General features: G+C 47.0%; 1 protein-coding gene across 11 annotated transcripts; it reads right to left on the bottom strand.

Moving 5' to 3' along the window:
- Positions 1-2,093: 2,093 nt before the first annotated feature.
- On the bottom strand, positions 2,094-44,312 carry tpm1 (tropomyosin 1 (alpha)). 11 transcript variants are annotated; one of them, XM_041178642.1, is made up of 10 exons: positions 43,980-44,299; positions 43,486-43,611; positions 43,166-43,291; positions 30,596-30,729; positions 28,649-28,766; positions 27,664-27,734; positions 26,380-26,455; positions 25,744-25,806; positions 25,591-25,660; positions 2,094-3,422 (listed from the first exon to the last, which is right to left on the bottom strand). In XM_041178642.1, exons 1-10 carry the CDS (start codon positions 44,091-44,093, stop codon positions 3,340-3,342), a joined length of 981 nt encoding a protein of 326 aa, XP_041034576.1. In that variant the 5' UTR covers positions 44,094-44,299; the 3' UTR covers positions 2,094-3,339. The 11 variants fall into 11 exon arrangements, with proteins under 11 accessions (XP_041034576.1, XP_041034570.1, XP_041034566.1 ...); XM_041178635.1 differs by lacking the exons at positions 2,094-3,422; positions 26,380-26,455; positions 43,486-43,611 and adding exons at positions 15,984-16,261; positions 24,868-24,946; positions 27,176-27,251 and having other exon boundaries at positions 43,980-44,309; XM_041178631.1 differs by lacking the exons at positions 2,094-3,422; positions 43,486-43,611 and adding exons at positions 15,984-16,261; positions 24,868-24,946 and having other exon boundaries at positions 43,980-44,304.
- Positions 44,313-60,948: the final 16,636 nt, after the last annotated feature.

Below are 60,948 nucleotides of genomic sequence, written 5' to 3'. Positions count from 1 at the left end.
AGCCACTCTTGGTGATAGACATTGAAGTCCCCCACCCAGAGTACATTCTGTGTCCTTGCCGCCCTCAGTGCTTCCTCCAAGTGGTGTTCAATATGGAGGAAGCACTGATTCATCAGCTGAGGGAGGGCGGTACATGGTAATCAGGAGGAGGTTTTCTTGCCCATGAAACTTCATGGGATCCAGAGCCAATGTTGAGGACTCCCAGGCCAACTCCCTCCCAACTGTATACCACTGTGCTGCCACCTCTGCTGGGTCTATCCTACTGGTGGGACAGGACATACCCAGGGATGGTGATGGTGGAGTCTGGGACATTATCTGTAAGGTATGACTCCGTGAGTAGGACTATGTCAGACTGTTGACTAGTCTCTGTGAGATAGCTCTCCCAATTTTGGCACAAGCCCCCAGATATTAGTTAGGAAGACTTTGTAGGGTTGATAGGGCTGAGTTTGACATTGTTGTTTCCGGTACCTAGGTCGATGCTAGGTGGTCCGCCCTGTTCCATTTCTTTTAGACTTTTTAGCAGTTTGAGAGCATTTCAGAGGGCAGTTAAGAGTCAACCACATTGCTGTGGGTTTGGAGTCACACGTAGGCCAGATCAGGTAAGGACAGCAGACTTCCTTCGACAAAGAGTATAAGTGAACCAGATGGGTTTTTCCAATAATCGAAAATGGTTTCATGGTCATCATTAGATTCAAATTTCGCCATCTGCTGTGGTGGGATTCGAACCTGGGTCCCCAGAGCATTACCCTCAGTCTCTGGATCACTAGTCCAGCCTACCCTTGCTATATGGGATTGGTCCAGGAAGTTTAATAAGCGTTACAATTCCCGAAATATGGCTTCCACTTGATCACCGCAAAGAATTAACCAATCTTTGCCTACGGCTTCATTCTGCTCATCCAGGAACCTAAACTTCCACCTCTTTTCCTATCCTGATTGCCAAAATTCTACCAATGGTTGACACTGGGCCTTATTTCCAATGGGAATGGTTGAATTCATTTGACTGTTGTAATATCTCCTCTCCAGCACTAATGTGACTGTACTTAATGTCCTCAAACTAAACAAGGACACAAGTAAGGAGCTTAAAGTTATCCAGAATTGCATCGTGATGAGCCTCACTCTGAGCAGTTACCAGGTTAAAGTGATGACAAGTAATTCTCCCAAAATACCAGAAGTTAGTGATAAAATGAAATACAGATCTACAATCAGTCACACAGAATCCTTCAAGGAACTGCAAATGATCAGCCTTGTGCCCAACTAAGTTCACTCGGGTAAGACGACATGAGCTCACACCAGCTGAGTATGGTTAGTGCTCACCTTCCCCAGTGAAAAGGGACACAGGCAGCATTGGGTCACATTCTAAAAAGGTGAGGCTGAGAGGTGTCAGCCCTCGCTCAGTGGCTAACTCATTTTACCTTGGGGTTAGCGGTGGGACCCACTCCATGGATTTAAGCACAAAACTCTAGCTGACAGTCCAGTGTGGTACTGCGTGTTCTGTACTGTTGGAGATGACATCTTTCTGATGAGATGTTAAACTGAGACTTCACCTGCCCTCTCAAGACTTACATTAATGAAGATTAGGAAAGTTTTCCCAGTGCCTATATTTATCCCTCAACCAAAATCACAAGTAGATTACGGTGATATATCTCAATGTTGCTTATGGTAGCTTGCTGAATGCAAATTGGCTGCTAGGTTTCCTACAGTACAACAGTGACTATATGCAAATGACAGATAAAAGCAAAAAACTGCGGATGCTGGAAATCCAAAACAAAAAGAGAAACAGAAATACCTGGAAAAACTCAGCAGGTCTGGCAGCATCGACGGAGGAGAGAGCACAGTTGACGTTTCGAGTCCTCATGACCCTTTAACAGAACAGTGCTCTGTACTCTCCTCCGGCGATGCTGCCAGACCTGCTGAGATTTTCCAGGTATTTCTGTTCCTGTTTTTGTTTTGCAAATGACATACTTTTGAAGTAAAATGCTTTGAAACACCCTGAGGCTGTGAAAGATGCTGAATAAATGCAAGTCTGCCTTTTGCCTGCCAAAAAAAGAATTATGAAGCTCATTAAGAAATTCGAAGGACTGATTTACAAAATCTCATGTGTGTGTGTTTATTACCATAATAACGTTTACAGACAAGCATATTGTTAAAACAATTCACAATTAAGCGTGCACAGGGAAGCATTACCAGAATGTTCTACTCATTATTGCCTTTTGCAACAAATAAAAGTTATTCGTACATTTTGTACAATATTCAGCAGTACACAAAAGGGAAAAAGGCAATTATTTTTTCAGCCACGCTGGTGTACTCATGTTTATGGTTTTAACAACTTGTCAGGCAAATCAACCCTGTTGGCATGGAGACCCCATTAATAATTACTATGTTAACACAAGATTCTGGATTGGCCCATCACACACCTAGACTGGGAAGCAGAACTGGGCAGGGTGGAATTAACAGGTACATTCTAGAATCTCATTATGCATTTTGTGACACTACCATCTACATTTCAATTAAAATTAATTGCTGCTTTAACAAACTTCATTTGACTGATTATTTTGTCACGAGTTAGACGATGCTCATACTTTAATGAGTTGGTGGGCTGCTATTTGTGTCTTTTATTACATTTAAAACAAAACAAGACTTTTCAAATCACATCGAGGAATGTTGAACTTAGATGGAAGGAGAATTGCAGGTCAAACTTGAGATTGACCAATTCAGTCATAAGGAACAAGAGAAATGCACGTTTGTTACAAAAGCAGGTAATATTATATAAACTGCAGCACCCAGACCTTCTAATAAAACATTCCTATATTTTATCCCTTCCCTTCAAAAAAATAATTTGCAAGTGTTTAAAAACCCAGTGTTTTACAAAAAAAAAAATAAGCGGGTTGAAAGTGTTGCCTCCAAATTTCCCCTTTATCTGGTTGCCAATATATTTCTTCCATTTAAAACGAAAACTCCTACTGGAAAAAGAAACAAAAGGGTGAACATATTTGGCAAGGTTTCAAAAATAATTTCTGGCAAATATCAGGAACTAAACTGAGTGGCAGGAGCGGGGGGGACAACTTTTTAAAATGGAGGCTTTTCGGAATATAGCGTGTAATTTCCAGTAATTTTGAAAACTGTTGGCTGGGAGAGTACTTCTAAAAACAAATGTAGCAATTGTGGGATACTGCAGACTTTTAATTTGGAGTATTTTCGATCACTGTTAGCGTTATCTTCGATTGAGCCATCACGGTGGCTGCCTGCCAAACATCTGCATAAAGCAAGGGGACACTTGTTCTCAAGAAGAGCCTATGACAACTGAGGGGGGGCAACCAGTTTGCAGCAAATTAAGACAGCTCACAAATTATTAAGCTCCAGTAGAGTTTGATCGAGCATCTGATGCATGCTGAGGTTTTCTTCTTTGGCTTGTGCCAGTTTCTCTGTTGCAAGATTAAAAGATAAATGTATTAAATATAAGACATCAACTCAAGGATGCTTGTTTCACATTCAAAGCTTGCACATAGAATCCTGCTAGTCAGGTCAAGCCACCTGCTTGTGTGCACTGTGTAACTACAACTTGGAAATATTCCCTTGGTAAAATAAAAGGATAGACTGAACTTTAAACCACAAACTGGATGGGAACAGTTTTTCCTACATTACAACAGTGGCTCTACTCCATTGGCTCCAAAGCATTTTGGGACATCAAGTAGGTGGATTGTGCAATAGAAATGCAAGCTGTTTCTTTCGTAGCTCAGCTACTAGTAATCTAAAGGTGACTTGCAACAGGGAATATGGTGCGAAGATATAAGGAAATTGCATTTACAAATGCACACTTTGCACAATCAGCTGGTTAGACCATTACACATCTAAATGCTTAAAAACAATATTGCAAGCATATCTGGTAACTAGTCAAAGTTTGTAAGCAACACAGTGATGACTTATAGCACCTGCGCTGAAACAGATGTTCTCCTGTAGACTAGTTTACTTACTGGGAAATCTAATATTAAGAGTTTGAATAAATTAGCAAGCTGGTTAAATTACATTACACCAATGGGTTAGGAAATTAATCTCATTCGACAGGCAATCCAAAACTAGTCAGAGGAGAAAATTAGACAATCAGATTAAAGGCTAGAAGCCAGGCTAGATACCACCCCTCATTCAGGCACTCAGGTCATTCAAGGCCAGCTTAAGCTCATTAGCAAGAAGACGGTTTTGCTCTAGTTGATGATATAGGCGATCTTCAGGATCCACAGTCAGGTTAGAAGGAAACAAAAGCAGAAGAGTTTGAGGTTAGGCGAGAGAACACGAGATAGAAAACCAGCATAGCATCTCTCCTTAATGCACAAATCCAACCTGCGCAGTGTTGAAATATTGTCCATTATTACACATGCCCTAACACAAACCACTATGCATTAAACATCGACAAAAGTCCAGAGACTTCGGCTCATTCCAGGCTTCATTGCAAGTTAAAAGTTCAACACACAGTCAAACCTTTTCTGTAGGACAATGGTTCCAAGAGTTGAAGATTCTAGTGCCAGCAACTTTGCAAAAACAAACCTCCCTAGACCCTGCTTGTGGTACAATAACCAAAATAACAATGTTCAGGAACTTACAAAATAATTTAATACCACATACAGTCAACTGTATCATCTGTCTGTACATCACAGTTTAAAGAGAATAGGATTGGACTCTACATAGAAAGCGATTTACATACTTGGGTTCGTTATCCCATTCACTTTCAAACTGGAGGTTAATTGTCCATCTTCAGCTGCCCAGAGGACATTAGAAGTCAACCATATAGGTTGGGACTGGAGCTACAAGTATAAAAAAAGGCTAATGGAATGAAGCCAGCAGGCTGTATAGGCTGCACTCTTTTCTAGTGACAGACTGGTCCCTCAATTGCAAGAAAAGGATTTTTTTTTTTTAAATGACAAAGCCAATCACAAATAAACGAGTGGCTTTAAATATCTACAGAACTAGAATCCAAGAGGGTGGAAGTCATGCTTCAGCCAGACAAAGCCTGGCTAGACTACACCTGGAGGACAGTGAGCAGTTCTGGGCACCACACCTTAGGAAAGATGTATTTGACATGGCAGAGTACAGCAATGTCTTACCAGAAAGATACCTGGGCTCTAAGGATTAAATTACAAAGACAGATCACTCAAATTTTCTGATGAAAGGTCACCAAAACATTGATTCTTTTTCTCCCTGTCACAGGTGCTGCCAGATCTGATTATTTCTAGCATTTTGTTTTTACTACAAATTACGGTCGTGTTCACAGGAATTTCGAAGGTTAAGGGATGAATTGATCAAAAAGTTTTCAAGATGTCAGGGTAAACATGTCAGAAAGGGACAAACTACTTCCACTGGGGAGTCTAGGACAAGGGGGCAGAGTCAATTCAGGAGCAAAACAAAGAGCCATTTCTATGCACAAAGTTGGAACTCTCTTACGCAAATGGCAATCAATGCTTAATCGATTGTAACTTTTAAAACTGCGATTCATAGACTTTGTTAACTTGTGCCCCATTTCCCTTAATACATTTGAAACCAATCTCAGTTTTGAGTCTGTTCTGCCAATCAATGAATATAGGGTTAGGTCACCTTTACTGAATGACAGGCTAAACGAATGACAGGCTAAATGACCTACTCCTGCTCATATGTTGCTCGACCAGGTTGGGTTTTGGTGGCAGGTTCCCTTCCCTGAAGGACAGTGATTTACTCCTGCAGTTTCCATGGGTAATCTATTTCTGGTGGTGCTAGTCCACAGTTTCACAGCTTGCCCCAGTGGGATCTGAACTTACACCTGCTGGGGTTTCTTGGCTGCACTCTTTCTAGTGACAGGCTGGGACCTCATTTGTAAGAAAAGGATTTTTTTTTAAAAATGACCAAGTCAGTCACGAACAAACAAGTAGCGAAAAGAAAGTCAAAAGCAGGCATCTCTGCAGGCAGGCACTGAAATACACCCACACACACCAGTATGGTTCATTAAACATCAACGTCAAAGATACTACCACTCCTGGAGTCAAACTAAACAAAAACGATACAAAACACAGACGAGAGAAACAGCTAAGCAGTAAAGCAGTTCCCAACAATTCTGCAACTTTCTACGGTGCGATTTTGCTACCCCACTACAGGTAGTGATAAATCAGCTAAGGGTAAAGTCAGTCGACATTTGGTCTTTACAGCTCATCTTCAAAGCACCTCTAAGAGTGAGCGTCCCAGTTTAACTCTGGTCAAGTTGTCTTCGCTTGGGAATTGGATCCAATTTGGGTGGTGACAAGAGAGCAATAATGGTTGATCAAGTGTAAAAATGAGATAAATTATGAGAAACTTAAGCTTTATAGTCTAAATAGATGGTGAATAAAAGACATAAAAATAATTGATTGACACAGGGGCTATTTGCAGCAGAGATTAATGCATCTTTTAAAAGGGAGAGTTGACGGATATTTGTAACAGAGGAAGATGTGGGGGGTGGAAGAGCAAGGTAGTGAGATTCGGTTTGGACTACTCTCACATGTCAGCAGACATAATGGGATGAATGGTCTCCCATGCTGTCAACATCTATAGTTCCTTAGCATGGAATCCTTTGTCACACAAGACTTAAACTCAGAAACATCAAATACAGCGAGAACACCAGGTAAGTTGAGATATTAAAATAGATTTCATGCTGAAAGTGATGTTTAGAAAAATCTGCCAAACAAAATAAGAGGCAGAAATACTGGAACTATTCCAAATACAGTAACATATCAAGATATACAGCATCTAACGCATTAGAACAGATGGGCCGAATGGCCTTTCACTGTTTGACTGTATAAATTAGATAGTTTTTGTCCAATACTTGGCCAAATTACTCAAAATAATTTGGAAGCTTTGAAGTGAATTGTGTACAAGTTGGAAGTCAAGGGATTAATTCTATCATCCTGAATTGACACAGCGCCTCAGCTCCCAGGCGTGGGATTTGGAAAATGGCAGCTACAACCGTGCCTCCCTATCTCTGGCCTGAGCTTGTTTCCCGCCCAGCATCGTGGGGCCCTGGAATTTCTAGTGACCTTCAATAATTCATTCAACCCCATTCCCCTCTGAGCTTCAACTGAGCGAGATATGAAAGAGGTTTCAGTACATACAAGGCAAAAGTAAATGATTCACAGCAGCACTCTATTCAAATAGTCAAACCTGTGGACCAAAAAAGAGCAGGTGAAGGTTATCAGGCATTCTTTTTAAAAACCGCACTGACTCCGAGGCATCAGCATGTCTGGGCCCTGAACTGTGCCCAACCTGAAGATGATCAGCAGAAACCCACTAAAGATCCAATATTCCAAAAAAGTGTAAATCTAGAAAATACTATAAATGCACAAGAGAGAAGCAAAGAGGGAGTATGAAAAAAGACTGGCAGCTAAAAAACAGGAATTTCAAAATCTTCTCTAGGCATCTAAACAATAAAAGGAGGGCTGGGGCCAATTAGGCATCAAGAAAGAGAGGAGTTACACTGGGAGGCTGAGGTGTTAAATGATAAAGACAGAAGCAAAGTGTTCAAGGGAGAAGATACTACCTAGGCCCTCATGAAAGAGGTGGTAATTCAGACACTAAATTTGTTTAAACTTGATAAGGAGGTGGTATTGAATAGTCTGTCTGTATTTAAAGTGGTTAAGGCACCAGGACCAGATGAGATGCATCCAAGGATACTCAGGGAAGTGAGAGTGGAAATTGCAGAGGCACTGGCCATAACTTTTTTGTCTTCCTGTGACTTGAGGGTGGTGTCAGAGGACTGGAGAATTGCAAAAGTTACACCCTTGTTCAAAATAAGATGTAAAAATAAGCCCAGCAACTACAGGACCATCAGTCAGTTTAATTTCAGTGGTGGTGAAGCTTCTAGGAACAATAATTCAGAACAAAATTAATACACACATGAAATGTGGGTTAATTAAGGAAAGCCAGTGTGGATTCTTAAGGGAAAATCATGTTTAACTAACTTGCCAGAGATTTTGAAGAGGTAACAGGGAGGGCAATACTTGTGATGTGGTGTACACGGACTTCCAAAAGGCTTTTGGCACAGTGCCACACAACAGGCTTGAGAGAAAAGATATTGCTCATGGAATAAAAGGGTCAGGAGCAACATGGATACAGAACTGGTTGCATGACAGGAAATGGAAGCTAGTGGTTAATGGATGTTTTTCAGGCTGGAAGGCTGTTTGTAGTGGAGTTCCTCAGGAGTGAGTGTTGGGATCCTTGCTTATCCGGATATATATTAATGACCTAAACCTCGGTGTGCAGGGCATGATTTCAAAATTTACGACAATTGGAAAATATTGTGAACTGTAAAGAGGATAGAACTTCAGAAGGACACTGGGGGCTGGGGGGGGATGGTGGAAGAGTCACTGGGCCAGTAATCAGCAGCCCAAGCTAATGCTCTGGGGTCACAGGTTCATCACAGCAACTGATGGAATTAAAATTCAATTCATAAATCTGGAATTAAAAGCTAGTCTCAGTAATGGTGAATCATTGATTGTTATAAAAACCCATCTGGTTCACTAATGTCCTTTAGGGAGGGAAATCTGCCATCCTTACCCGGTCTGGCCTACATGTGACTCCAGACCCACTGCAATGTGATTGAGTCTTAAATGCCCTCTGAAATGCCCCCAGCAAGCCACTCAGTTCAAAGGCAATTAGGCATCAAATGCTGGCCTTGCCAGCGACACCTACTTTGCATGAAAAAAATAAACTAAAAAAGACAATTTGACGGAATGGCAGATGAAGCAGGGCAGGTGTTGTGTTGCAGCTGTGGAATGTGAGCAATATTGGACGCCGGCGTGATCCAGAACAAACTCATCTGCAGAAAGTGCAAGCAGCTTGAGAAATTCCAGATCAGGATTATTGGTCTCAAGCCGAGCTGCATACACTGCGCAACATACGGGAGGGAGAGAAATCCCTGGACACTTTGTTCCAGAAGACAGTCATGCCTCTGAGAATAGGCTCATCCATTTTGGTCGGCGGTGAGGGACAGGAGGATGTGATCATGAGTGAAGCAGGAACAGGGGCCGAGTAGACAGTAGTGGAGGAACCTCAGACTTTGCAACTGTCAAACAGGTTTGAATTGTTCACCAACTGTATGGATGAAAGCGAAGTCTGCAAGGTGGGTGAACTGGCTGGCCATGACACTGTGGGACAGGAAGTCATTCAAGCTGGGGGAGCAAACAGGAATGTAGTGGTAGTACGGGATAGTATAGTGAGGGGGATTGACACTGTTCTCTGCCAAAGAGTGAGAATCCAGAAGGCTGTGTTGCCTGCCCAGTGTCAGGGTTTGGGACGTCTGCTTTGGGCTGGAGAGGAACTTGCAGTGGGCGGTGGAGGATCCAGTCATCGTCATTCATGTAGGTACCAATGACATAGGCAGGACAAGGAAGGACGTTCTGCATAGTCAGTATGAGAAGCCAGGATTATTACCCAAGCCACGTGCAATTTGGAAAAGGGCAAATAAGGTTAGAGAGACGAATACGTGGCTCAAAGACTGGTGTGGGAGAAGTGGGTTCCAGTTCATGGGGCATTGGCACCAGTACTGGGGAAAGTGGGGGCTGTACGGTCTACACCTGAACCGTGCCAGGAATGTGTTCTTGCGAATCGGGTAACTAGGTAAGTGGAGAGGATTTTAAAATAGACAAGCAGGGTGAGAGATCAAGCTTGGGTGGGTGTGGCAAATCAAGGAATAGATTCAAGGTAGGACACCATAATAGTAATATGGGAAACGAGGGTCATAGAATAGCAGGAAGGGACAGAGAGATAAAACTTAAGAATACACCAACAGTCAAGACTAGATGTTACAAAGACAAAACTAAATGTTCTCTCTGAATGAACGTAGCATTCATAACAAAGTAAATGAACTGATAGTGATAGCGCATATTGAAGTAAATAAATATGATCTGATAGCCATTACAGAGAGGTGACTGCAGGTTGACAAGGATTGGGTCCTGAATATTGAGGGGTATATGATATTCAAGAATAGGAAGCTAGGAAAAGCTGGAGGGGTGGCACTCTTAATTGAGAAGGCATTTGTGCAATAGTTAAAGATGACCTTGCTTCAGGAGATCAGGATGTAGAATCAGTTTGGGTGGAGATGAGGAATAGTAGGGGAAAGAAATCACTAGTGAGAGTGGTCTACAGGCTCCCTAACAGTAACAAGTTAAGACAAGTGTACAAAAAGAAATATTGGGTGCTTGTAAAGGGACAGCAATAATCATGGGTGATTGTAATCTGCATATAAACTGGAAAAATCAGATTGGCAGTAGTAGCCTGGATGAGGAGTTTATAGAATGCTTTTGAGGTAGTTTCTTAGAGCAGCACATTCTGGAACCAACCAGAGAGCAGGTTATATTAGACTTAGTATTGTGTAATGTGACAGGATTAATTAATGACCTCAGAGTAAAGACACCCCTCGTTAGCAGCAATCACAATATGATTGAATTTTACATCCAGTTTGAAAGGGAGAAGAAACAAAAACAGAATTACCTGGAAAAACTCAGCAGGTCTGGCAGCATCGGCGGAGAAGAAAAGAGTTGACGTCTGTTGAAGGGTCATGAGGACTCGAAACGTCAACTCTTTTCTTCTCCGCCGATGCTGCCAGACCTGCTGAGTTTTTCCAGGTAATTCTGTTTTTGTTTTGGATTTCCAGCATCCGCAGTTTTTTTGTTTTTATCTCTTGAAAGGGAGAAGAGTGGGTCTAAGACTAGTATTTTAAACTTAAATAAGGGAAACTATGTAGGCATGAAAGCTCAGCTAGCAGAAGTGAACTGGGATACTAGGCTAGGGGATAGATCAATAGAGAAGTAGTGGCAGACTTTAAGGGGACATTTCAGAAAACTCAGAATAAGTAAAATCCTACTATGAAGAAAAATTCAGAGGGGAAACCCACCCACTAAAGAAGTTAAGGAAATCATCAAACTTGAGGAAGAAGCATATAACAGTACAGAGATGAGTGGCAGGTCAGAATATAAAGAACAGAGAATGACTATAAGGTTGATCAGGAGAAGAAATTAAGAGTATGAGAGGAAGCTAGCTACAAACATAAAAAATGGATAGCAAAAGTTTCTACAGTTATTTAAAAAGGAAAAAAAGTTAAGTTGGTCCTCTAGAGAGTGACAATGGTGAATAGTACATAAGGAAATGGCAGATGAACTGAACAAATACTTTGCTTCGGTGTTCAATACAGTGGATACAAAAAATATTCCAGTAATAGCTGCAAATCAGGAGGTGGAAGGGAGAGAGAAACTTGGTGAAATTACAATCGCTAGGGAAATGGTACTGAGCAAACTGATGGGAGCTTCAGGCTGGCAAGTCTTCAGGTCCTGATGGACTTCATCCTAGAGTCTTAAAGAGGTGACTAATGAGGTGGTAGATGCATTGGTGTTAATTTTCCAAAATTCCATATATTCTGGAAAGATTCCATCAGATTGGAAAGTAGCAAAAAATCCCTCTATTCAAGAAGGGAGGGGGGCAGAAAACAGGAAATTATAGGCCAGTTAACTTGACATCTGTCATGGGGAAGGTGTTAGGATTGATTATTAGGGAGTTTATAGCTGGGCACATAGAAAAACAAGGTAATTGTGAAGAGTCAGCATGGTTTTGTGAAAGGGAAATCGTGTTTAACCAATTTATTGGAGTTCTTTGAAGGAGTAACATGCACAGTGGATAAAGGGGAGCCTGTAGACATGCTGTACTTGGATTTCCAGAAGGCATTTGAAAAGGTGCCACATCAAAGGTTATTGTGGAAGATAAAAGCTCATGGTGTAGGGGGGTAAAATATTAGCATGGATAGAAGATTGGCTGGCTGGCAGAAAGCGGAGTGTATATAGAAATGGGTCTTTTTCAGATTGGCAGAATGTGGAGTTCCGCAGGGGTCTGTGCTGGGGCCTCAACTTTTTACAATTTATATCAAAGACTTAGATGAGGGGAGTGAAGGCACGATAACTAAATTTGCAGACAACACAAAGATAGGTAGGAAAGTATGTTGTGAAGAAGATATAAGGAGGTTGCAAACAGATATAGATAGGTTGAGTGAGTGAGCAAAAATCCATCTGATGGAGTATAACGTAGGAAAATGTGAAGTTGTTTACTTTTGCAAGAAGAATAAAAAAGCAGAGTATTACTGAAATGGAGAACAGCTGCAGAATTCCAAGATGCAGATGGATCTGGGTGTTCTAGTACATGAGTCGCAAAAAATTAGTATGCAGGTACAGCAAGTAATTAATGGAATGCTATCCTTTCTTGCGAGGATGTTATGTTTCAGTTGTGCAGGGCTTTGGTGAGACCGCACCTCGAATACTGTGTGCAGTTTTGGTCTCCTTATTTAACGAAGGATGTAAATGCATTAGAGGGGGTTCAGCGGAGGTTTACTAGATTGATACCTGGAATGAGTGGGTTGTCTTAAGAGGAAAGGTTAGACAGACTGGGCTTGTTTCCACTGGAGTTTAGAAGAGTGTGGGGTGATTTGATTGAAGTCTACAAGATCCTGAACGGCCTTGTCAAGGTGGATGTGGAAAGGATGTTTCCTCTTGTGGGTGAGTCCAGAACCAGGGGGCACTGTTTTAAAATTAGGGATTGCCCTTTAGGACAGAGACGAGGAGAAATTTTTTCCGAGGGTTGTGCGACTTTGGAACTTTGCCTCTGAAGGTGATAGAGGTGGGTTCATTGAGTATTTTTATAACAGAGGTAGGTTGATTCTTGTTAGGCAAGGGGTTCAAAGTTTATCGGAGGTAGATGGGAATGTGGAACTCGAAACACCATGATCTTATTGAATGGTGGAGCAGGCTCGAGGGGCTGAATGGCCTATTTCATATGTTCAGTGTGGAAAAATATGAAGTGATTAATTTTGGTAGAAAAAAATAGAAAGACAATTTAACATAAAGTGCACAAATCTAAAGGGGATGTGGGAGCAGAAGGACCTGGGTGCATATGTGCATAAGTCATTGAAGGTGGCAGGGCAGGGTGAGAGCACAGCTAATGAAGCATACAACATCCTCGGCTCTATTAATAGGGCAGAGAGTACACAAGGAGGTTATGAACTTGTAAAAGGCAATACTCCAGCTGAGGCCAAACTAGTGTGCATTTTAGGAAGGATGTGAAGGCATTGGACAGAGTGCAGAAAAGATTCATGAGAATGGTTCCAGGCATGAGGAACTTCAGCTTGAAGACAGATGGGAGAAGTTAGGACTCTTTTTCTTGGAGGAAAGAGACAGGGGAGATTTGGTGGTGGTTTTCAAAATCACATGGGGTCTGGGCAGACTCAATAGAAAGAAATTGTTTCCACTTGTGAATGAGTTGAGAATGAGAGGGCACAGATTTAAAGTAATTTCCAAAAGAAGCAAACAAAGTGTAATGAGGAAATTTTTTTTCACATAGCGAATGGTTCAGGTCTGGAACGCAATGCCTCTGAATATGGTGGAGGCAGGTTCAATCGAAACAGTCTAATTCCATTTTGAATGCTATCTATAATAGGAGGAATGTGCAGGGTTACACCGAGAAGGTGGGAGAATGGCACTACGTGAATTACTTATTTGGAGAGACGGTGCAGAAATGATGGGCCAAATGGCCTCCTTCTGTGCTGTAACAACTGGGACACTTGATTTCTTTCATTCTTTTTTGAATGATTCTTAACATGTGAAAAAAAGCAACCCCTACTCCACTTGTCATTAACTAATCTCTACCTAAAAGACTTGTGTAATCACTCATCCAGAAGGGGGCTGGGGGAAGAGCACACAAGTGTGAGAGAGCTGTACTAGATGTAAAGGAATCTCTATCATTTCCTTCTATACTTTAGCACTTACCCTGGATGTGTCACACATCAATCCTAATACACCCGGGAGCAATAAGGCCTGTTCAGACGGAAGGAAAATGGCAACTAGTCTCAGTAATGGTGGCCATGATAACCATCATTGATTGTTATAAAAACACACAGTTGGTTCATGAATGTCCTTCAGGGAAGGAAATCTGCTGTCTTTACTCAGTCTGGCTTACATGTGACACCAGATTCACAGCAATGTGGTCGACTCTTACCTGCCCTCTGAAATGGCCTAGCAAGTCACTCAGTTCAAGGGCAATTAGGGATGGGCAACAAATGCCAGCATCACCCACATCCCACAAAATAAAGAAAAACAAAACGACCCCATCCAGTCAACAGCTTTCCTCCCCAAATAAACTTATCTAATGAGTATTCAATTAAAACAGAAGAGTGTATTTGGAATGTCCGTGATTTTCCGACAGGCTATTGCTTACAGCAGTGTCCAGGATATTAATCTTTATTCTCTAGGACAATCCTGAAGGGTCGATCACCCCAAGAATTATCCTGTGTGCAGGCTGCTATGATTGGTGGAATAACTTCTTGTAACCATTCACCAGAAGTAATTTGGTCAATGCAACACATACCCAAATAGGTTGTAAACTAAATCTGCTGGTAACTTACTCAAAGTTTGAGACCCTAACTGAGACATCCACAATGCACAGTGGGGGTCAAGAATAGCTACATGTCTACAGAGGTGCTGTGCATTATGGAAAAAAGGTCATTTGTGCCAGCAGGTTAATTATAACAAAACAACACTTGTGCCTCTTATATGCAAAGGTGCACAACCATTCTGGAGCCATCAAAAAGGGATACCTGTCCCAACTACAGTGGTCAAGGCTCCCCTAATTAACTTCTCTGCAGGATTCAATATAGCTCAGGACGACACTTTAAAAAGTATTTTACTGATGCATCATTCTTCACTTATTCCAATTACACGCAAACAGCTGTGATTAGCCACTTGGTCCTCATTAGATTAGTAGGTACAATGAAAATGGACAGATGCATCTGAAGGGTGGACTTCACTTCATAAATGATTCTGGCATCGAGAAGGAGATCATTCAGCCCAAATGGTCTATAATTGGTATTTATGCTCTACACAGACTGTCTCCCACTCTACTTCATCTCACTATCAACAGAGTATTCCTTACTCCCTCATACTTATCTTGCTTCCCCTTCAACGCATATCTATGCCAGCCGCCTCAATCCCTCTATACAAGTTTCACATGCTCACCACTTTCTGGGTAAACTCTTAGTTCAGATTACAGAATAAATAACTGCAGTTCATTCGTTTGGACTGTACAATTGGCAATTAAGTTTTTCTGTTTGTGTGCAGGGAAGAACATCAGGGGTTAAATCTCAGTCCTATCCACATATCTTACTGAGTTAATGAACACAATATGAACCAAAAGGGGAGATTCCGTTGATTTGTCTTCCAACATTCACATGGCAGTTTCTGAACAGTTTAAAACTTCAAAACGCCGATAATTCAATTTTAAAAAAGCAAGCACCATTTTGATTGGGCAGTTAAACTGGTGGCCTCGCACCCAGCACTGCACAGGACAGAACCCAACACAAACACAGATCTGCGTATTAATACGACACACTTGCTGTACATTAATGGCGTATAAATTCTATGGGCCCAGCATTTTGACACAAAGGATTATAATTGGGGTAATTCTGCTACTTTGAAAGCTATGTTAAAGGAGAAGCAATTCTCTTCATATTCTGGGGGGAAAAACGATACATTGAAAAAGGGCTACTTCATTCAGCACTTTCAGTACAAACTAGTCTAGATTGAAACTTTCCACAGACACATGTTTATTAAATGTAGATTTGTTCTTTTTTAAAAATACATTGAATTTTAGTTTCAACTGCTGTTGCTTGTAGTCTGAGATCTATTTCTTCAGTCCAGTACTTTCAAATGAAGCAACATCTCCGAGTTTAGTCACCGCTCTACCATCAGCTTAAAAAGGTCACAGCTTAACTTCCAATTGTAGGCAACTTGAGTAATCACATGGAATGCTCATGAACAGACAAAGATCATCGCCCAAATCCAACATTGCACCAACTCATGTGACTCAAGTCTCAACTCAATGGAGTGGTTGATATGGATCGTGCACATGCAAGAGAGAGAGAAACAAAGCAATTGCCAAAAAAGCATTTCTTTCCAGTGTAAAGCATAACCTCGGCTTTATTTTTCAAGTTGCTGTTCAGTAATAAATTAAAGAAATTGCAGAAGGATGCAGTTCATCTAGAAAGGTGTTTATTTTACATGTAGGCTATGAAGAGACACTGTACAATAAGGAGAGTGACTGATGTTACTGAAAGCCAGAAATAGCTGCAATGACAGGTAGAGCAAGAGATTCAGCCCATTTAAAACTTCAGTGAAGAATTCAGAAACAAAAGCCAGCAGATTGGAGATGTCTTTGGTATGGCAGTGAAGCAGTTTATCTGCGCGAGAAAAGGTACAGAACAAAAATGAATGGCAAAAACAGATGAAAGCAGAAGTAAAATTTAAAAATGAAAAATAAATAAATGAGCAAAGAATTGAACAACCTTGGCCAGTTTCCAATTTGAAGGTGAGTGCAAAGCCAAGATGAAGGTTTTCAGAAGAAGAATATTCACCAGATTAATAGTGAATTAGCTGGATTTCATTTTGCACAAGTTTGTACTTACAGCCTCTGCTCTGCTATCCAGCTCAGAGTTACTGCCTGCCCTGCTATCCAGCTCAGAGTTACTGCCTGTTCTGCTATCCAGCTCAGAGTTACTGCCTGTTCTGCTATCCAGCTCAGAGTTACTGCCTGTTCTGCTATCCAGCTCAGAGTTACTGCCTGTTCTGCTATCCAGCTCAGAGTTACTGCCTGTTCTGCTATCCAGCTCAGAGTTACTGCCTGTTCTGCTATCCAGCTCAGAGTTACTGCCTGTTCTGCTATCCAGCTCAGAGTTACTGCCTGTTCTGCTATCCAGCTCAGAGTTACTGCCTGTTCTGCTATCCAGCTCAGAGTTACTGCCTGTTCTGCTATCCAGCTCAGAGTTACTGCCTGTCCTGCTATCCAGCTCAGAGTTACTGCCTGTCCTGCTATCCAGCTCAGAGTTACTGCCTGTCCTGCTATCCAGTTCAGAGTTACTGCCTGTCCTGCTATCCAGTTCAGAGTTACTGCCTGTCCTGCTATCCAGTTCAGAGTTACTGCCTGTTCTGCTATCCAGTTCAGAGTTACTGCCTGTTCTGCTATCCAGTTCAGAGTTACTGCCTGTTCTGCTATCCAGTTCAGAGTTACTGCCTGTTCTGCTATCCAGTTCAGAGTTACTGCCTGTTCTGCTATCCAGTTCAGAGTTACTGCCTGTTCTGCTATCCAGTTCAGAGTTACTGCCTGTTCTGCTATCCAGTTCAGAGTTACTGCCTGTTCTGCTATCCAGTTCAGAGTTACTGCCTGTTCTGCTATCCAGTTCAGAGTTACTGCCTGTTCTGCTATCCAGTTCAGAGTTACTGCCTGTTCTGCTATCCAGTTCAGAGTTACTGCCTGTTCTGCTATCCAGCTCAGAGTTACTGCCTGTTCTGTTTTCCAGCTCAGAGTTACTGCCTGTTCTGTTTTCCAGCTCAGAGTTACTGCCTGTTCTGCTATCCAGTTCAGAGTTACTGCCTGTTCTGTTTTCCAGCTCAGAGTTACTGCCTGTTCTGCTAACCAGTTCAGAGTTACTGCCTGTTCTGTTTTCCAGCTCAGAGTTACTGCCTGTTCTGCTATCCAGTTCAGAGTTACTGCCTGTTCTGCTATCCAGTTCAGAGTTACTGCCTGTTCTGCTATCCAGCTCAGAGTTACTGCCTGTTCTGCTATCCAGCTCAGAGTTACTGCCTGTTCTGCTATCCAGTTCAGAGTTACTGCCTGTTCTGCTATCCAGTTCAGAGTTACTGCCTGTTCTGCTATCCAGTTCAGAGTTACTGCCTGTTCTGCTATCCAGTTCAGAGTTACTGCCTGTCCTGTTTTCCAGTTCAGAGTTACTGCCTGTTCTGCTATCCAGCTCAGAGTTACTGCCTGTTCTGCTATCCAGCTCAGAGTTACTGCCTGTTCCGCTATCCAGTTCAGAGTTACTGCCTGTTCCCCTATCCAGCTCAGAGTTACTGCCTGTTCTGCTATCCAGATCAGAGTTACTGCCTGTTCTGCTATCCAGTTCAGAGTTACTGCCTGTTCTGCTATCCAGATCAGAGTTACTGCCTGTTCTGCTATCCAGTTCAGAGTTACTGCCTGTTCTGCTATCCAGTTCAGAGTTACTGCCTGTCCTGTTTTCCAGTTCAGAGTTACTGCCTGTTCTGTTTTCCAGCTCAGAGTTACTGCCTGTTCTGCTATCCAGTTCAGAGTTACTGCCGGCCCTGTTTTCCAGTTCAGAGTTACTGCCTGTTCTGCTATCCAGTTCAGAGTTACTGCCTGTTCTGCTATCCAGGTACTATCCAGTTCAGAGTTACTGCCTGTTCTGCTATCCAGTTCAGAGTTACTGCCTGTTCTGCTATCCAGTTCAGAGTTACTGCCTGTTCTGCTATCCAGCTCAGAGTTACTGCCTGTTCTGCTATCCAGCTCAGAGTTACTGCCTGTTCTGCTATCCAGCTCAGAGTTACTGCCTGTTCTGTTTTCCAGCTCAGAGTTACTGCCTGTTCTGTTTTCCAGCTCAGAGTTACTGCCTGTTCTGCTATCCAGTTCAGAGTTACTGCCTGTTCTGCTATCCAGTTCAGAGTTACTGCCTGTTCTGCTATCCAGCTCAGAGTTACTGCCTGTTCTGCTATCCAGCTCAGAGTTACTGCCTGTTCTGTTTTCCAGCTCAGAGTTACTACCTGTTCTGTTTTCCAGCTCAGAGTTACTGCCTGTTCTGCTATCCAGTTCAGAGTTACTGCCTGTTCTGCTATCCATTTCAGAGTTACTGCCTGTTCTGCTATCCAGTTCAGAGTTACTGCCTGTTCTGCTATCCAGTTCAGAGTTACTGCCTGTCCTGCTATCCAGTTCAGAGTTACTGCCTGTTCTGCTATCCAGTTCAGAGTTACTGCCTGTTCTGCTATCCAGTTCAGAGTTACTGCCTGTTCTGCTATCCAGTTCAGAGTTACTGCCTGTTCTGCTATCCAGTTCAGAGTTACTGCCTGTTCTGCTATCCAGTTCAGAGTTACTGCCTGTTCTGCTATCCAGTTCAGAGTTACTGCCTGTTCTGCTATCCAGTTCAGAGTTACTGCCTGTTCTGCTATCCAGTTCAGAGTTACTGCCTGTTCTGCTATCCAGTTCAGAGTTACTGCCTGTTCTGCTATCCAGTTCAGAGTTACTGCCTGTTCTGCTATCCAGTTCAGAGTTACTGCCTGTTCTGCTATCCAGCTCAGAGTTACTGCCTGTTCTGTTTTCCAGCTCAGAGTTACTGCCTGTTCTGTTTTCCAGCTCAGAGTTACTGCCTGTTCTGCTATCCAGTTCAGAGTTACTGCCTGTTCTGTTTTCCAGCTCAGAGTTACTGCCTGTTCTGCTAACCAGTTCAGAGTTACTGCCTGTTCTGTTTTCCAGCTCAGAGTTACTGCCTGTTCTGCTATCCAGTTCAGAGTTACTGCCTGTTCTGCTATCCAGTTCAGAGTTACTGCCTGTTCTGCTATCCAGCTCAGAGTTACTGCCTGTTCTGCTATCCAGCTCAGAGTTACTGCCTGTTCTGCTATCCAGTTCAGAGTTACTGCCTGTTCTGCTATCCAGTTCAGAGTTACTGCCTGTTCTGCTATCCAGTTCAGAGTTACTGCCTGTTCTGCTATCCAGTTCAGAGTTACTGCCTGTCCTGTTTTCCAGTTCAGAGTTACTGCCTGTTCTGCTATCCAGCTCAGAGTTACTGCCTGTTCTGCTATCCAGCTCAGAGTTACTGCCTGTTCCGCTATCCAGTTCAGAGTTACTGCCTGTTCCCCTATCCAGCTCAGAGTTACTGCCTGTTCTGCTATCCAGTTCAGAGTTACTGCCTGTTCTGCTATCCAGTTCAGAGTTACTGCCTGTTCTGCTATCCAGTTCAGAGTTACTGCCTGTTCTGCTATCCAGTTCAGAGTTACTGCCTGTTCTGCTATCCAGTTCAGAGTTACTGCCTGTCCTGTTTTCCAGTTCAGAGTTACTGCCTGTTCTGTTTTCCAGCTCAGAGTTACTGCCTGTTCTGCTATCCAGTTCAGAGTTACTGCCGGCCCTGTTTTCCAGTTCAGAGTTACTGCCTGTTCTGCTATCCAGTTCAGAGTTACTGCCTGTTCTGCTATCCAGGTACTATCCAGTTCAGAGTTACTGCCTGTTCTGCTATCCAGTTCAGAGTTACTGCCTGTTCTGCTATCCAGTTCAGAGTTACTGCCTGTTCTGCTATCCAGCTCAGAGTTACTGCCTGTTCTGCTATCCAGCTCAGAGTTACTGCCTGTTCTGTTTTCCAGCTCAGAGTTACTGCCTGTTCTGTTTTCCAGCTCAGAGTTACTGCCTGTTCTGCTATCCAGTTCAGAGTTACTGCCTGTTCTGCTATCCAGTTCAGAGTTACTGCCTGTTCTGCTATCCAGCTCAGAGTTACTGCCTGTTCTGCTATCCAGCTCAGAGTTACTGCCTGTTCTGTTTTCCAGCTCAGAGTTACTACCTGTTCTGTTTTCCAGCTCAGAGTTACTGCCTGTTCTGCTATCCATTTCAGAGTTACTGCCTGTTCTGCTATCCATTTCAGAGTTACTGCCTGTTCTGCTATCCAGTTCAGAGTTACTGCCTGTTCTGCTATCCATTTCAGAGTTACTGCCTGTTCTGCTATCCAGCTCAGAGTTACTGCCTGTTCTGTTTTCCAGCTCAGAGTTACTGCCTGTTCTGTTTTCCAGCTCAGAGTTACTGCCTGTTCTGCTATCCAGTTCAGAGTTACTGCCTGTTCTGTTTTCCAGCTCAGAGTTACTGCCTGTTCTGTTTTCCAGCTCAGAGTTACTGCCTGTTCTGTTTTCCACAGCTCAGAGTTACTGCCTGTTCTGTTTTCCAGCTCAGAGTTACTGCCTGTTCTGTTTTCCAGCTCAGAGTTACTGCCTGTTCTGCTATCCAGCTCAGAGTTACTGCCGGCCCTGTTTTCCAGTTCAGAGTTACTGCCTGTTCTGCTATCCAGCTCAGAGTTACTGCCTGTTCTGCTATCCAGTTCAGAGTTACTGCCTGTTCTGCTATCCAGTTCAGAGTTACTGCCTGTTCTGCTATCCAGTTCAGAGTTACTGCCTGTTCTGCTATCCAGTTCAGAGTTACTGCCTGTTCTGCTATCCAGTTCAGAGTTACTGCCTGTTCTGCTATCCAGTTCAGAGTTACTGCCTGTTCTGCTATCCAGTTCAGAGTTACTGCCTGTTCTGCTATCCAGTTCAGAGTTACTGCCTGTTCTGCTATCCAGTTCAGAGTTACTGCCTGTTCTGCTATCCAGTTCAGAGTTACTGCCTGTTCTGCTATCCAGTTCAGAGTTACTGCCTGTTCTGCTATCCAGTTCAGAGTTACTGCCTGTTCTGCTATCCAGTTCAGAGTTACTGCCTGTTCTGCTATCCAGTTCAGAGTTACTGCCTGTTCTGCTATCCAGTTCAGAGTTACTGCCTGTTCTGCTATCCAGTTCAGAGTTACTGCCTGTTCTGCTATCCAGTTCAGAGTTACTGCCTGTTCTGCTATCCAGTTCAGAGTTACTGCCTGTTCTGCTATCCAGTTCAGAGTTACTGCCTGTTCTGCTATCCAGTTCAGAGTTACTGCCTGTTCTGCTATCCATTTCAGAGTTACTGCCTGTTCTGCTATCCAGCTCAGAGTTACTGCCTGTTCTGTTTTCCAGCTCAGAGTTACTGCCTGTTCTGTTTTCCAGCTCAGAGTTACTGCCTGTTCTGTTTTCCAGCTCAGAGTTACTGCCTGTTCTGCTATCCAGTTCAGAGTTACTGCCTGTTCTGCTATCCAGTTCAGAGTTACTGCCTGTTCTGCTATCCAGTTCAGAGTTACTGCCTGTTCCGCTATCCAGTTCAGAGTTACTGCCTGTTCTGTTTTCCAGTTCAGAGTTACTGCCTGTTCTGCTATCCAGTTCAGAGTTACTGCCTGTTCTGCTATCCAGCTCAGAGTTACTGCCTGTTCTGTTTTCCAGTTCAGAGTTACTGCCTGTTCTGCTATCCAGCTCAGAGTTACTGCCTGTTCTGTTTTCCAGTTCAGAGTTACTGCCTGTTCTGTTTTCCAGTTCAGAGTTACTGCCTGTTCTGTTTTCCAGTTCAGAGTTACTGCCTGTTCTGTTTTCCAGTTCAGAGTTACTGCCTGTTCTGCTATCCAGTTCAGAGTTACTGCCTGTTCTGCTATCCAGTTCAGAGTTACTGCCTGTCCTGTTTTCCAGTTCAGAGTTACTGCCTGTTCTGTTTTCCAGCTCAGAGTTACTGCCTGTTCTGCTATCCAGCTCAGAGTTACTGCCTGTTCTGTTTTCCAGCTCAGAGTTACTGCCTGTTCTGTTTTCCAGCTCAGAGTTACTGCCTGTTCTGCTATCCAGCTCAGAGTTACTGCCTGTTCTGCTATCCAGCTCAGAGTTACTTCCGGCCCTGTTTTCCAGTTCAGAGTTACTGCCTGTTCTGCTATCCAGTTCAGAGTTACTTCCGGCCCTGTTTTCCAGCTCAGAGTTACTGCCTGTTCTGCTATCCAGGTACTATCCAGTTCAGAGTTACTGCCAACTGCTATCCAGTTGTTGCTAAGTACTTAGTGTTGGAGTTACTTGCAGCATCTAATTTAGTATTTCCACGAGATCTGTTCTCAGTTTGATATGGCCTAACTGAGAGCATGATGATGTCAAAACTATAAAAGATGGACCATTCCATAATGAAACAGACTGGAATAAACAAATCAGACTTACTAGTTTCATCATTCTCCCTCACTTTCACACTTTGTCTCTTTCTCCCTGTCCATTCCTATATTTCCCACTAATCTTCCTTCTTTACAGCCACAGAATTCCACTACATCCTGCCATGTAGGTGAAGTAAGGGGATAGTCTATCCCTCATCCACAGATCAATTTCTTACTCTAATATAAAGTACACTTTTTCAAACAGTGCAAAGTTTGCTACATAGGTTAGAGATTTTGGTCATTACTGGAGTGCAACCTATAAATGGAGGTTCATTGATGCCAACCGGAAGTGACAAGCAGCGGTAATCTACCAAGCAACTTTATTACAGACAAGGCTAAAGATAGGTTGAAAAATAAAAGCATAAAATGCTAGCAGGCCTGCATGGTTGTTGTCCAAATACCTTAATAGCTACCTTCACAACCATTACAACTTACAGTGGAATAGGTAGTAACAGTTCAGAAAGTGGGAGAGAGAGGGAGTTAGAACAGTTACTCCAGTTGAAGGTACGGTGAGCCGAATGCTTGCCTTGCTCATCAAGCAGAGAAGGTTTCTCTTTTCTCTCTCAGCATTATTTCACTGTGACTGAGCGTAGGAGGAGTGGGACTAATCGGATAGCTCTTTCAGTAAACTAGTACAGGCATGCTGGCCTCCTCCAGTGCTCCATGGTTCTATGAATTGTCTCTTCCTGTTAAGGAAGCCTTCCATCTTGTACGACAATGCTTTGTGCCTTGTTGGTCAATTGTGTGTTAAGAATCACTTGGATCAGGATCCCCACTCTGGCAGGGCAGACTCTGCCACACTTGCTGCAGAGGAAGACAGTGGGCTGAGAAGTGGGCACAACTCACTGGCCTCCATTTCCTCTGGACCCTCTTCTCGCCCAGCTAAGCTTTTTGTTCCTGTCCTGTACTAGGTACTACGCTCATTCTCCTCACCATCACTGGAAAGACTAGGGCTGACCAGTTGTGTTTATAATTGCTAACACTGATTGTCAAGGACAAGCATCTCCAAACAAAACCAATTATTTTAAATTATCCACTATTTAATTTTTTTCGAGATATGGGAGGTGCAAGGCCTTAATTTGGGGCCAATCTTGGGCACACCAAAATCTTGATGAGCCTCTTTTACAACCAGGTACCAAGGTCAAGCTTAGGGTCCCTGAGCCTATTGGATTTTATACTGCTCGGTTTTCATTATTATGGTTCCCCTGGTGCCATTAGGGCCAGATTTGTTGAATTCAGTGTCATAACTTTTCATGGTGGGATTTGACCTCAGGACCTTTATAATTAAAGGAGGAGGCAGAGCATTTTCCAACAAATTAAAAGTGCAAATGTGTAGGGAGGAAAGCATCACCAACTGGAAATCCTGTCCCAAATTCCAGGTGTACACCAGTAAATGAGAAAGTGAACTCTCATCTTTAGGTGTTAGTGCAAGAATGCAGAAAAGTAAAAGGCACGCAAGGAGGTGGAGGTGCAATCAGTGGGATGAGAATAGTAGAAAGTTATGAGTCTTCCAATTGTTTATTGATTAGTTCAACAGTAGGAAACCCGCTGAAGTTACACTTACACACGCGCATGCACACAGACACACTCCTGTGTATGGATATGACCAACATTGTAGGAATACAAGAGATGTTCACATCCAACACTAAGTTTGATTGATTAGCCTGGGGTGGGACCATCTATCTTTTCCAACACAAGTGAGTCACAGGTATTGAAACAGACAGTTAATCCGATGAGAGGTACACATAGTTGGGAGTGACCAGACCTTCAGGGCTGCAGGTTTGCAATCCTGGTTTGGTAACTCTGAATAATGCTTTGAGGGAAGATTCAATCTTTTTTTCCCCCCAAGCAGAGCAAATTAACTCCAGGAATTAAATATGATTAGAAAAACTGAATTATGGATTTAAACACAGTATTCTCCTGTTCAATATACTGGAATCCTGATTTAAACAGGTATTGTGATGCAGGAGCAACACCATTGTACTTCCATGTTTAAGCATAGCCATTCTCATGTGAAGAATGGGATGCAAAAATAGAACAAGTAAATCGGTTCATTAAATAAGTAAACATTAGTACACTGCATAATTAAAATGCAATTTAGAGAGAGAGGAATAAAAAAAGAGTTAGAATCAGTTTTATGGACAGAAAAAGGAGGTGCAGTAAGTATAAGGGAGTTTGTTTAAAGAGTTGTAGTGTACAGATGCAACAGGCACAAAAGAAAAGATTTACATTGATGTCATATCGTTGAGAGCATGGTCCAGTTCCTCACTGATCGCCTTGTACTTCAACTTCTGAGCATATAATTCATCTACAGGAGCAGAGGCAGAAGAGATGAGGAGGTATGACAATGTGATGAGAGATGAGAGAGTGATGAAAAGCCACAGCATCCAGTACATGGAGGAGAGCAGAAAAAGGGAGGGAGTCAGATGTTCAGCCAGGTACAAATGAAAAACAAAATAAATTTTTTTTAAAAATCAATAAGAAGGAAATAAACCAATGTGCTACTTCACGCAAATCATAAAAAGTAAAACACTCTGCCCTTTGTGAACAAGTTAACAGTTTAAAGGTGGCTCCCTTACAGATGTAAATCCTCAATTTAAATAATCACCTACATTCCTAGATCTCCTCACAGTTCACTGAGAAGCATTATGTTAACATCTGAACATGAAAGAATTCTTACTGAGAAGAGGAATCAAAGTTATGAAGATAGGCCGCTAGATAGAGGATGGCCAGAATTTATTTTAATTTAACCAATTTTCAATGTTAAACTTCACTAAATCTAAAGTCATGACCACGAGTTACCTACACAATAACCACAGTGCTTCTACTCCAGGCCACTTGGAACACACAACAGACATCACCTGCCCATTGTGCACTTTTCTGGTCACAAACTAGCAATACAAACTGACTTCAAGAGCCAAGGGATATTTGGGGAGTGATTTACAATCATACCTTCCAGATCATCAATGGACTTTTCCAACTTGGCAACAGACCTCTCTGCAAACTCAGCACGAGTTTCAGCCTGAAAACATCAACAGAGATTTCACTGTTCTGAGACCAAAGACAACACTGAAATCACAAAGTCCAATGGAAAGCTTCACTCACCTCCTTCAGTTTGTCACTCAGGACTTTGATTTCCTCCTCATACTTGTCTTCCTTTTGTGAGTACTGTGAGGAGAAGACACAAGTCAACAAGGGACAGAAAACTAAATTCCAATAGATCACAAGTCATCAGAGTTTTCTGATTACCTTCTGCTCCCCACACCGGGAACAGGAAGGATTTGATGCCAAAGTTCTCAGTGTAAATACATTCAGTAGTCTTAAATACCTTGTATTATCTGGAAAGGCTAGACGCAAATGGAAGCAGTTTTTTCACATTTATTTTAAAATCATCCACCATGGAGCTGCTCTCTAAAATAGTTTCCCCCTCCAAAGTGAATGAGTATTTTAATTCTTACTTCATCAGTATTTCAGTCTTAAAATAACTCTTGCTATTCAATTCCTCCAATCTATGGGAGCATAGGATCTGTGCACAATTTGCCAGAATCTACTCCATTATAAAGTGGCCCTGGGTCATATTTTAAACTATTTAAAAATGGATTAACTACATTGCATTGTAAAACTTTTTTTCCCAAACAAAGTGAAGGAATCAGAGGAAAGTGCTAAGGTAATTTATAAACACTATTTTCTTATCATGCTTAACGTGGCTGATATCAAAGCAGAGGTTCTGCCCTCTCCTACCTTATCAGACTGAGCCTCCAGTGACTTCAGGTTGTTGGTCACAGTTTTCAACTCTTCTTCAAGCTCAGCAGATTTACTGTTTTAAGTCAGAGCAGAAAAGGAAGGGATAAAACAGAAAGAGAGAGTGTGTGCATGTGACAGAGTGAGGGGGCAGAGGGTGAGAGAAAAATAGTGGGAGGTGCACAGTGTGAGGGGGCAGAGTGATAGAGGGATATGTAGAGTGAGAGAAAGGCAGCAGAAAGAGAAGGGAGACAGAGAGAGAGAGCGAGCAAGCATGGGACAGAGGGAGAGCACGCAAACGATCAAGAGAATGAAGAGAGTAAGGCAGATAGTGAGAGAGTGAAAGAGAAAGTAAGAGAGAAAGAAAAATAGAGGAGATTTAACGAAATAGCTCTTATCATAGAGCACAAAAGGTAGCCTTAAAGCAGTTGACTCTTTCAGAATCTCATACAGTTTAAAATCAGTTAAGGTCTCTATTCACCTCACCTAGAAAATAGGAAACAAATTCAAAAATTCCCAACTCAAGGAAAATTAGTCTGTAAAATATTTTCTTCCCATTTTTAAAAAGAATCAATTGCTTTTAGGCCACTGCTGAAGGAAATCAAACATTAAGACTGAAAATCCAACACTAAAGAGGTCACAGAAGCAGAGTAAGCAGCAGAGAGGAGAATGAGTGAATCCTTTCTAAGACCTTGGCACTTCTCAATCCACACAAAGGTTCCCCAGAAGTGTTTAGATAGCGCATGACAGCACATTGTGGTGCGAGCGAGGCCAGAGAGTGCATTAGTTCCAGTACCTTGCCTTCTGCTGCCTCTAAAGATTTCAAGGTTTGGTCCATTATTCTAACCTCCTCTTCCACTCGACGAGCTCGACTAACAGATCACGAGAAATGCACATGGCCACAAAATAGTGTGCAATGAAAGCATGCAGTGAAGAAGAGATAACACGTTAAAAACCCCAAATGCGATACAGACAAGACATTTCATATCTGGATGAGTTTCATTAGTGCTTTAATTCTTTGAGTACAGGATTCGGTGGAATATAATTAAGTTCTTTAATAATTGATAATTTTCACAGCCAACAAGTTACATTCTAAAGACTAGGATTTTTTTAATATATATATATATATATATATATATATATAAAAGTCAGCTCAGATTTACAATCATTGTACTCAAAGACTTAATTTTTCAAGTTGCTTTGCATTTCACGTTTATTAGCAGGTTGGCTTTTAAAGCATGTTTAGCTTCACAGACAATGCACAGCAGTGAAAACCATACATACGATTCCGATAGTTCTGCTCGCTCCTCAGTCCTCTCCAGGTCACTCTCAATGATCACCAGTTTACGTGCAACCTGAAGAGAGAAAGTACAAGAGTGATCCAAAGGCTTCAGAGACCTTTCTGAAGGAAGCACAGCTTCAGTCTAGGGCCATGAGACATTATGAGATGAATTTCCCTCCTTGGTGAAGGATGCATATAAGCTTTTGTTTGACAAACCTTATGTGCCTGCTCATGATTGTCCATGGAATGATAAAAACACAGGAGGTGACCATTTGGCCCATCTTGCCCATGCAGGCTCATTGAAAGGGCTATCTATTTAATGCTACTGATTCTCCATAACCTTGAAAATCTTTCCATTACCCTTCAGAAAGTTTCTATTGAATCTGTTTCCACCACCCTTTCAGGCAGCGCATTCCAGATTACAAATCGTTGCAGAAAAAAATCTCAACACACCGCTTGTTCTTTCTTAAAGGACAGTTTGTGTCCTATTTTGCAGCAGAGGAGGCTAACTGCACGCTTACATCTACCAGGTACACAAAATACAAGTGGTACAGCATAATCAGCAAGCACAATGGCTACACAAACATCCAAACACGTTAGAAGATCAGCGAGTCAGCCTCTGGGAGGGAGGCGAATATTGAAGCCAGACCACTGGGATGGAAGTTTTTCTTGTCTGCTCCCTGTCAAAAGGCCATAAAGTGAAATGAGGTTTGAACAGCCAGTGCTTTGAGAGTGTGAACCCAGCTCAAAGCTACGCCCCCACCCCCCCAATTCAGCACAAATCAGCAAGCACCACCCGAGAGCTGATGTGGGAACTGGGAAAATGTCTGGCTGGTTTTAGGGTTGGGCAATAAATGCTGGTGATGCTCATGTTCCAAGAATGAATTTAAATAAGTTAAAATGAAGGGAATTGAGAACTTAAGGATTATGAAGCTTTTGGCCTGGCTTCATCTTCCACACAAAATTCATGCCATATGAAGGACCAACCTCTTCATATTTGCGGTCAGCCTCCTCTGCAATGTGCTTGGCCTCCTTAAGCTGGATCTCCTGCAGTTCCATCTTCTCCTCATCCTTCTGGGCCCTGTTCTCAATCACCTTCATGCCTCTAAGGAAAGTAAAGAACACGCAGATGAGCACAAAGCCACAAGAAGCAACAGTTCCCATCAGGCAGAGGTCAGTCACTGAGAGACCATGGGAGACTCACCGCTCCCCTATCGTCTTGCCAATGCTGCCATCAATTCATTCCCAAGACAGCTTGTTACCCAGCCTTAGCCTTGAGACTTCACCTGCACACCCTGTGCAGCTCCTCGCTTGGCCTTTGGATGAGGCACATCAGCATTCCCCAACCTGGTCCCTGTCCTGCCCAGTTAGTCAAACCGAGGCCCTGCCACTTCTATCAATTGTATCAAGCTTCATATTATTGCTCAACTGCCAATGACAATTCATTCAGGGGGAGAAAAGTCTAAGTCAGTAACACTTCCTATCTATGCTATTTCCTCCTTTAGAACAAAGGCCAAATTCAAAACCAGAGCTTTCCTGCTGACCTGCAGACCAAGACCCAGGCCTCAGCAACAGTGTCAATGCTAGGGGACTGCTCCCTTCAACACTTCATAGTCTCAAGGGCCTGTACAGAGCAACACCGGGTGATTTCTCTTAGAAGGGTAATTAATCCCTTGGAAGTAGCAATGATCAGACAACATGAACTGCACTGATATTGGTTGAAAGGAAATCAGATCCCACAGTGTGCATCAGCACTTCAGCAAGTATAGCCATAAGGAGAGAACTGGGGAGAAAATAACAACTTGGTTTGAAAATGACCTCAGCTGCCAAGGCTGGTAGGTGCTACATTTTGAGAGATAATTTGGAGAGCTAGGAAGGATAAAAATGACTGAAAGATCATTCCTAATGATTTAGTCAGTAATAATAGTGCTACCTTTAAGTATTGCTTTTGTAGGTCAAGTTCCATTTCTCAGCTTTTGAACTCTTAATGTGCACAAACATGCAGAGTAATACAACTGGAAAACACCAGCCTACCATCCCTCCCCACTCCTTAAATGTTACACTCCATTCGAAAAGCTGGACTGATGCCAGAATTCTTGGTTTTGTCATTCTTGGTTTTAAGCCTGGATAATGAAACAATGGAGAACTCCAGCCAAACCCAGCCCTGCTTGTCACAATGTCCGCTCAGCTTCCAGCATAAGCAGGCACCCAAGCCTGACTACTTCAGTGGGGGAAGTATCATCAAATCCAGCCATAATACCAAACAACAGTCCGAGCATGTGCCCACACCACACAGAGTGACAGCTCCATCCTGTGCCCCTCTCCATCTCCAGCATCCATCCACTTTTGAGGAATGCTAGCAGAAGAGGGACAATTTCCTGGACAGCTTCAGGTATCCAGGTTGCCCATCTGCATCGGAGGGCAGACAGAAACTAGATTTACCCCCACCATCCCATCTCGGGAAACTCAGCAAAGCATCAATGTCCACCCTCCAGAGACCACGTGTACCTGGCTGCTTGTGCAATTCGAACTCAAGAGCAGGGTGAAGGATGTAGAACAGATAATACCTGTTCTACTTGAAACCCTGGATTACGCGGTAGATCATCAGAATTTGGTTAAAAATATTAACACCAACAAACCTGCTTGAGGCAAGACTTTGTTAACATTCCTGTGAAGCAGCCTGGGATGTTTTACTATGTTAAAGGTGCTATATAAATGTGTTGTGGTGCTTTAGTATCAATCAAACCAATTAGTTCCAATCTCGATTGATTCTTACTCTGAGTTTTAAAAAATTACAAGGTTCATCATTATACATTCAACTTTAAAATATTGCGGGAAGAGACTTGTACAAGGTATGGTAACCGGGAGCTGCGAGAGATAAAACCTGGACGAGCAAAGGGATCAAATGCTTTGATCAGCAGCAAAGTTCCTCACCTTTCACTCTCATCTGCAGCCTTCTCAGCTTCCTCCAGTTTCTGCAGAGCGGTAGCCAGGCGTTCCTGGGCCCTGTCCAGCTCCTCCTCAACCAGCTGGATGCGTCTGTTCAGCGAGGCAACATCTGCTTCAGCCTGGGTCAGAACAACAAACACTCAAAGCCCAGGCAAACACAAGATGGCACAACCCAGTCCAGAGTGAGAGTCTACCTTGACAGTCAGCTGCTCACACACACGGTCCATCTTTACCGATTGCCACAACATTCCTTCTGTTCTAAATGTTTTACTGGGATCTTCCCATGCATTTGCTTGGAATGGGAAAATCAAAGAGATTATATTTAGCACAGCCCACAGTAACCCTGCATGTCAAGTGAAGGAGTCTCCCTTTAAATTATCTGCAGTCACTACAATAGATGAATTATTCTACAAACAACTGGATTTGCAACTGATTGATCAAGAAAAACACTTCACCAAGAAGCTAACTATCTGGGAACTACAGCACATGTAAGGAGTTTCCAAACACAGTGCCTCAGACAGATTTAAGACTGATCAAACTTAACTTTTTGATCAACTGCTTCTAGCGATTGTGCACCAAGGTCATATGAACTAAAGGGATCAGTGAGATAAGGTCACACCATCGCAATGTGTTATTGCTTTTGCAGTTTGACCTAAACTGAAAACCAGAGCACAAAAAGCAATATCAGATCAGTGTCTGCAGAGAAAATTGATAGAAAGCTGCTTTTCAATCATTAACTCTCAGAATTCCCAAGCTAGTTATCAGCTTGTGCACAGAAACACAGCATTCCACCCAACAGGATAATGTCAGTCTTCAAGCTCCACATGAGTCTCCTTCCATCCTAATCCATTTCACTCCATCAATATATCTTTTTATTTTTTTCTGCCTCATGTGCTTATCTAGTTTCTCCTTAAACACAGCTATGCTATTTGCCTCAGCTACCCAGAGTGGGGAGAATGTGGAACTCACTACTACATGCAGTAGCTTGTTTTCAATTTCTGATTGAATTTACTGGTGACCAGTATATATTTACAGCCCTTATTGGCAATGAACTTGTTCTGTTGGTGTTCAGTGAAGAACAGCAGAGATTAAAGCACCATCCTCACCCACAGGGAGAATGTGAATGAGTGGATTTGGAATCAATTCTCTATTAATGATTACATATCCCTGAGGATTCTATCCCTCTTGTACAAGCATCGCTTCAAAACAGACTGAACTTTCAACCACAAACCCGATGTTACAAACTGCCCCAAACATAACGAGGGGTGGTTCATTGTAAATTAGTAAGAAATAAAGGTGTGCATAGTCAACATTCTTTCCCCAGCCACTGTATAACCTTAGCCCTCATTCAATCTCTTCCCCCAGCCCTTGTACAATCTGCCCCATCGATGATTCTGCCTCAATTTCGCTCCTTCCTGGGGTTACCATCCCTCCCTGTTAATTCCTGGACACTCCAGAAGAAAAGATTAACCTCCCAGACATTGCTGTGAAGAAGCTTCAAGAGAAATTATTAGGGTGTGAAGAAAGATAAATCAGAGGTGGGTAAAATCATGATTTCAGGGAGCTTTCCAATTGGTGTGGGAAGTCCAGGGTGACCTGTTGGGCTGGATAGCTGGATGTAGATCATGTGATCAAAGTTGCAATCCTTTTCCTTCTGCCACCCATGGACAATTTGCATTTATATAGTCCCAGTAATGTCATAAAGCATCCCGAGATGCTCCACAAGAGAGTGATGGGAGAAAAATATTCAGTAACCAGCCTTAAAATTAGGCAAGACGACTAAAAGGCAGGCTTTAAGGAGCATCTTGAAACAGGAAAGCAAGGTAGAGGCACTGCCAGGTGGAGGGAGACTGGGGCCTTGGCAACTCAAAGCACGATGGTGGAGTGATTAAAGTTGGGGATGCTCAGGAGGCCAGAATTCGAGGAGCTCAGCTATATGACAGTTGTGAGACATTACAGAGGTGAGGAGGAGTGAGGCCATGGAGGGACTTGAAGACAAGGTAGAGAGTTTTAAATCTAAGTTTTAAATCCAGATGGCAAGTCAAATGTAGGTCAGTGGGCGCAGGGGTGACAGGCAAACAGACATTGGTAAGGGTACAGGCAGCAGAGATGACCTCAAATTGAAGAGGTTGAAGGGGAAGGTCGCTAAGAGAGCATTGGAATCACTGACCCTGGAGGTTCCTTTATCTGCTCCACCCGACCTCATTTAATTGAATGGAAAATTCTACAAGATTCTCGGACAAGCAGAAGAAATTCCAGAAGATACAGACTCTCAGTTCACCCTGGGCGCTGCTTTCCCAGTAACATCCCTTCCCCCACCCCATCCCCACCAGCCTAGCTTCGCCCTGGCAACACAGCTGGTAAATTCTATCCTGTAGAGTCTGATCTGCAGCAACACCAAAATCAGTTCACCAACTGGACACAGTTATACTACAAGTTGTGCAATGAGGCACGTGGACAAGACAAAAACAAGTGAGCAACAGCGTTAATGAGCCACATCAGTGCTTCATGGTGGCTGACAGCAGACTTCTCTCTCTGTTCCCATGTGCCTTGGTCTGCTGCTACTTTTGGGGGTCAGTGGTTTAGTGGCCTATGCCTCCTTTATTGCATCAGGAGCATGGGAACACATCCTAGCACTGCCTGATGACAGTGATTTCTATTAACGCAGCACATCATAACATTTCACAGCTCAGTGACATCACCTGCATCCCATTCTCACCATGATTCAGAATCAGTCTTCACTTGGGAAGACTGAGACAAGAAACAAAGGATGACAAGAAATAGCAGCAAGAGTAGACCATATGGCCATGACCGATCTCAGCTTCCAGCTGCACTATCCCACCCATTCCCCATATCACTCGATTCCCTGAGATCTAAAAATCCGTCTACCCTGGCTTTAAAACATACTCAACAATGGAGCATCCATAACCCTATGGGATAGAGGATTCCAAAGATTCACAACCCTTTCAGTGAAGTAATTTCTCATCCCAGTCCTAAATGATCAGTCCCTTATCCTGACTGACATGAAGAATTGAGTTAGTGTATTTACAATTCCCATATCCTCCAATAAAGACAATTACGAATGAGACTATTCAGCCCATCGTGCATTTACCAGGCTCTTTTGTAAGAGTGATCCAATTGGTTCCACTTCACCATTCTTTCCCCATAGCCCTGCACATTTTTCTCCTTCAAATAATTATCCTAGTCCCTTTTGAAAATGACCATCAAACCTAGTCCCACTGCCAGCACATTCCAGGTCATGTAGTATAGTAAAAAAAAAATCTCATCCCCACTGATCCATTTGGCAGTTATCTTAAATCTCTCCTTCCTGCCAGTAGAACCAGCTTCTCTTTACTTATTTTATCAAAATAATGTAAACACCTCTATTAAATCTTCCCATAACATTCTTGTAGCCAAATTTGCCAAGGATACAAAGATAGGCAGGAAAACAACTTGTGAGGAGGATCTGAAGAGTGTACAAAGGGATACAGGTAGGTTAATGAAGAGTGTACAAAGGGATACAGGTAGGTTAATGAAGAGTGTACAAAGGGATACAGGTAGGTTAATGAAGAGTGTACAAAGGGATACAGGTAGGTTAATGAAGAGTGTACAAAGGGATACAGGTAGGTTAATGATGAGTTTACAAAGGGATACAGGTAGGTTAAGTGAGGGGCAACAGAATTGGCAGATGGAACATAATGTGGGGCAAATAGGAGGTTGTCCACTTTGGCAAGAAGAATAGGAAAGCAGAATATTATTTAAATGGAGAGAGGTTGAAGAATGCTGCAGTACAGAGGGATCTGGGTGTGCCTGAATCACATGAATCACAGAAAGTCAGCATGTAGATACAACAAGGAATCAGGAAGGCAAACGGAATACTGGCCTTTATCATAAGAGGATTGGAGTATAAAGGTCTTATCTGTACAGGATATTGGCGAGACCACACCTAGAGCACTGTGTACATTTTGATCTCCTTAGTTAAGGAGGGATATCCTTGCATTGGAAGCAGTTCAGAGAAGATTCACTAGGCTGAGTCCTGGATGAAGGGCTTGTCTTTAAAGGAAAGATTAGCAGGTTGTGCCTATAATCATTGGAGTTTAGAAGAATGAGAGGTGACCTTATTGAAATTTATGAAATTCTGAGGGGTCTTGACGGGATAGATGCTGAGAGGATGTTTCCCCTCGTGAAGGAATCTAGAACTGGGGGCACAGTTAAGGGGAGGAGGAATTTTTTCCCTCAGAGGGTTGTTAGTCTGTGGAACTCTCTTCCCCAGAGAGCAGTGGAGGCTGCGTCATTGAGTATTTTTAAGGCTGAGTTAGACAGGTTTTGTTTGTTGAAAAGGGAGTGAAGGATTATGGGGAACAGACAGGAAGGGGAAGTTAAGGCCACAATCAGATCAGCCGTGATCTTATCGAATGGTACAGAAGGTGCAATGGGCTGAATAGCCTACTCCTCTTTTGTACAATCTTCTGATTTTCTCTGCTGCAAGGAGCTTCTGCAGCCCTTTATCTCCAGTATTATTTGAATAAATCTCCTTTGCACCCTCCCTCTACCAGCCCTTGGCAGCCTTTCTAAAGTGTGGTGCCCAAAATTAGACAATAGTCCAGCTCAGGCCTAATTACTGATTTATAAAGATTAAGCCCAACTTCCTTGTTTTGTACTCAATGCCCCTATTTATAAAGACCCCGGATAACATATGCTTTTTTCTTTTAAAAAAGCTCTCTCACCTGTGCCTGGATCCTTCAAAGGTTGATTTGTATCTAACCTACCATTATGTCACAAAAAGCACTGAATGAGGAAATCGATCCTTCAAGACAGGACATAACAAAAATTAATTTTGATTGGCAAACTGTCCTTTTATTTTAAAAAGCGATGACATAAAGATCAACGCACACCCAAGTTGCCCTAAGACCCAAGAACCTAGAAAACTCCCAATCTGAGGCGTTTCTAGATCCTATTTCAAAGGTGAATCAGGCAAGGTTCAGTTTGAGTTTCTCTACACCGAGACCGCACCTCAATTTACTTTGAGCCTCAGAAGTTTATTACTCCCAGAGGCTAAAGGTTAGTGCAGCTTCCGGCAGCACTTGTGACATCCACAAGGGAAAGCTGCCTAACACCAGCATCGCCCTATGTGGCAAAGTGTCAGCAGGTGATTGGTTCCCTATATATAGTCACCATTACATTACTGCAGTTCTGTGAGAATATTGAATGGGAAAAAAAATCTTCCAAGATTTTCACTTAAGACCACCAAGCTGTTTCGCAAATATTACATGAATAAATCTTTTTCAGTTGTTCGGACATCCAGAACTTGGGTATTGCTGAAAGAAGAGAGACATCCTGTCCATCATCAGGACAGATAAGAATGTCAAATTTCAAGGGAACAACAATTTATACTGCATGAGAAAGGGGCATTGATTGGTTAAGTCAGCTCTAATTGGTCAAGACATTGCCATAGTAAATGCACCAGGGACCTATTACTCCCCCAAGCTTTCGTTTATTCAAAAAAGACTCAATGTCTGGACATATTCCTTTTGACTGCAGGGGACAGGTCCCTATATATGAATATATGTAGCTTCTAGCAAACGTAATGAGCCACATTGCGAAACCGACATAGCATTGTTCAACAAGTGCTGTCCATTCACAGAATCACAGCTAATATTAAGCATTATGCCGGTGTGATGCCAGGTACATGGGCTGCATGTCCCAATGACTCGTGGATCGTATCAAACATCACGTCCCTTCAGCTATTCACAATAGGCAGAGTACTGACTATACTCAATCAACCAGTGCTTGCAAAACTCAGAAGTTTCCTGTCTGCTCTGTAGATTACCTCCACACCTGAGGGTAGGTTGGAGGTGAAGGGCAGTATTAGTGAGTAAAATGGAGAAGAGAGTTGGTGCAACGACACAGCCTTGTTTCATGGAGTTAGGGTTTGCAGATCGCAGTTTGCACTGGCAGAGGAGGATGGGGACAAACTTCTGAGGGCATCCAAATTTGCAGGGGATACTCCATAAGCCTTTGCAGTTGACAGAGCCAAAGGCTGTCATGAGGTCAAAAATGACCATGTACAGTGGATGGTGCTGCTCCTTGCATTTTTCTTGAACATATCTTGCAGCTAAGATCATATCTGTGGTGCCTCTCAATGGGCAAAGACTGTACTGTAACTCAGGATGGAGTTCCTCAGTCACTGGGAGGAGGCATCCAGGAAGATCCTTGCAATGACAACAGGGAGATTCCGCTGTAGTTACCGCAATCAGACTTGTCTTTCCTTCTTCAATAGAGTCACAATCACAGCGTCCCCAAAATCCCCCAGCATGCTCCCTTCTCCCTAAATGAGGGATATGAGGTTGTGCAGCTGTAGCAGGAGTGCCTATCTGCCGTGTTTCTACAGGGATTCCATCTGCTCCAGGGGATCCAGCTGTCGGTTGACTTTTTCAGCTTTGCTGTGGATCGGGGTAGTACTGAGACGGAGCCTGACGGGGGTATTGAGGAACATTGAGTGTGAACTCAGGCAGAAACTGAGCTCCGGTCAGTGGCAACTCCTCCTCTGAAACAAATGGGAAAAAGGACCTTTCACTAAACACCTGGAAAACTAAAGTCCTCATCCAACACAGTTCCTACAGTGCAACGTCTACCCACATTAAGATCAATGGCGTGATCTGGAAGGTGTGCACCATTTTCCATATTTTGGGAACCTCCTCTCAACAAAGGCAGACACATGATGAAATTCATCATGGGCTCAGCCTTCAGCTGACTGAGGAGCAAGAGGATTTGAGGAGCCAGGATCTCAAACCTGAGACTAAGGTCATGTTTACCAGACAGCAGAGATTCCTGTGCTGCTCTCTGCTTCGGAGACTAGGACAACCTACAGCAGGCATCTCAAAGAGCTGGGAAAGTACCATCAGTGGTGTCTGCACAAGATCCTCCAAATCCAGGGGCAAGAAAGCTGGTCCAACAGCAATGTGCTCCCCCAAGCCAACTTTCCCCAGCATTGAAGCGCTAATCAGTCACTCTGCCAGGTGGGACCCATTCACATGCCCTTCACCAGACTCCCAAAGCAACTGCTCCGCTCAGAGCTTGGTCATGGCTGAAGACTGTCATGATGGGGCTTTCAGGAGCCCTCAAATAGCTGAACATCCCGCTGACTCCTGGGAGACTCTGGCCTGTGACTGACCAAAGTGGAAAAGGCTCATTCGGGAAGGCACCAAAAACATAGAGACTCTCCTTCAGGAACTGGGACAAAGTCAAGGAGCTGGAGGGAGAACACAGGCCCTCAAGCAACCCACCTACCCAACCTTCAAACACCACCTGCTCTGTGTGCCAGGACCTGCAGATGGCACATGGGATTTATCAGCCATCTCAGAACATGGGAGCCAGTCACCCAGGGAGAGGCGGCGTTGCCCTAGATAAACCCTCTGTTCGGGGTGATTTGCAGTCTTTAAACAAACAGCCCTGAATCGAGCTGATGAAAGTCCTTCGGCAGCCTGTCCTTTGTTCTGCCCACCAGTAAAACTGCGAGACCAGCTTCAAGTCAGCGGTTGATTAAATCAGACCAGGCCTCTAAATGCCGGACAGTACAAACCACATCAAAGGAGAAGCGTAGACTTCCCTCTGCCTATTTATCGGTTTAGCACAGATTCATCCCCTGGACTCAACTACCCAATTCATTTTACAGCCAAGTTCCAGAATCCAGACCATAACTGAATGCACAACTTTCTTCCTAAAAAGGTCCAACCTTTGAATGAACTTGTTACAGCGCCTAGTCTATACACCATGATGCAGAGGAATCAGAAAACGAGCTTCCTGAATCAAATGCAATCTTCAAAAGCCAGGAAACTAGGACACAAGACACAGTAAACATTTAGCCGTGGGGCTGGGGGGAAAGAACCCTTCAATTAAACTCCAATCTGTAATCAGGAGAAAAGCTGCTTTGAACACTTGCTTCTCTAGACTGGCTTATCCACGTTTAGGAAGTAAGCATATTTTTTAATCTTCAATGGCTCCCTCCCCCCCTCCCCCCCCCCCTCGAAAGAGCAGGGAGTCCCCATTATATGGAACCAGATAGATGAGGTCCTGGGAAACAGAGCAGTTTTATTGCCCAGGCTGCCGGTACCGGGCTGGTCCTGATTGAGCTGCTGTAATAATAGCCCGAGCCGGCAGGATGGACATTGTTACCGCCGCCTGGCTCCCGAGCCCTCGCCCTTCACGGTTCCTCGCTCTCACTTGCTCTCGGTGCTGTCGCTCCCTGTCCACCTCTCTCTGCAGCCTCTCCGCTTTCTCCTCCGCCTCGTCTGCCTGGTCCTGCAAGCTCTTAATCTTCCTCCTCACTGCATCCACCGACATCGTGCTGGTCATTCCCAGTCTCCTTCACTTCCCCCTTTTTCACTCCTCCTCCTCCCAAAAACCAGGAGCCTGAAAAAAAATTTGCCTTAAAAATCCCTACTCTCCCGGCTTCGAATGCACTTAGCACCGGAAGTAACCCAAGATTTTAACCCTCTCCCGCCCACAAGGAAAATTAACTACACGGGGAGGGAGGGGAAACGTTACAACCTTTGCAAAGCGAGTAAGAGTCTTCAGTTCAGATTATAACCTTCCCAGATTGGTGCATTTGAAAATATTTTGGTTGCAGGCGCCACACCTTGAAAGTAACATTCTGGTCGATTTCACATTCCAAGGTGTTTCCCACCGGAATGCGCCACCTACAGAGTTAGAGGATGGGAGCTGATTAAATTCACCAAACAGCAAATCAACACTGCAAGAAACCTGGGTGAAGCATTTATTTACTGAAGAACATGTCAGGGAATGCTGCAAATGTTATGATCTCACCATGTGTTGTGTAACCAGCATTTCAATCCTTTATTAAATGAAAAACGCCAAGGACTTGAAATGTATAACAGCCACAACCTTAGGACATCCCAAAGCGCTTCACAGCCAATGAATTACTTCTGACGTGTAATTCCTGTCGTAACGTAGGAAACGTGGGAGCCAATGCGTGCGCAGCAAGATCCCACAGCGAGCAATGTGATAAAATGACCAGAAAACCTGTTTTTTTTCAGTTATGATGCATAGCCTTATGAATGTTAGCCTTATTTATTTCACAACCTCACCCCTTCTGGGTAAACTTGCAGCTTGGAGCCAATTTGGACGCATTAAATCACACCCGGGGAGCCGAGGCCCCTGTGCTGGCGTGTGGAGAATGGAGTACAGGGATACCTGTGATTTGGCATCAACTCTTATTTCTGAACATTATTTAATAAACTATTTAATCAAAGCATTATACCGATGAGGAAGTTGTCTTCTCATATCTAGGCTTTTAGTTTGAATCTAGCCTGGAATGATGCGGTGAATGCTCTCTCTCTGGATTCTAAAGAAGCATGTTTAAACAATCATCCACTCCATTCTCACTGTACAGTTTCATTAAACCGGCTTTAACACAAACTGACACTGAGCTCAGATGGGCTGCAATGGGAAATACAAACATACTATTCTCCTGTACATTGCTAACTGACAGCTTTATCTCAGCAGTAGCACACTGCAACACAAAATCGAGACCAACACTTCCACTGTAGTACTGAGGGAGTACTACACTGTCAGAGATGCTGTCTTTCACATGAGGTGTTAAACTCATTCTGCTGTCAGGTGGACATAAAATATTCCAAAGTGCTATTCTGAAGAAAAGCTGGGGAGTTTTCCCCAGTGGCCTGGCCAATATTTATCCCCCAAATGTCACAGACAGGGTCAAATCACATTACTGTGCGAAAATTGCCCACCGTGCTTCTGATATTTCAACAGTGACAGTGTTTCAGAAGTAATTCAATGACTGAACTGTGCTTTGGAATGACCCAAATGACAAAAGACCGGAAAAGTGAGTCTCTCTTTCAGAGCAGAAGAACCCTCTTCATTTAACCTGTGCTCACCTGTGGAGAGATGGCACTGAGCACCCACCATGCAGGGCATCTTTCATCCCCACACTGATATCTGGCACCGAGACAGATGCAAAAGTTCATGAAAATCTGCACGGATTCAATGTACATTGCAGAGGGACAACTGGGCTCAGTGACCCCAAACATGAGAACAGGGAGTGGAGAGGCTGGAATTAGCTCAGACAGTCACTCTGGGTTATTTTCCAGCTCACTCCTTTCTGCAGTTTAGGTTATGGTTAAGACTCAAAGCAGCTGTGACACTTTCTTATCAATGTTTGATACTAGTTGCAAAAGAAAGGTGACCATCTGGATTAGAGCCCCATCAAGGGCAATTAGGGATGGGCAATAAATGCCAGTGATGCCCATATCCCATGAACAAAAAGAAATTGATGGTCAGTTATTGCTCCGCACAGAGGACATAAGAACATAGGACTTAGGAGCAGAAATCGGCCTCTCAGGCCCTCGAGCCTGCTCTGCCATTTGGTAAAATCATGGCTGATCTGATTGTGATCTCAATTCCACTTTCCTGTCAGCCCCTGTTTCTGCATCCCACCCCCCCCCCCCACCCCCCCCCCCCCCCCCCCCATAACTCTCGACTCCCTTGTCTATCAAAAATCTGTCTAACTCAGCCTTGAATATATCCAGTGACCCAGCCTCTACTACTCACTGGGGAAGAGAATTCCACAGAGTAGTGACCCTCTGAGAGGTGAAAAAGTCTCCTCTTCTCGGTCTTAAAAGGGAGACCGCTTATTCTTAAACTGTTTCCTCTAGCTCTGGACTTCCCCCTACCCACACAACAGGAAACATTCCCCCACCATCTACCCTGTCAAGTCCCCTCACAATATCATATGTTTCAAAAAGATCACCTGTCATTCTTCTAACCTCCAATGGATATTGGCCCAACCTGTTCAGCCTTTCCTCATAAAGTATGCCCTTCATCCCAGGAATAGGTTGCAATTGTATATTTTTTTCAAGTAAGAAAACTAAAACTATACACAGTACTCCAGTTGTGGCCTCACCTAGGCCTTGTACAGCAAAACCTCCCTACTTTTATATTCCATTCCCATTGCATTAAACACCATTATTCCATTCCATTCTTCCCCTCAGAAGAGGAGGAAACAATAGAAGGAAACAGCACAGGACACCCGGATCAGAGAGGGAGTAATCAGCTCCTGTTCTAATCACCTTCTCCACTTCTTCTGGGACTGGGCACAAAGCAGACACTAGATGATAGAAGGATGCCAGCCCATGGTGGAACAATCCATTGCTGCCCACTGTCAAGATTAAGAGATGAATAACGGGCACTTGCCTGAAGCATTGGGATCCATTGAGTCCCAACCCAGCAAGGAGTTAAACCCTTCAGCAGAGGAGCCAACATTACCAATGAAGGAGAATGGGGGAGGGAAGCCTTTCTTAGTCTGTGAGACTTTCTCACTGAAGAACTGTCATTGTCCAGAAATTCTCAGCATCCAGCTACCAATAAATTTATTTCCATCCCCATCTAGAAAAGATTCCCCTGTGGCACTCAGTCTGCTCCCAGTTGGGACTCACTGGACAGTGGTTTGGAGAGGGTTACCCACATTTCAGAAATTTGGAAATTACCATTAAATACTAAAGTTGAATATTTCCCTGACTGACAATCTGCTGGAACTGAAAAGGATCTGTAACCTATTCAAGATCCTGTTTGATTTGAAATGGGATGTGGGACACAGCGAGGCGTTCACCTCGCTTCTGAAGGCGATAAAATCGCAGTGTGTGGGATCTCGCTGTACATTTTATGTAACCCACTCAGCCAGAGAGTAACTCAGAAATACCCGGGACACGGGCAGCACATAAAACGTGTAAAGACTGTATAACTTAAGAGCAGGATTTACACGTGGCACTTGTTAATACAGCTCCCACTGAATGATCTAACTTGGCTATGTTAGTGCTGCGGTTATCTGGTTAAGCTTAGTTATTTGCTCACTTGAATGCCAGAGATATAAGTGCTATTCGGAATACTCCGCATACTTTTCCTTTTAAGGAATATCCCTTACTAACGTAATCTCAACTCGTATTACAACTAGATGGGCTGGGGCGGGAGGGAGCGAATGAATTTTTGCTACCGTCCATTGAATCAGCTGCTAAAAGGCTACAACTCTTCATAAGGGTGTGATCTCTGTCTCAGGCACTTTTATTCCTGCTCATTTGCATACTTTTGGTCTAATAGTGAGTGACGAGTGGCGTTCCCAGTTTGTAAAACACACCAAACATCCTTGTCCTACAACTCTCACCTTTCCCCAGGAGCAGACTCCCAGCCTGCACAGATAGCTCAATGCCATATAAAGTACTGGGTTATAAATACACACACAGACCCAGCTCAGGATAGTGCGCACATACCATCTAATCCTATCTCAAGGGATATTTTTAGGTGCAATCTTGGGGGTTTCGCTGTCTACAAAAATACCTGGGAAGAGGGAAATCTTTAAAACAATGGAAAACAAATTGGATAACACAAGAACCAGTGAGGATACCCGCTGTGACTTTTGCGGCTTGTCATGCACCGAAGTTCGTGAGGAAAGTAGCACAGGAGTGAAGTAGTGCTCGTGTGCAGTTTATTTTCTACGGAGGTGAAGCTGCGGTTCATACTCACGTCAGTAGCTTTCTTCTCAGCCAATTCCAGCTTCTCCTGAGCATCTTTCAGGGCTTCAGAGTACTTGTCCAGTTCATCCTCCGTGCTCTTCAGCCTCTTCTGCAAAGCTACCAGCTCATCTTCCAGCTACAGTTTGGAAGGGTTTTTTTTTCGTGTACAGCACGAAGGCGTTGGCAGATAGTACAGACAGAGAGAGAGAGAGGATAGAGACGGCGTGTTCGGCGCAGACCAGCGGTCGAGTGTGTGTGAGAGAGATGGAGAGAAAGAGAAAAAAAAGCAGAAAGAGGTTAAGAGACCGTCCATTTACTGCGCACAAATACCTTAGTCGCATTCTCCTCGGCGAGCAGCTGCCGTTCCTCGGCCTTGTTGAAATCTTCCAAAAATTTATCCCTCTCATCCTCCACTGCTCGCAATTTCTTTTCCAGTTGTAAAGCATCATCCTCAAACTATCAGAGATTGTAAGATTTATTAAAAAACACATTTTAAACTCCAAAAGCTGTCTTCAAATTATCCCCAGAATGTTACATCCTCTACATTGCCAGAGAGGATTTAACATTGCTGTAATCCCAAACAGAATTTAACACCGAATATCTACAAGTTAGGAACTTTTTTCAAAACAAGCATTGCTGCATTTTAGTTATCTGCACGTTCACTTGGTACATTTTACAGTATTTTCAGTGAGGAATGAACGCCTTGAACATCTGGAGCCTATGCTCCCGGTGCTGGAGCCGGACCCTGGCGGGGAGCGGCACCGCTTCGGGTGTTTTTCATTAAAGTTCGAGCTGGGGTTTGATCGCTGCTAAAAGTATCCAACCTGTTTGCTCCTGTCCTCGGCCGCTTTCTTATCAGCTTCGGCTTGTTCAGCTCGGTCCAAGGCATTCTCCTTGTCCAGCTTCAACATCTGCATCTTCTTTTTGATGGCGTCCATGGCTTCTGTTTGGCTTTGTTTGGAGGGGGCAGAAACGAATTATATATATAAAATGAAAAGAAACAAGAGGAGAGAGGGAGTGCAGTAAGGCTGAGAGAGGAGGGAGAGAGAGACACGGAGCTGGTACAGGAGCTGAGCTGAAGTGCACAGAATCCAGCCCCGGCCTGAGAAATATGTCCTTCTCGGGAGCAGATTGAATTCCTCGGGACATTTAATACTTTTTTGGAAGCAGACGAAGCCTGTCCCTACCCTATGGCCAATCTTCTTCCTGCATCAGCCCGTTGATTCGTTGCTGGGGGACATTTGACTCGGAGCATCACCGTATATGGGGAGTTCGTGTGGACACCCTTTTCCCGTCAGCACAATTTCATCTCCACTTAAAAACCCAGGGATTGAGAAAGAGAGACTTCAATCACCCTTCAGTGAGGAAAGAGAGCAGCAAGAGCCAGCTCAGCACAGCGGAGCCTTCCCCACCACCCCACCCCCCCACACCCAACTTCCCCTCACTAACCCCCACACACCCCCAACTCCATCTCACTAACCCCAATTCCACCTCACTAACGCCACACACCCCTAACTCCTCCTCACTACCCCCCACACACCCCCAACACCATCTCACTAACCCCCAGACACCCCCAACTCCACCTCATTAACCCCAATTCCACCTCACTAACCCCACACACACCCAACTCCTCCTCACTAGCCCCCACACACCCCCAACCCCATCTCACTAACCCCACACACCCCCAACTCCTCCTCACTAACCCCCAGACACCCCCAACCCCATCTCACTAACCCCAGACACCCCCAACTCCACTTCATTAACCCCAATTCCACCTCACTAACCCCACACACCCCCAACTCCTCCTCACTAGCCCCCACACACCCCCAACCCCATCTCACTAACCCCACACACCCCCAACTCCTCCTCACTAACCCCCAGACACCCCCAACCCCATCTCACTAACCCCAGACACCCCCAACTCCTCCTCACTAACCCCCAGACACCCCCAACTCCACCTCACTACTCCCACACACCCCCAACTCCATCTCATTAAACCCCACACACCGCTAACTCCATCTCACTGCCCCCACACGCCCAACTCCATCTCACTACCCCCACATACCCCAAATCCATTTCACCACCCCCACACACCCCCAACTCCATCTCACTACACCCACACACCCCCAAATCCATCTCACCACCACCCACACAACCCCAACTCCACCTCACTACCCACACACATCCCCAACTCCTCCTCACTATCCCCAACTCCATCTCACTACCCCCCCACACTCCCAACTCCATCTCACTACCCCCACACACCCCCAAATCCATCTCACTAACACCCACACAACCCCAACTTCATCTCACTACCCACACACATCCCCAACTCCTCCTCACTATCCCCAACTCCATCTCACTACCCCCCCCCACACTCCCAACTCCATCTCACTAACCCACACACACCCCCAAATCCATCTCACTAACACCCACACAACCCCAACTTCATCTCACTACCCACACACATCCCCAACTCCTCCTCACTATCCCCAACTCCATCTCACTACCCCCCCACACTCCCAACTCCATCTCACTACCCCCACACACCCCCAAATCCATCTCACTAACACCCACACAACCCCAACTTCATCTCACTACCCACACACATCCCCAACTCCTCCTCACTATCCCCAACTCCATCTCACTACCCCCCCCACACTCCCAACTCCATCTTACTACCCCCCCCACACTCCCAACTCCATCTCACTACCCCCCCCCCACACTCCCAACTCCATCTCACTACCCCGCCCCACACTCCCAACTCCATCTCACTAACCCACACACCCCAAACTCCATCTCACTACCCCCACACAACCCCAAATCCTCCCCACTACCCCCAACTCCATCTCACTACCCCCACACACCCCCAACTCCTCCTCACTAACCCCCAGACACCCCCAACCCCATCTCACTAACCCCAGACACCCCCAACTCCTCCTCACTAACCCCCAGACACCCCCAACTCCACCTCACTACTCCCACACACCCCCAACTCCATCTCATTAAACCCCACACACCGCTAACTCCATCTCACTGCCCCCACACGCCCAACTCCATCTCACTACCCCCACATACCCCAAATCCATTTCACCACCCCCACACACCCCCAACTCCATCTCACTACCCCCACACACCCCCAAATCCATCTCACCACCACCCACACAACCCCAACTCCACCTCACTACCCACACACATCCCCAACTCCTCCTCACTATCCCCAACTCCATCTCACTACCCCCCCACACTCCCAACTCCATCTCACTACCCCCACACACCCCCAAATCCATCTCACTAACACCCACACAACCCCAACTTCATCTCACTACCCACACACATCCCCAACTCCTCCTCACTATCCCCAACTCCATCTCACTACCCCCCCCCCACACTCCCAACTCCATCTCACTACCCCCCCCACACTCCCAACTCCATCTCACTACCCCCCCCACACTCCCAACTCCATCTCACTACCCCGCCCCACACTCCCAACTCCATCTCACTAACCCACACACCCCAAACTCCATCTCACTACCCCCACACAACCCCAAATCCTCCCCACTACCCCCAACTCCATCTCACTACCCCCACACACCCCCAACTCAATCTCACTAATCCCCAGACACCCCCAACTCCTCCTCACTACTCCCAACTCCATCTCACTAACCCCAGACACCCCCAACTCCATCTCACTACCCCCAAACACCCCCAACTCCATCTCACTATGCACACACAACCCCAACTCCACCTCACTACCCCCAACTCCATCTCACTACCCCCAAACACCCCCAACTCCATCTCACTATGCACACACAACCCCAACTCCACCTCACTACCCCCAACTCCATCTCACTACCCCCCAGACAACCCAACTCCATCTCACTACACCCACACACCACGAACTCCATCTCACTACCTCCACACACACCCAAATCCACCTCACTACCGCCACACACACCCAACTCCATCTCATTAACCCCCACACACCGCTAACTCCATCTCACTGCCCCCACACGCCCAACTCCATCTCACTACCCCCACATACCCCAAATCCATTTCACCACCCCCACACACCCCCAACTCCATCTCACTACCCCCACACACCCCCAAATCCATCTCACTACCACCCACACAACCCCAACTTCATCTCACTACCCACACACATCCCCAACTCCTCCTCACTATCCCCAACTCCATCTCACTACCCCCCCACACTCCCAACTCCATCTCACTAACCCACACACCCCAAACCCCATCTCACTACCCTCCACACATCCCCAACTCCTCCTCACTACCCCCAACTCCATCTCACTAACCCACACACCCCAAACTCCATACCACTACCCACACACAACCCCAACCCATCCTCACTACCCCCAACTCCATCTCACTACCCCCACACACCCCCAACTCAATCTCACTAATCCCCAGACACCCCCAACTCCTCCTCACTACCCCCAACTCCATCTCACTAATCCCAGACACCCCCAACTCCATCTCACTACCCCCAAACACCCCCAACTCCATCTCACTACCCACACACATCTCCAAATCCTCCTCACTACCCCCAACTCCATCTCACTACCCCCCAGACACCCCAACTCCATCTCACTACACCCACACACCACGAACTCCATCTCACTACACCCACACACACCCAACTCCAACTCACTACCACCAGACACCCCCAACTCCATCTCAATACCCCCAAACACCCCCAACTCCATCTCACTACCTCCACACACCCCCAACTCCATCTCAATACCCACCAAACACCCCAACTCCATTTCACTAGCCCCCCACACACCCAACTCCATCTCACTACCCCCTCACACCCCCAACTCCATCTCACTACACCCCACACAACCCTAACTCCTCCTCACTACCCCCACACAAGGCCAAATTCCATCTCACTACCCACACACAGCCAACTTCACCTCACTACCCCCCAGACACCACCAACGCCATCTCACTACCCCCACACACCCCGAACTCCATCTCACTACCCCGACACACCCCCAACTCCATCTCACTACCCCCCACACAACCACAACTTCATCTCACTACCCCCACACACCCCCAACTCCTCCTCACTACCCCCCAGACACCCCCAACTCCATCTCACTACCCCCACGCACTCCCAACTCCATCTCACTACCCCCACACACCCCCAACTCCATCTCACTACCCCCCACACAACCACAACTTCATCTCACTACCCCCACACACCCCCAACTCCTCCTCACTACCCCCCAGACACGCCCAACTCCACCTCACTACCCCCACACACACCCAACTCCACCTCACTACCCCCACACACACCCAACTCCATCTCACTAATCGCCAGACACCCCCAACTCCTCCTCACTACCCCCAACTCCATCTCACTAATCCCAGACACCCCCAACTCCATCTCACTACCCCCAAACACCCCCAACTCCATCTCACTACCCACACACATCCCCAAATCCTCCTCACTACCCCCAACTCCATCTCACTACCCCCCAGACACCCCAACTCCATCTCACTACACCCACACACCACGAACTCCATCTCACTGCACCCACACACACCCAACTCCAACTCACTACCACCAGACACCCCCAACTCCATCTCAATACCCCCAAACACCCCCAACTCCATCTCACTACCTCCACACACCCCCAACTCCATCTCAATACCCACCAAACACCCCAACTCCATTTCACTAGCCCCACACACACCCAACTCCATCTCACTACCCCCTCACACCCCCAACTCCATCTCACTACACCCCACACAACCCTAACTCCTCCTCACTACCCCCACACAAGGCCAAATTCCATCTCACTACCTACACACAGCCAACCTCACCTCACTACCCCCCAGACACCACCAACGCCATCTCACTACCCCCACACACCCCGAACTCCATCTCACTACCCCACACACCCCCAACTCCATCTCACTACCCCCCACACAACCACAACTTCATCTCACTACCCCCACACACCCCCAACTCCTCCTCACTACCCCCCAGACACCCCCTCCATCTCACTACCCCCACACACCCACAACTCCTCCTCACTACCCCCACGCACTCCCAACTCCATCTCACTAGCCACACACACTCCCAACTCCCCCTCACTAACCCCACACACACCCAACTCCATCTCACTACCCCCACACACCCCCAACTCCATCTCACTACCCCCCACACAACCACAACTTCATCTCACTACCCCCACACACCCCCAACTCCTCCTCACTACCCCCCAGACACGCCCAACTCCACCTCACTACCCCCACACACACCCAACTCCACCTCACTACCCCCACACACACCCAACTCCATCTCACTACCCCCACACACCCACAACTCCACCTCACTACCCCCACACACCCCCAACTTCACCTCACTACCCCCACGCACTCCCAACTCCACCTCACTACCCCCACACACACCCAACTCCACCTCACTACCCCCACACACCCACAACTCCTCCTCACTACCCCCATGCACTCCCAACTCCATCTCACTAACCCCACACACACCCACAACTCCATCTCACTACTCCCACACACACCCAACTACATCTCACTAACCCCACACACACCCACAACTCCATCTCACTACTCCCACACACACCCAACTCCATCTCATTAACCCTCACACACCGCTAACTCCATCCCACTGCCCCCACACGCCCAACTCCATTTCACCATCCCCACAAACCCCCAACTCCATCTCACTACCCCCGCACACCCCCAAAATCCATCTCACTACACACCACACAACCCCAACTCCACCTCACTACTGCCCACACAACCCCAACTTCATCTCACTACACCCCAGACACCCCCAACTCCATCTCACTACCCCCACACACCCCCAAAATCCATCTCACTACCCCCGCACACCCCCAAAATCCATCTCACTACCCCCGCACACCCCCAAAATCCATCTCACTACCCCTGCACACCCCCAAAATCCATCTCACTACCCCCGCACACCCCCAAAATCCATCTCACTACCCCCGCACACCCCCAAAATCCATCTCACTACACACCACACAACCCCAACTCCTCCTCACTACCCCTAACTCCATCTCACTAACCCACACACCCCAAACTCCATACCACTACCCACACACATCCCCAACTCCTCCTCACTACCCCTAACTCCATCTCACTAACCCACACACCCCAAACTCCATACCACTACCCACACACAACCCCAACTCCTCCTCACTACCCCCAACTCCATCTCACTACCCCCACACACCCCCAACTCCATCTTACTACCACCACACATCCCCAACTCCATCTTACTACCACCACACAAACCCCCAACTCCAACTCACTAAATCCACACTCCCCGAACTCCATCTCACTACCCCCAGACACCCCCAACTCCGTCTCACTACCCCCACACACCCCCAGCTCCATCTCACTGATTCCTCACACTCCTGACTCCACCTCAATACACCCACACACCCCCAAATCCATCTCACTACCACCACACACCCCAAACTCCATCTCACTACCCCCACACACCCCCAAATCCATCTCACTACCTCCAGACACATGCAAATCCATCTCACTTCACCCACACACCCCCAACTCCATCTCACTACTTCCACACACCCGCAACTCAATCTCACTACCCCCAGACACCCCCAACTCCATCTCACTACCCCCACATACCGCCAACTCCATCTCACTAACCCCACACACCCCCAACTCCATCTCACTACACCCCACACAACCATAACTCCATCTCACTACCCCCACATACCCCCAACTCCATCTCACTAACCCCACACACCCCCAACTCCATCTCACTACACCCCACACAACCATAACTCCATCTCACTACACCCCACATACCCCCAACTCCATCTCACTACCCCAACACACCCCCAACTCCACCTCAATACACCCACACACCCCCAACTCCATCTCACTACACCCACACACCCAAACTCCATCTCACTACCCCCACACGTTCCCAACTCCATCTCACTACCCCAACACATACCCCCAACTCCATCTCACTACCCCCCACACACCCACAACTCCATCTCAGTATCCCCACATTACCAAACTACATCTCACTACCTCTTCACACCCCCAAATCCATCTCACTTCCCCCACACACCCCCAACTCCATCTCATTGCACCCACACACCACCAACTCCATCTCACTACACCCACCCACCCCCAACTCCATCTCACTACCCCCACACACCCCCAACTCCCTCTCACTACCCCCACACACCCCCAACTCCATCTCACTACCTCCACACACACGCAAATCCATCTCACTACACCCACACACCCCCAACTCCATCTCACTACCCCCTCACACCCCCAACTCCATCTCACAACTCCCACACACGCCCAAATCCATCTCACTACTCCCACACACCCCGAACTCCACCTCACTACCCCCACACACCACCATCTCCATCTCACTACCCCCACACACCCCCAACTCCCTCTCACTACCCCCACACACCCCCAACTCCATCTCACTACCTCCACACACACGCAAATCCATCTCACTACACCCACACACCCCCAACTCCATCTCACTACCCCCTCACACCCCCAACTCCATCTCACAACCCCCACACACGCCCAAATCCATCTCACTACTCCCACACACCCCGAACTCCACCTCACTACCCCCACACACCCCCAACTCCATCTCACTATCCCCACACACCCCCAACTCCGTCTCACTACCCCCCACACAACCACAACTTCATCTCACTACCCCCACACACCCCCAACTCCTCCTCACTACCCCCCAGACACGCCCAACTCCACCTCACTACCCCCACACACACCCAACTCCACCTCACTACCCACACACACACCCAACTCCATCTCACTACCCCCACACACCCACAACTCCACCTCACTACCCCCACACACCCCCAACTCCACCTCACTACCCCCACGCACTCCCAACTCCATCTCACTAACCCCCCACACACCCACAACTCCATCTCACTACTCCCACACACACCCAACTCCATCTCACTAACCCCACACACACCCACAACTCCATCTCACTGCCCCCACACGCCCAACTCCATCTCACTACCCCCACACACCCCAACTCCATTTCACCACCCCCACAAACCCCCAACTCCATCTCACTACCCCCGCACACCCCCAAAATCCATCTCACTACACACCACACAACCCCAACTCCACCTCACTACTGCCCACACAACCCCAACTTCATCTCACTACACCCCAGACATCCCCAACATCTCACTACCCCCACACACCCCCAAAATCCATCTCACTACCCCCGCACACCCCCAAAATCCATCTCACTACCCCCGCACACCCCCAAAATCCATCTCACTACCCCCGCACACCCCCAAAATCCATCTCACTACCCCTGCACACCCCCAAAATCCATCTCACTACCCCCGCACACCCCCAAAATCCATCTCACTACACACCACACAACCCCAACTCCACCTCACTACTGCCCACACAACCCCAACTTCATCTCACTACACCCCAGACACCCCCAACTCCATCTCACTACCCTCACACAGCGCCAAACTCCATCCCACTACCGCCCAGACACCCCCAACTCCACCTCACTACCCCACACACCCCCAACTCCACCTCACTACCCACACACATCCCCAACTCCTCCTCACTACCCCCAACTCCATCTCACTAACCCACACACCCCAAACTCCATACCACTACCCACACACAACTCCAACTCCTCCTCACTACCCCCAACTCCATCTCACTACACCCACACACCCCCAACTCCATCTTACTACCACCACAGATCCCCAACTCCATCTTACTACCACCACACATCCCCAACTCCATCTTACTACCACCACACAGACCCCCAACTCCAACTCACTAAATCCACACTCCCCGAACTCCATCTCACTACCCCCAGACACCCCCAACTCCATCTCACTACCCCCACACACCCCCAGCTCTATCTCACTGATTCCTCACACTCCTGACTCCACCTCAATACACCCACACACCCCCAAATCCATCTCACTACCACCACACACCCCAAACTCCATCTCACTACCCCCACACACCCCCAAATCCATCTCACTACCTCCAGACACATGGAAATCCATCTCACTTCACCCACACACCCCCAACTCCATCTCACTACTTCCACACACCCGCAACTCAATCTCACTACCCCCAGACACCCCCAACTCCATCTCACTACCCCCACATACCGCCAACTCCATCTCACTAACCCCACACACCCCCAACTCCATCTCACTACACCCCACACAACCATAACTCCATCTCACTACACCCCACACCCCCCAACTCCATCTCACTACCCCAACACACCCCCAACTCCACCTCAATACACCCACACACCCCCAACTCCATCTCACTACACCCACACACCCAAACTCCATCTCACTACCCCCACACATTCCCAACTCCATCTCACTACCCCAACACACACCCCCAACTCCATCTCACTACCCCCCACACACCCACAACTCCATCTCAGTATCTCCACATTACCAAACTACATCTCACTACCTCCTCACACCCCCAAATCCATCTCACTTCCGCCACACACCCCCAACTCCATCTCATTGCACCCACACACCACCAACTCCATCTCACTACACCCACCCACCCCCAACTCCATCTCACAACCCCCACACACGCCCAAATCCATCTCACTACCCCCACACACCCCGAACTCCATCTCACTACCCCCACACACCACCAACTCCATCTCACTAATCCCCAGACACCCCCAACTCCATTTCACTACCCCTACACACCCCCAACTCCATCTCACTACTCCCAGACACCCCCAACTCAATCTCACTACCCCCACACACCCTGAACTCCACCTCACTACACCCACACACACCAACTCCATCTCACTACCCCCACAAACAACCCCAACTCCATCGCACTGCCACCACACACCTCCAACTCCACCTCACTACCCTCACACACCACCAACTCCATCGGACTACACCCCACACTCCCAACTCCATCTCACAACCCCCACACACCCCCAACTCCATCTCATTACACCCACACACCCCCAACTCCATCTCACTATCCCCACACACCCCCAACTGCATCTCACTACCCCCACACACCCCCAAATCCATCTCACTACCCCCACACACCCCAACTCCATCTCACTACCCCCACACACCCCCAACTCCATTTCACTACCCCTACACACCCCCAACTCCATCTCACTACTCCCAGACACCCCCAACTCAATCTCACTACCCCCACACACCCTGAACTCCACCTCACTACCCCCACACACACCAACTCCATCTCACTACCCCCACAAACAACCCCAACTCCATCGCACTGCCACCACACACCTCCAACTCCACCTCACTACCCTCACACACCACCAACTCCATCGGACTACACCCCACACTCCCAACTCCATCTCACAACCCCCACACACCCCGCACTCCATCTCATTACACCCACACACCCCCAACTCCATCTCACTATCCCCACACACCCCCAACTGCATCTCACTACCCCCACACACCCCCAAATCCATCTCACTACCCCCACACACCCCAACTCCATCTCACTACCCCCACACACACCCAACTCCATCCCACTACCCCCAAACGCCCCCAACTCCATCTCACTACCCCCACACACCCCCAATTCCATCTCACTACCCCCACACTCCCCCAACTCCACCTCACTACCCCCATACACCCCCAACTCCATCTCACTACCCCCATACCCCCAACTCCATCTCAGTACCCCCACATACCCCCAACTCCATTTCACTACCCCTACACACCCCCAACTCCATCTCACTACTCCCAGACACCCCCAACTCAATCTCACTACCCCCACACACCCTGAACTCCACCTCACTACCCCCACACACACCAACTCCATCTCACTACCCCCACAAACAACCCCAACTCCATCGCACTGCCACCACACACCTCCAACTCCACCTCACTACCCTCACACACCACCAACTCCATCGGACTACACCCCACACTCCCAACTCCATCTCACAACCCCCACACACCCCGCACTCCATCTCATTACACCCACACACCCCCAACTCCATCTCACTATCCCCACACACCCCCAACTGCATCTCACTACCCCCACACACCCCCAAATCCATCTCACTACCCCCACACACCCCAACTCCATCTCACTACCCCCACACACACCCAACTCCATCCCACTACCCCCAAACGCCCCCAACTCCATTTCACTACCCCCCACACACCCCCAATTCCATCTCACTACCCCCACACTCCCCCAACTCCACCTCACTACCCCCATACACCCCCAACTCCATCTCACTACCCCCACATACCCCCAACTCCATCTCAGTACCCCCACATACCCCCAACTCCATTTCACTACCCCTACACACCCCCAACTCCATCTCACTACTCCCAGACACCCCCAACTCAATCTCACTACCCCCACACACCCTGAACTCCACCTCACTACACCCACACACACCAACTCCATCTCACTACCCCCACAAACAACCCCAACTCCATCGCACTGCCACCACACACCTCCAACTCCACCTCACTACCCTCACACACCACCAACTCCATCGGACTACACCCCACACTCCCAACTCCATCTCACAACCCCCACACACCCCGCACTCCATCTCATTACACCCACACACCCCCAACTCCATCTCACTATCCCCACACACCCCAACTGCATCTCACTACCCCCACACACCCCCAAATCCATCTCACTACCCCCACACACCCCAACTCCATCTCACTACCCCACACACACCCAACTCCATCCCACTACCCCCAAACGCCCCCAACTCCATTTCACTACCCCCCACACACCCCCAATTCCATCTCACTACCCCCACACTCCCCCAACTCCACCTCACTACCCCCATACACCCCCAACTCCATCTCACTACCCCCACATACCCCCAACTCCATCTCAGTACCCCCACATACCCCCAACCCCATCTCACTACCCCCACACACCCCCAACTTCATCTCATTACCCCCTCACACCCCCAACTCCATCTCACTACCCCCACATACCCCCAACCCCATCTCACTACCCCCACACACCCCCAACTTCATCTCATTACCCCCTCACACCCCCAACTCCATCTCAGTACCCCCACATACCCCCAACCCCATCTCACTACCCCCACACACCCCCAACTTCATCTCACTACCCCCACGCACCCCCAAATCCATCTCACTACCCCCACATACCCCCAACTCCATCTCACTACCCCCACACATCCCCAACTCCATCTCACTACCCCCACACATCCCCAACTCCATCTCACTACCCCCACACACCCCCAACTCCATCTCACTACCCCCAGACACCCCCAAATCCATCCCACTACCCCCACACACCCCCAACTCCATCTCACTACCCCCACACACCCCCAAATCCATCTCACTACCCCCACACACCCCCAACTCCATCTCACTACCCCCACACACCCCCAACTCCATCTCACTACACCCACACACCCCCAACTCCATCTCACTACCCCCACACTCCCCCAACTTCATCTCACTACCCCCTCACACCCCCAACTCCATCTCACTACCCTCCCAACTCCACCTCACTACCCCCAACATTCCCCTAACTCCACCTCACTACCCCCAACTCCACCTCAAAACCCCCCAACTCCACCTCACTATCCCTCACACACACTCTCAACCCCACCTCACTAACCCCCCCCACTCACCCCCAACTCCACCTCACTACATCATCATACACACCCCCAACTCCACCTCACTATCCTCCAACTCCACCTCACTAACCCCCCACACACAACCCCAACTCATTCTGACTATCCCCCAACTCTACCTCACTAATCCCCCACACACACCCCCAACTACACCTCACTACTTCACCACACACACCCCCAACTACTTCTGACTACCTCCCAACTCCAACTCACTACCCCCCACACACATGCCTCCAACTCCACCTCTCCACCCACAACACACCCCCAACACCACCTTACTAACCCCACCAACTCCACCTCACTAACCCCCACACACAACCCCAACTCATTCTGACTATCCCCCAACTCTACCTCACTAACCCCCCACACACACCCCCAACTACACCTCACTACTTCACCACACACACCCCCAACTCCTTCTGACTACCTCCCAACTCCAACTCACTACCCCCCACACACATGCCTCCAACTCCACCTCTCCACCCACAACACACTCCCAACACCACCTTACTAACCCCACCAACTTCACCTCACTACCCCCCACACACCCCCAACTCCACCTCATCAACCTCCCCAACACAATCTCACTACCCCCCACCCACATCTCCAACTGCTCCTCACTACCCCCCTACCCAACTATGTCTTACTAACCCCAACCCCACTTCCATCTCACTAACCCCCACCCCCAACTCCCTCTCACTATCTCCCACCCCCAACTCCACCTCACTAACCCCCACCCCCAAATCCATCTCACTATCCCCATCCCCAAACCTATCTCACTACCCCACATCCTCAATTACATCTCACTACCCCCCAACCCAAATTTCTTCTCACTACTTCCCAACCCCAACTCCACCTCACTAACCCCCACCCCAACCCTATCTCACTACCTCCCACCCCCAACTCCAACTCACTAATGCCCAACTCCATCTCACTACCCCACCGACAACTCCATCTCACTACTCCCACCCCAAACTCCATCTCACTAACCCCCACCTCCAACTCCATCTCACTAACACCCCCAACCCCACCTCCATCTCACTACCCCACACCCTCAACTCCACCTCACTACCCCCCGACAACTCCAACTCACTGCCCTCCATCCACAACTCCATTGCACTGCCTCCACCACCAACTCCATCTCATCCCCTCATCCCCAATTCCACCTCACTAACCCCCACCCCCAACTCCTTCTCATACCCTCCACCCCCAACTCCATCTCTTTACCCACACCCACTACTCCAACGCACCAACCCTCATCCCCAGCTCCAACGCACAACCCCCACCCCCAACTCCATTTCACTATACCCCAACCCTAAATCCATCTCACTGGCCCCCACCCCCAAATTCTTCTCATTACCCCAACCCCCAACTCCACCTCTTTCCCTGCACCCATTACCCCACCACACTAACCCCCATTCCCAGTACCAACTCACTGACCCCCACCCCAAACTCCATCTTTCTACCCTCCACCCTCAGCTCCATCTCAACACCTCCACCCCCAATCCTATCTCAGTACCCCCACCCCTAACTCCATCTCATTACCTCCCACCCCAACTCCATCTCACAACCCTTCACACCCAGCTCCATCTCTCTACCTCCCACCCCAACTCCATCTCACTACCCTTCACACCCAGCTCCATCTCTCTACCTCCCACCCCAACTCCATCTCACTACCCTTCACACCCAGCTCCATCTCTCTACCTCCCACCCCCAACTCCATCTCACAACCCTTCACACCCAGCTCTATTTCTCTACCCCCCCACCCCAAACTCCATCTCTCTACACCCCACCCCCAACTCCATCTGTCTACACCCCACCCCAAACTCCATCTCTCTACCCTCACACACCACCAACTCCATCGGACTACACCTCACACTCCCAACTCCATTTCACTAACCCCACACACCCCGAACTCCATCTCACTACATCCACACATCCCCAACTCCATCTCACTACCCCCACACACCCCCAACTCCATCTCACTACCCCCACACACCCCCAAATCCATCTCACTAGCCCTCACCCCAACTTCTTCTCACTACCCCAACCCCCAACTCCACCTCTTTCCCTGCACCCATTACCCCACTGCACTAACCCCCATTCCCAGTACCAACTCACTGCCCCCCACCCCTAACTCCATCTCTCTACCCTCCATCCCCAGCTCCATCTCAACACCTCCAACCCCAATCCCATCTCAGTACCCCCACCCCTAACTCCATCTCATTACCTCCCACCCCAACTCCATCTCACTACCCTTCATGCCCAGCTCCATCTCTCTACCTTCCACCCCAACTCCATCTCACTACCCTTCACACCCAGCTCCATCTCTCTACCCCCCACCCCCAACTCCATCTCACTACCCTTCACACCCAGCTCCATTTCTCTACCCCCCCACCCCAAACTCCATCTCACTACCCTTCACACCCAGCTCCATCTGTCTACCCCCCACCCCAAACTCCATCTCTCTACACCCCACCCCCAACTCCATCTGTCTACACCCCACCCCAAACTCCATCTCTCTACCCTCACACACCACCAACTCCATCGGACTACACCTCACACTCCCAACTCCATTTCACTAACCCCACACACCCCGAACTCCATCTCACTACATCCACACATCCCCAACTCCATCTCACTACCCCCACACACCCCCAACTCCATCTCACTACCCCCACACACCCCCAAATCCATCTCACTAGCCCTCACCCCAACTTCTTCTCACTACCCCAACCCCCAACTCCACCTCTTTCCCTGCACCCATTACCCCACTGCACTAACCCCCATTCCCAGTACCAACTCACTGCCCCCCACCCCTAACTCCATCTCTCTACCCTCCATCCCCAGCTCCATCTCAACACCTCCAACCCCAATCCCATCTCAGTACCCCCACCCCTAACTCCATCTCATTACCTCCCACCCCAAACTCCATCTCACTACCCTTCACACCCAGCTCCATCTCTCTACCTTCCACCCCAACTCCATCTCACTACCCTTCACACCCAGCTCCATCTCTCTACCCCCCACCCCCAACTCCATCTCACTACCCGTCACATCCAGCTCCATTTCTCTACCCCCCCACCCCAAACTCCATCTCTCTACACCCCACCCCCAACTCCATCTGTCTACCCCCCACCCCAAACTCCATCTCTCTACACCCCACCCCCAACTCCATCTGTCTACACCCCACCCCAAACTCCATCTCTCTACCCTCACACACCACCAACTCCATCGGACTACACCTCACACTCCCAACTCCATTTCACTAACCCCACACACCCCGAACTCCATCTCACTACATCCACACATCCCCAACTCCATCTCACTACCCTTCACACCCAGCTCTATTTCTCTACCTCCCACCCCCAACTCCATCTCACTACCCCCACCTCCACCTCCATCTCATTACCCCCACCTCCAACTCCATCTCACTAACCCCCACACCAAACTCCATCTCTCTACCCCCCACCCCCAACTCCATCTCTCTACCCCCCACCCCCAACTCCATCTCACTACCCCCCACCCCCAACTCCAGCTCAACACCCCCATCCTCCACACCTTCTCTCTACCCCACAGTCCCAACTGCATATCACTACTCCACCCCAGCTGCAACTCACTACCCCCCACTCCCAATTCCATCTCATTACCCCCACACCCCCAAATCCATCAAAATGCCCCCACACCCGAAATTCACCCCACTAGCCCCACCCCCTACTCCACCTCACTCTCCTCAAGCCCCAATTCCATCTCACTATCCCCCATCACCAAATCCACCTCACTTCGCCCTCCCCCACCCCCAAACCCATCTCACTAGCTCCCAGCCCCAATTCCATCTCACTATCCCCCATCACCAAATCCACCTCACTTCGCCCTCCCCCACCCCCAAACCCATCTCACTAGCTCCCAGCCCCAATTCCATCTCACTATCCCCCATCACCAAATCCACCTCACTTCGCCCTCCCCCACCCCCAAACCCATCTCACTAGCTCCCAGCCCCAATTCCATCTCAACATCCCCCACCACCAAATCCACCT

This window comes from Carcharodon carcharias, chromosome 32, assembly GCF_017639515.1.
Source record: "Carcharodon carcharias isolate sCarCar2 chromosome 32, sCarCar2.pri, whole genome shotgun sequence".
Taxonomy (NCBI): Eukaryota; Metazoa; Chordata; class Chondrichthyes; order Lamniformes; family Lamnidae; genus Carcharodon; species Carcharodon carcharias.
This window is presented reverse-complemented; position numbering and strand designations above follow the sequence as displayed.

Excerpts from the sequence above, each read along its gene's own strand:
- tpm1 (XM_041178642.1), bottom strand. The coding sequence starts at position 44,093 with ATGGACGCCATCAAAAAGAAGATGCAGATGTTGAAGCTGGACAAGGAG. Across the intron at positions 43,292-43,485 it reads CCGAGGAGAATGCGACTAAG|CTGGAAGATGAGCTGGTAGC; the intron begins GTATTTGTGCGC and ends TCCAAACTGTAG. Across the intron at positions 3,423-25,590 it reads GTCCATTGATGATCTGGAAG|AGAAACTGGCACAAGCCAAA; the intron begins GTATGATTGTAA and ends ATCTTGCAACAG.